At 40.4% G+C, this 56653-nt stretch overlaps 4 protein-coding genes across 4 annotated transcripts; 3 read left to right on the top strand and 1 right to left on the bottom strand.

Annotated features, from left to right (window-relative positions):
* Window positions 1-894: 894 nt before the first annotated feature.
* Window positions 895-13290, top strand: cbwd (COBW domain containing). Its single transcript, XM_010768287.1, has 13 exons — window positions 895-991; window positions 1892-1983; window positions 3873-3932; window positions 4887-4924; window positions 6311-6357; window positions 6897-6983; window positions 7192-7236; window positions 7874-7930; window positions 9820-9871; window positions 11592-11660; window positions 11754-11819; window positions 11959-12085; window positions 12761-13290. Exons 2-13 carry the CDS (start codon window positions 1923-1925, stop codon window positions 12832-12834), a joined length of 783 nt encoding a protein of 260 aa, XP_010766589.1. The 5' UTR covers window positions 895-991; window positions 1892-1922; the 3' UTR covers window positions 12835-13290.
* Window positions 13291-15085: 1795 nt separating this feature from the next.
* foxd5 (forkhead box D5) lies at window positions 15086-16297 on the top strand. The gene has a single exon (XM_010768277.1). The coding sequence runs from the start codon at window positions 15086-15088 to the stop codon at window positions 16130-16132; it is 1047 nt and encodes a 348-aa protein (XP_010766579.1). The 3' UTR covers window positions 16133-16297.
* A 766-nt stretch (window positions 16298-17063) lies between these two features.
* pgm5 (phosphoglucomutase 5) lies at window positions 17064-40391 on the top strand. The gene is made up of 11 exons (XM_010768269.1): window positions 17064-18141; window positions 19940-20102; window positions 20243-20389; window positions 20484-20609; window positions 20720-20910; window positions 21791-21945; window positions 29494-29609; window positions 32133-32268; window positions 32924-33107; window positions 37538-37675; window positions 39549-40391. The coding sequence occupies exons 1-11, from the start codon at window positions 17884-17886 to the stop codon at window positions 39636-39638; spliced, it is 1704 nt and encodes a 567-aa protein (XP_010766571.1). The 5' UTR covers window positions 17064-17883; the 3' UTR covers window positions 39639-40391.
* Window positions 40392-42018: 1627 nt separating this feature from the next.
* Window positions 42019-43378, bottom strand: LOC104950218 (transmembrane protein 252). Its single transcript, XM_010776707.1, has 2 exons — window positions 43107-43378; window positions 42019-42277 (listed from the first exon to the last, which is right to left on the bottom strand). The coding sequence occupies exons 1-2, from the start codon at window positions 43376-43378 to the stop codon at window positions 42019-42021; spliced, it is 531 nt and encodes a 176-aa protein (XP_010775009.1).
* Window positions 43379-56653: the final 13275 nt, after the last annotated feature.

Here is a 56653-nt window from a genome sequence, read left to right as displayed (position 1 = left end):
GGGTGAGCTAACAATGCCCTTTTTAAATAAATCATAATTAGTAGAAATTATTTTTGTTAGGTCTTAACACCGATTCCACTCAATGGCAATTTTAACTGTTCCAATGTCCTATATTCTTTGCCATTACTTCACAGGAGGGTTTAGAGTGATCCAGACGTAGACACAAACAGATGATTTCCAGTCTTTTTCTGCAGTTTATAATTATGTTTATTTAGCTTTACATACCAAGGTTTAATTACACTGTGTCAATAGTTGTGGTGTGAGCATCTGCCGGGCTGGTGGAATCGGTGTGCACTTCCTCCTGTGTCCTCGTCCTTTCCTGTCACCTGTGACCCCTCTTTATACACCCGGTGCAGCTAAACCCCGCCACCAAGTGTTCAAAATAGTATTGCACTATAAATATAAATAAGGTAAACTGAGACACCAACAACACTCATAAAATGGCTCCTACAAAGATGTTGTGAACAAATATGTGTAATACACATGATGCTTTTGTTGTTATTCCCTCAGTTTACCACAAGAGGGCAGCATAGTAGCAACTTTGCCTAAACTGCAAACAGCTCATAGATGACTTTTATTACTAAGGATCCACAGTTCTGATACAAACTGGTACAGCAACAGGTGTCATATTTGCGACAACATATATTTTTTAATTGCATTCTTTCTTAGAGTATCATAACTTAGCGTTAATGTTGAATAAACAATGGGCTGGTTTGGCCAGTTTTCTATTTTGCTCGAAGTTGTTGAAGTGGTCAAAAAACCTGTATGTATACCTACCATTTCTGAAATAGCTATTCGTGCAAAAATAAATAGCAATATTGTATACCTGGTAGTTAGCCAATTTGTTATCAACTAATTGTATTCTGATTGACCTTTCTCATCCTCCACCTGCAGGCAGCGCCCTGGAGAAGTCGCTCGCAGTGAGTCAGGCAGGAGAGCTGTACGAGGAGTGGCTGGAACTGAGAAACGGCTGCCTCTGCTGCTCTGTCAAGTATGTACAGTGACTAGAGTCTATTTGGAGTTTTTTTTAAATCAGAAATTAAAGATTGAACTTGTTGTTTCTTCTTTTGTTTCAAATATATTCATTCAGTTTGAATTCTTAAGCTAATGTCTGACCTTTTAACATACATTTATGAACTGCTAAGCTAATGAGTGCGTTATAATCAGGGCTGCACATAACTGGTGCGCAGGTTAGGAGCACCGGATCATTTGAAAAAAAGCGCATTTGCGCACCAACATTGAGAGAGAGATGAGAGAAGAGAGAGATAGAAAAGAGAGATGAGAGAGAGATATTTGCGAGTTGCGTAAGAACTGGTAAGATAGCAGGGTTTCCCACACATAGACTTTACTTGGCTGGGCCGCCCAGGTATATTAACAGCCGCCAAAGTATAATTCGCGAGCCATTTAGGTTTAATTTTTTTAATCCGTCCGCGAGCACGATGGCATCTGCGATCCCTCGCTCTACCCCTCGCTATCGCGTGAAGGGTCTGCTTTATGCACCCCGCACAGTATCCCTGCTGCGAGGCATACAGTGAACAGCGAACAGTTCATGAGCGTGCTCACTAGCGCACCTCCCCCCACCCCTTTTCGTAAAGTCAAGTACCCCTCAAAAGGTCCGGTTTATTTCATTTTAAGGATGCGCACCAAGCAACATCTCCAGGTACTCCTTTGAGAACCAGGGCAAAAAAGTGATGTGCACCCATGGTTATAATATTGTTTTTTGATTATTTTCTTGAGGTATAATATATCAAGAGACCAGTTCTTACAACTCAACCAATCTTTTCATTAGATTACAGTTTGTACTTGGTTGCTTGTCTGTTTTGCTGACATTTTGTTCTAGAGTCCTACATAAGCCATTTTATTCATTATGGTCTTCTACCTAATGATTTAGGGACAATGGTCTTAAAGCCATCGAGAACCTAATGCAGAAGAAAGGAAAGTTTGACTACATCCTGCTGGAAACCACTGGACTCGCTGATCCAGGTACTACACATTCTGAGTTAAGTTAAAATGCGAGCATTTATCATACAAATCTCTATTTGATCATTGGATTAGCCGTATATCTTTTAAGCTCTGGCTGGCGGAGCAACTAGACATTTGTTTCCCTCCTGTTGAAAAGTCACTTTAAAGGTTCACTAAGAGGAGACTTGTGTCTTGTGTTGGCGAAATGCAATGAGGGGACAGCTACATCTGCTTAATGCAAAAAATGCAATGAGTAGGAAATACTTTTAAAAAGCTTTATACCACCTGAGGATTGGTATTATCAGTAGGGTGTGTTTCAGTGCCTCACGATTCAATTGGATTTTGATTTGTGGAGTCCCCTTTTTATTCAGAATGGATTCCTGATTCAGAATATAGGGCTGCTAAATGTGGCATTAAAGTAGTAAAGTGTGTATAAGATTATGAGTATTTATTTTGTATAGGATATAAATATATATTTGTAAAAGTTATATCAACTGATTGCAAATGAAAACACACAAAATAAAGTTGAATTCAATTAAAAGACAAACCTAAGACATAAGGTAAAAGTTACTCACGCCAAACTTTCACACATAAACACTTTTTTCTAAAACGTTCTTAATATTTCTAATTTCTTAGTTACTACAAGCAATACAAGGTCAAGTTTCAGCACTCTTTATTTAAAAAAACAATAGAGTGCTGCTTCTTTCTCTTATCCACTGAGAACGACTTGACACTCCTGGTACACATACATATTTAAAGATGCCTCATAGATCCCTTTTTCTATGTATCTATCTTAATGAAGGATAAAGCCCTGGATATTTCTTCCAGAAGTGAAACATGTTTCCAACTCTGAGGACCAGGCTTGTGTAGCTTTGACAGGAGCATCCAAAGAGCCTATTTTCCTCAGGGCAGCCAGAAAACCCCTCGCTGTCCGTTCAGCTCTGAGCTCTGAATCAGGGAATCAATAGCGCTGTGACAACCGGGGTGTGTTGCTTAGTGACAGGTGTCAGGAGGTAGCGACACACACCACTCGGCCTCACAGACAGAACCAACAGAGCACGCTTAGGCCGGGCTGTCCTCACTCCTCCGCCGTGTCATTGGCTGAGACAGACTCGTTATTGACGAGGACAGGTCTGTCATTGGCTGTGGCTGTGCTGTCAATCATAAAGGCTCCCGAGGGATTCTCCTTTTTCTTTTTAGGAAGAGGGTGGATGAGTTATGTGAAACATGCCACTCAAAAACAGTGTTTTCATTACACATCTATCAAATATTTACAACGCTTTCTTATTCTCGGTTGGCAGTTTGACAAAAGTGCATTATGTGAACAAGCTGTGGCTGGCATGGTAACATAGGGTCTTATAAAAACCATATTCATAGGAAAATAGAAACAAACCAAATGTACCAGCAGGAGATTAACAATTGAAAGCTTCTGATATTGGTTGTTTCTGCTTCACAGAGCTCAGACAGCAGGAAGTGCACACAGTGTTTCGGACTTTAAACAGAAAAACTTAAATGTGGATCTAATTGAAAATAGTTTTTTCTCTTTATGTCGTAATGATAAGATTATTCCTATTTCAATTATCAAGCGAAATGTAGTAAAAAATATATTATTGTGTAATATTTAATTTGCTGTCTTTTCAACCACAGTGAACCCCATGGAGCATCCCAGGGGACTGAATGTTTTTTCCTGTTCTCTTTATTTTTTTGAAGCCAAAATGGAAAAATATAAAATAACTTGCATTAGAGTAAATTACATTTATAAGAGGGAAAGCCAAGAAGGAAGAAGACAGTCTCTATTTACTTACGGAAAGAACCCCTTTCTGCCTGACATTTTTGAAAAATGTAATTTGTATGTTTGTGTGCATTTCAGCCATTTTCAATGTAACATGCCAGTTCATATCCTCCTGCAGGAGCTGTGGCCTCCATGTTCTGGGTCGATGCAGAGCTTGGCAGTGACATCTATTTGGATGGTAAGATATTTACTATGACAGTGTCTTTGTCCACCATGCAGTAAATTGGGTGGTGGGAATACTTTAAATCTACTTGTCTAGTGTTTTAAACATTACACCTAACATTAGTGGTTTTACTGGATTCAATTAAAGGTGGGGTAGGTAAGTTTGAGGAACCGGCTCGAGATACACTTTTTGTTATATTCCATGGAATGCTCTTAACATCCCGATAGCAATGAATATCTTAAGTACTTTGACAAAAAAATCCATAAAAAATTCATCTGTGGAAGAAGTAGTACTGTAAAAAGCACGACCAATCATTTTAGCCGGCCCGGCTAAAATAACTGGATGGCCTACCTGCCTGTCAGCTTTCCATCTGTGCACAAACTTATCTCGTGCCCTCATTGGTCATGTGCGTGTGTGTTGGAGGAGGGGCTCTGTAAGGAAGTGGCAGATTTGTTCCGGCTGTGTATTTTCAAATTCTAGCGCACTCAACCAAAATTACCTACCCCACCTTTAAGAAGAGAAGTACATTTAGGTGCTGCCATTTAAAACAATACATAATTAACACTTATATGTCAAATAGGTTCAAAATGTCTACTACTCAAATGTTATACTCCAGATCTAAACCAGCGGGGATGGTGCTTTCAAGGAAATTGCTCATTTAAAAACAGTTACAGCTCCAGCTATAGTCAAGCATTAAAGATATATTTCCTTGTCTAGTTTGTAGGAGGTGACATATTTTCTTGTTTGTATTTCAGTTTTTTTGTGTTGCATGAATGGCGTCTCTTTCCTCAACCCAAATACTCAGCTGTCAGCTCTGTTGTGACCAAAAGTGTACTTCAAGTAACTCAGAGAAAGTGCTTTAGACAAAAGGACAAAACTAAACCCCAAAAGGCAAATTGGACAAGGCTGTGCAGTTGTGGCTCTACATTTGATTCTCTGATCACTTTATTTCTACTTTGTTCATTCTAGGCATTGTCACAGTCATCGACGCCAAGTATGGACTGAAGGTATGTGCAAAATGTTCAAGAGGCTTCTTATTTATCAGCAAAAGTCCTCTTTAGTGCGGGAAAAAATCAAAAGAACATCAAACAACAACATTTTTGAGAGTTGGTAAATGAGTGAAGACATTTATCAGGCAAAAATGCTCAACAGTTGCTCATAGCAGCTTCTCAAATGCATACAAAATGTAATATATTGGGACTTTGGACAGTGAGCCAGACATACCAAGCACTTTAAAGCTGTAGCCTTGGACTGTGGAACATTGCGAATGTAATAGTTTATTTAATTAATCCATTAATCAACACTGTATTCAGTATTGAAAACAATAATTTGTTGCAGCCCGACTTTTCTTGTTGCATTACATCGCCAGTATTATTTGCTGCTGAGCAATTTCTAAAAACCTTGTGCTTATTTTAACTTAAAATATAAGCTTTAAAACTAGTTTCTAGTGAGATAGTTTGTAAACCCCTAGTGCATAGCCACCTCTCACACACACACACACACACACACACACACACACACACACACACACACACACACACACACACACACACACACACACACACACACACACGCATCCTGCCCTCCCCGTGGTATATAAAAGAAACAGGACAAGTGACACCTAGATAATGGGCTCTAATTTGAAGGTGTCATACTCTGGGAGGTGACACATTTCTTAGCCTATAGGGGCTGTTCTGTCTTCTCATTGGAGAGTGGCAAGATAAAGGGAAGAATGACAGAAGGAAGGGGAGGATAACTGATAGTGAAAGAGTAATTGATATCAGAGATGCATGTGACCATTGTAATAGGACTGTCACATTTACTCACCTGCATTCCCCCTTCATCTGTCCCATAAAATCTCCATCTGTCCGAAGGGCTTCAAGTTAGCTCTAAACTTCCCACCCTCCGAAAGGCCTTTGTCTCTTGGTACAGAGGTTTTTAAATAAAAAAAAGCAGGAACTGGCCATGCTATTATGTTTTTTTTAATACATTTGTGTCATTCATTCCTTCGGATATAAAGCGGTGGGGATGCATGTGGTGACAGATAAATGTCAGTTTGACACTCAGGGGTCATGATCCAGATTAACGCCTCCTGCTCTCTCTGTTATTACATATTAAACTGTTTTGGAAAATGCCGCCTGCATCCCTGGTGTAAGCCAAGACACAAGCAGAAAATGAAAAGGCGATCTCCTGTGGATTTGTGTTGAGAAAGTCTCTTAGTTTACAAAGATGAAAGACAAGTCATTCTTTTACCAATTTATTTGTCACCTTTTTTTCGGCTGTTGGCAAAAATCCCCAATGTTTTTTTTTGCCTAAAGTTTAAAATGTAGAAGTTGTCCTTTCATTTTCTGAATGCATTTGTGAGTTATTGCCACCTGCTCTGCTTTCTCTAGCAACTAACAGAGGAGAAAGCAGATGGACTTGTCAATGAAGCAGCCAGGTATGTTTGCTCATGTTTCGTTTGAATAATTACCGGTAGTTTGATAGTTTCTTTGTTTTCTTACAAAGAGAAATCACACTGCTTAAGGATTAAACTCACATGATATAACATTTTGAATACTGAACTTTATGCTGGTGCAAGCTTTACATGTGCTGTATGGACATGAAAGTGGTGATTTCTCGCTATTCCTACCAAATACTCAGTGTCCACCACACTCTCTCTCATAACGTGCTGTTGACCAGAGCCTTGCCGTCCGCCTGTCTGTCTCCCTGGACGTCTGTCTGTTTGTCTCTTCCAGCAGCTGTGTGCTGTTGTTGTTGAACAAATACCCTGATGAAGACAGACCAGTTGCATGACCCTTTGCATTCTTGGTCTTTGTTTGTGTTTTCACCTCTAAACTAAACAGTGCTCAGCTCCCCACTGCCAGCCATGACAATACGTACACAGAGTATCTTCATTTGGTGTGATTCTTGATGTTTCTGTCCTGTAAATTGTGTCACTTTCCAAATAGAAACAATATTGTGTTGCATTATTTTTAGGCAGATTGCTGTGGCTGACCTCACCATCATCAACAAGACAGACCTGGTGAATGAGGAGGAACTTGCCCAAATACGAGAGGCGGTCAGGTCAGCTTCACAGACTTCTTGTATTCTCTTTTTTTTTAGGAGTATTCTGTTGATGTTATATTTGAGATCCTTATGTAACATTTGGAAACGGCACATTTTGCCTCCTTGACAAGGGCCTAAAACAAAGTGGTAGGGGCTTAGGGTAAAATAAACTTGGTCCGTTTCGCAAATTATAAAAAGATTGAACTTTATTTCCCTTTCTCTTCAGGTCTGTTAATGGTCTTGTCAAGATTCTAGAGAGCCAGAAGTCGAGGTACGTTTTTCAGACCAAAGTAAGATTGTGTTTGGATATGGCTTTGTACCAGATTTCCTGCTTTGTTTGGTGAAACAGATGAACTCCACGTGCTGCTCCTGCTCAGATCTTCATATCAAAGTCAGGCGTGACATTGCTTAGGAAAACCCTGACACACACACACACACACACACACACACACACACACACACACACACACACACACACACACACACACACACACACACACACACACACGTACACAAACTGCTGCACCCTGAATAAACACCATACCTTCAATGGTGTTCAGTTACCCACAAATCTTTGCTCTTTGACCCTTGGTCTCAAGTAGACATGGTTGCATATGTGCGTGCCAACATGTGTGTGTATTGGCCTTATGTGTTAGCATCATGTTGTGTTATTGGTCCCAGGTAGCATCTGGCTAACACAAGCAGTGTGTATGAAAGGTCTGGGTGTGTTTCGGGTCTGATGTGCCCCCCCACAGAGTTCAGACCAGGGTGAACAGATGAAAGACGCCGTGCAGTGAGGGGTTAATCGGAAAAACATTCCCACAACTTTTAGCTTGAGCCAGTTCACCCGGTTAGCCTTGATGTTAGTTTATGCCAACATAACCTTATAACCAGATCTTCTTTCACAGGGTCGATCTTTCTGAAGTATTGGATCTGCACTCCTTCGACAGCACGAATGGAGCGCAGTGAGTTGGTTTTTATTCCATTCAAGTTTTATGTACACAACATTTCTTTATTCAGAAAAATATATAATGGTTTGGTCAAGAAATGTACGACTAAAAACTGTAACAGTAATAAAAAGATTTTTTTTGAGTGACAAAAACATAACAGCTGATAAGTCACATAACAAGTTTTAGGATCACTAACATTTGGTTAATTATATGGAACATTTTACAGCTTATATAAATACAGGAATGCCTTGACAGTGATGTTATAGTGACAGTGTTTATTAATTACGACATATTTCTTGAAAAAAGGCAAAAACCATATGATCAACTAACTTCAGAAGGAAGAGGAAGCAAAATAAGAAAAGGCACTTATATATTGTATTTACATTTTTTTAATATGAAAATGTGTTACAAATATCTATGTAGCAGGACATGTCACAGCTGATATATTACATGTGTAGGTGCTCTCTAGGGGACAACATATTTAATTGCTATACTGTTTGAATATATTTTTGGCATTTCTACACTGAAACTTCTCGTTCACATACCCGAACCAATGTGCTGATAATATGTAGAGTACCCAACGTGTTCTATTTCAAACTTACAGTAACGGATCAAGAACTTATTTGGACTGCATTGATAGCCTTTGTTGCACTTCTGTCTGAACTGTGTACCCAGCAGTCTTTGATACTGTTGCTCATCATGTTTCCCTCTAATTAACACACTCTTTTATTGAGCAATCCCCTGTTACACCGCAGGGTGGTCATCATATTGTATTCCCTGCAGAATGTCATTCTCATGAATAGCGTCAGTGTTCATCCTTTCATGTGAATGAAACGGGCCGCGGTGTTAAAGCTCTCTTACATGCTCTCGGTCAGTGTCTCTGAGCCCAGCTGCAGAGGATTAGAGCTGTGTGTGTCCACTGGCTCCCGAGGAGTCCCCTTGTCCCAACAGATAGCTCCTTTCCCCCTGCCTTTGAGAGTCCAGGCCCCTCCTCCCCTCCATCCCACGCTGGCTGTTTGAAGCGGCCCCCCGCCGCTCCGCCTGTGTGGTACTAACAGCACACAGGGCTCAAGCTGCTGGACACAACATTTAGCCTCCTTGTGAGGTCAGGGAGAAGGGGGAGGATGAGGAGGTCTGATGGGTAGAAAAAGGCCAGTAGTTTGTTTGGGGGTGGTGGTTGGTGTTTTGTAGGATTTAATTGGCATTTCTAAAGTTTTCACAAGTCCATTCAGTGTTGTGTCATTAAGCACTGATACAGCTCCCAGTAGGGATTTCATTCTGTGAGACAAAACTCAAAGACAAAACTGTATAGACAAGCCGGAGAAGAAAAAGAACATTGTTACATGATCCCTCAATTTAACCAGTTAAGTCTCTTTGACATTAATGATCTTTTTTTCATGATAGACAGCAATGAACATCAGATAGAAAACAACAAATAAGTCATGTAATCCGTTTATGCCGCTTTTAAAATAATTATTTTAGATTGTTATTTATGGAGCAGATATGATGGAATAAATGCTCGGACAATAACTAAACATTTAAAAATACCCCTAAGTGTCAGCGGCCATAATAGAGAGTAAAGAGATATGCAGGGATATTGAAGAATGATGATAATGTTAAATGTACTTAATTATTATGTCAACCCATTTTTTAACAAATAATGTTAATTCAGCTCAGAAAATTATAAAAAAATGGAAATATCCCAAAATGTAGCTCTGAAATGTCCCACGTCGTCTAATGTGCAAAGATTAGCCTGGTGTTAGAGCTAACAGTTGTGATAAGATATGATATGGGCAAATGTAGTTAAGGTAATAAATTCAATGTAGTGATCTGTCCTTTCAGCTTGAAATAGTTTCTCATATTGGACAAAATAAATCATTTATTTGATCATTTCTCTCTTAAAGTCTGGCTGAGAGGCTCCAACTTGTGAAAGATTCAAGACCACATCTTGACAAGGTATTGTTTTCATTTTATTCATTGTCTGCCGAAACCTACCTCTATGCATGTCTTATATTTCTCCTTGTTTTGGTTGTTAATTTATTTCAACACATCATTTCCTACAGGATAAAGGGTATGCATTCTCCTGAGGCTAACATTGTGCCTTGCATTCCCCCAGGCTGTGACACTGTAGTGAAAACTCCCTCCCTGCTTTGGTTTTTGTGTTGAGATCCACTTGAGGCTTTTGATGTTTTCTTGTCCCACTGCAAATAGACCCAGTCTCGGTCCTACACAGCAACATAGACTTTCAGTAGACTGGGCAGATTGTGTTGGCTAGACTGGCTGCATGTTATGACTCGACACTTGTTTGATCTAAATCCAGATGTCATAAAATTCAGTACCTTGCTTAAGATTTTAATTAGAATTTAGATCTAAATTGGAAACCTCTTGTGTATCATTTTATATATTGTTCTTTTCATTGAAGATGTAAACAATGAAACATACTTATTCCAGGATTATTCCAGGATCATGCCATTTATCTTGATGTTTCATCTGGCTTAAGACCGAATGAGTGCTCGCAGCAATTAGGCCTCATCTTGTGCTTTATCCCCATGACCTTTTATCACAGGATGAGGAGAGATGAGGGTTGTTTGTGTGGGTAAATAACGGCATTGTTGTCTGTTTTCTCCAAGTTCCCTTTCCCGCATGAGGCTCAACCGTCCCTCAGACCCTCCCCCTTTCTCCCCCTTCCTCTTCCCCGTGTTGCTCTTTTCATGTAAATGAGAATGCTGTTTTTCTGTTGTTATACCAAATGACAAGGAAGTGTGTAACCTTATCACTTCAACACAAAAACCCCAAATATCTACAAAGTGCCCCTTTTAATGGTGTGTGTGTGTGTGTGTGTGTGTGTGTGTGTGTGTGTGTGTGTGTGTGTGTGTGGCAGATAAAGAGTGGTTTCATGTGCCGAGTGGAGTTGTGGTTTTTGACACTATCATTGACAAAGTCATCAGCCGGGGCGTAAAGACACTTCTTTTGTTTAACGGTCATAATGACTTTGTAGGTTTCGGTAAACTGCAAATGGATGTTAAAGTATTTTAAATAAATACCATCAGTGAACTTTAACTCTGAATTACAGATTGCAAAAAAGAATCTCAACACGTAAAAGCAGTGTGTATAGCTGTCCAAGTATTTATCTTAGGTGAATTTGTGCTACTTTACTTGGGCTTTTCCATTTTATTTTTATTTATACACTCCTACTCTCCTACATTTAAGTGGGAGATATTGTCCTACATAAAACAGTTATATACAAAGTTGTCGAAATTATGTCCACCTTAACATTTAAATCTGCATTCATGATAATGAATCAAGGAAAGAATATGTATATTAATACATGACAAATATACACTTTGAATTGTCCATTGTGCCTAATGAGTACCTATTTTTCTTTAAATCTATTTATTGTTATTGGACTGATAATACGTATTTGCTTTAAGTCTGCTATTTTGAATTAGAGATAAATAAGTCCCTGCTGCATCATAGCCTGCCTATCTGAATTTCCTTCTAATTTAATTTCACAAAAAGGGTAATTTATCTGTATCTCTTTGAAATTAAAATATAGAAATTAAATTTCAGAAAGAAAGAAAAATATCTTCAAAACCATAAAATGTTCAAATGTGTCAATACAATTAGTTGTATATATTGGATTACACTTTCATGTTTTATTTAATGTCATCCTCAGAGTATTTTAACTGTGACGTTTGAAGTGGCTGGAGATCTCTGTGAGGACGCCTTAAACATTTTCATCCAGGTACCCTCCAGTTGGTATTTCTGTTGCCATTACTAATTAGCTCTCTCACAATGCAGCCCTCTGTAAAGTAAACACCCATTTTCACCGTTTCAGGAACTCCTTTGGGAAAAGATGTTTAAAAACAAAGAAGGGCAACCCATGACTGTCATTCGGTTGAAGGTACAGTAAGGCACAATAGTCTCCCCCGGTGCAGCAGTGATCAATAACTGCCCCTTTATTATCTGTGTTAATCAGTTCCAACCGCTTCATTTAGTTTCTGTTAATGTGTAACTCGTGACTTGTGACTTGTGTGTTTCAGGGTATAGTATCATTTGCAGGTAAAGCCCACCAAGTGATGCTGCAGGGGGTCCACGAGCTGTATGACCTGAATGAGACTCCCCAGCTCTGGGAGGAGAACCTGCGGATCAACAGACTGGTCTTTATAGGTGAAGACACACACACACACACACACACACACACACACACACACACACACACACACACACACACACACACACACACACACACACACACACACACACACACACACACACACACACTTCTTTCACGTGTGCACCGTTACACATTTCTTACACACCACTTTTATTTAGACATTCTCAGTTAACTTGTTTCTTGATTCTAGGATATATTTCAGTAAGTTATTGGCAAGCATGATAGTTTCATTTTATTGTTCCACAATTACTTAAAACATCCCAGTAAATTATCTGGTATAAATGATTTTAGAAAAATAAAGACAGTGTTAATTTGAGCCTTGTACTTTGTTCAACGTAGGTTAGCTTAACCTGTAAACATATACAACAATTACAAAAATGAAGGGGTTATGTTTCCAGTAAAACATGTCCCTGGGTATCTATTGACCTTTAATTTAGTAGAATCTCTGGAAATCAACAATTCAACTCGACTTGTTCTTTTATATAGAAAATGTATTTGAAATGTTAAGGAAATTACAAACCCATAAAATAAAGCCTTATCCATTTTGTCTTTTGTGTTGTACTGCCTTGGGAAGTCCTCATGCCCACTTGAGTCTATTACTATAATACCTAAGTGTGCCTGTTTATGTGTAGCCGTGCTATATCAATCCTGATGTTTGTGTCCTGCAGGTCGGAACCTGGACAAGAACATTCTGCAGGAACAGTTCATTTCTAAAGTGTTGGAAGGAGCAAACGCAAATTAGCTACAAACTCTTTTCTCCTCTTTGCTTCGAAAACTGATGATTCTGAATCAAATGTCGTGGCTTTGACCATCCATAATTCTTGGGCTGTGTTTGAGACTTTCACTCCTTTCCTACAAGAACCCGAGGCACGTCAGAGGACGGTTAATGTAACAGCAGTGATGAAAACCGTTTCACATTGGGGTAATCCGCCACTGCCTGCTTTAAAGCGACATAAACAGTGTGTATGTGTGTAGTGCTTTGTGGCACCCTCGCAACGTACACTTGACCACAAAAAGATGCAACAAAGGTTCATTTGGGTGACCAAATAGTTTATGAAGTTGAAAAGTGATGTACACACTCTATCATGGGTTATACAACACTGTACCTTGTAAACAAATAGGTCTGCTTACAATTCTGGCCTCTAACATCTTGTATTCTTAAATTATTATATATCAAAATAAAGTTGTTTTTTCTGAACATATTCTAAGTCTTTTCTGATCAACCTTAACACAATAAAGATTCAAGCTATTTGTAAAATGACTAGTTCTAGGTGACAACAGCAGACTATTAACATAACAAAAGACACAAAGTGCCTTTGTTTTAAAGTGGTAAGTTCACGATGATGCTCAACAGAGTGTGAAAAGGCTTTAAGAGCGTTAACATCTTAGCTTTTATTATCAAACTTTTACAGAGTTTTCAACTTCTGCATCCAATCAGCAAGCCTTGTTATTTTAACACTTTTGACTCAAATATTGTATTGTAATATTAAGTTTTCCAAAAATGCGTATAATGTAGGTGTGGCTGTAATTATTATGCCTAAAAGGTTACCATGCAAACCTGTATTGTTTTCATATACATATAAACTGGTTGGTTCGTTTACTGTATTCAGCTTCCCCCTATAATGAGACCTTCATTAAAAACTATTCTTAATTTGTACCTATAATAATGTGGTTTTCTTGCAATTAGTACTTTCTAAGCATCAACTCTGCTTCACTTAAGACTAAATGTTGAATTTCGGATTGAATTAAGTTATTGCTTGTGATACTTGACAAATCACAGCCATTCGGGTATTTGTTACTTTGGGCTTTATTGGTATGCAGTCATGTGAGAGCCATCTCTCACACAGTAGGCGCAGTAAGGTGAGGAAATAGGTGGAGTTTTCACAACGTAGTCATTTGCAATGGAGATGGTTTAGCAGCACGGTTTTAGCACATATCCGCTGTAGGACCGGTTTGCTTTGAGGATGGCTCAGCTCATTCATCCCGGTCGTAAAGCCGAGCTGAGCCCTGTAGCCCAGAGCGCAGCGTTCAGCTGAGCCGTTTCCTACTCGATTCTGATGCTGATGGCCTCGTTAAGGCGACTATTGCCTCTTTTCTCTCCTGCCTGCGGGACGCCTCACCACGGCCATTTTCATGGTCACACCACCCACGGGCATCCAGAGGTGGCAAACTAAACGAACCCGCGGGGGTTCCGAGGGGGAAACACTTTATTTCTTAGCGGTGGCTAGGCGTGGTGTTAAAATTCCCAAGAGCATCCAACCGCCGACTGTGATGCTGTACGACTTGTAATATCAGATGATTAAAATATCAGGAATGACCTTTAACATATTTTTAATGATTTTCTTTTTTGTATCATATAAAGGATTGCATGCCCGACACAGAATGTCTATACCGGACTCAAAGTGGCTTGAGCTAATGGGTACCTACTGTATGCTGCAGGAGTGAAAAAAGAGATAAGTCAAAATAACACTGTGGTGATTTTGGTGATTTTTATTTGTAAAGCCCATACTTATCGATGGTTATTTAGGCTGAGAAATTACATCAAAAGTAAGATTTCAGTAATTATTTTTAATATTGGACATTTAGTTTTATGTTATGTCATTTCGTGATGGCACTCACTTTAAACGTTGGGCAATTTCAATAAAACACATGAGTGAAATAAGGAAATCTAAACATTGAGGCCATATGCACTTCAAGACCCCCTAAGCCCCCCCACCTGTGTGATCGCATCCTCTGGCTCCCCGTGGCGAGGGGCTCCTCTGATAGGTCCAGAGGGTTAATGGGACTGGCCTGCAGGGCAGCAGTTTCCCCTCATATAAAGCCCTAGCCCTTCTTATCACAGCAAACAGCCAGTAAACAAGGTTTAAGGAAGAACCAAATGACACATGCGCTTTTACGCATGATCAGAGGCCTTTTGGTATTACGCACGGCGAAACATTAATGCAGCTTTGGCACAGAGTTTTTACGCGTTTTTGACCACTCTGCGTGTGAACATGACTCTCTCCGGTGAATTTGAGGCTCCACAACACCCTGCTTCGCTTCTAGAAGAGGATGAGATTGATATAGTGGGCGAGGACGAGCCTACCAGTGTGCGTATTTATAGAAACAAGTGCTCTACGGACCCTGGTTCCTCGGCTGAATCTGGTGCTGAATTTGACTCTTCCGAGCCAGATTCCTCGGGGGAAAGCGAGAACAGTTTCTGTGCAGACGCCCCGCTGTCCAGGAAAGCCCAGAGCAGCTCTGTGAAGCCTCCTTACTCCTACATCGCCCTCATCACCATGGCCATCCTGCAGAGCCCGGTCAAGAAGCTGACGCTCAGTGGCATCTGTGACTTCATCAGCAACAAGTTCCCCTACTACAAAGACAAGTTCCCTGCATGGCAGAACTCCATCCGGCACAACCTGTCCCTCAACGACTGTTTCATCAAGATCCCGAGGGAGCCCGGAAATCCGGGCAAAGGTAACTACTGGTCTCTGGACCCTGCATCAGAGGACATGTTCGACAACGGCAGCTTCCTTCGACGCAGGAAGCGCTTCAAGAGAAACCAGCCCGAGTTTGGCAAAGACGGACTTATTTTTTACTCCAACTTGAACTGCTACCGGCCATACGGGCAACCGTATTGCGTACATGGCCAGGTAAGCCCCCCACCCGCTGCTCCTATCCGGTACATGCCTCTGCAGGAGGGCATTATGATGCCTCCCTCTTCCTATCACATTCTACCACAAACTTTGAACAGTCACGGGAACAGCAACGGGCCTAAAGACTTCAGAGTTCAGCTTTGCTCCACAGACCCTGCTGAGCCAAAGCCTCGCCTGCAGGCAAAATGCTCGTTCAGTATTGACAGCATCATGAGCAAGCCCTCTCCTTTCAGTGCACAGAACCTGAATCCACCTCGCAGCTCTCTCGGGTACGGTCACCTGATGTCTGGCCCTGCTGCCCGTTTAGTCCCCACGCTGATGCAGGCTCCATTCTGTCCTCCTGCCATGCTGAACAATGCTCCTTTGAGAAACGAGCACCTCAGACTCTCTTACCATCACTGAAGCCTTCACAGTGTCTGTGTGTTCGATGCTTTGTGAAGACAAGTTGGTGTAGATTGTTTCTTAAAGAAATGTTTTAATTGCATGATATTTATGTGACAAAGTTATGTCTTAAATGAAATAATTGTTAATAAGATGGTTGGTAATATATTTGTGAGACATGCTGCAGTGGAAGGCGTTTTGTGTGTTTTTGTTATTAATTAACTTGTGAAAATAAATATCTGTAAAATATCTGATGTTTCATGCTCTTTTTTGGTTACTTAAAGCACTATTTTAGTTACATCATCATTGTTTGGGTCAGGCCAATGCCAAATATAAAAGTAAGAACAACAGTCTAATACATTTGAAAAGCCCATGATAAGTATTGTGCTCCATAGCATGTAGTGAAAAATATATTGTATCTTCAGATGATGCATAAGCTGTCAATGTATGAAAGTTAAATTCTCTGACATAATTTCACATTATCTCCAAAATATTATATGTAATATAAGTCCAAACTCTCAATAATTCTATATTCTCCAAGTCAAATATATTCACTTATACTGTCATTTGTTATTGATATTTAAAGATGATTAAAATGGTCAAAAATCCTGGTTAAAACACAATCAGAATGTTGTTATGGAGTTTCAACTATTGAGATAACATCTTGAAAAAATTAACGTAAAACAACATTTCTAACCAGCAGATTAAAAAGGGTCATGCCAGCTCTAAACTAATGTCCCCAAGACACTTGTTGATTTGATAAAGAATAAGAGACTGTTTCTGCATTTATTGCTCTTGATTTTAACAATAAAAGCCCACACTTTTATATTAGAACTATATAATTAATACTAGAATATATTTTAATAATCATAAATGATAGATACCAAATATCTGTTAGGTTTCTTGTTTGCTGTGGAAGGAAAATATTTTTGAATGTTTAAGAGAACTTTATTTCTTCCTTTCTGTCACAAGGTGGCACTGTTTACCAGATGTTGGCTTCAACACAGTGATGGCCTAACCCAGACGTGTAAAGGGATTGCAAACTAATACATGCAATGTCACAGATTACACTTTTGTATTTAAAAAGAATATGCCTACTAAAACGATACGGAGATAAACTTCAGTAGAGATGGAGATGTGAAACAAATACAATTTCAGTGACAATTAAAAACTTTACTATCAGTAAGTACAGGTTTGCTCATTGCGTTGTCATGCTATAGACTACTTATAAAGTCCTATATGTGCCTGCCAGGCTTATATGCCTTTAAACCGGGCAGTGTGGACAGCACAGACACAAACAGTGTCCGGTTGCAGACCGGTTCCAACACAATTCCCCTCTGCCATCAGTCAAATGTCTATTTTGGTCCATGGGGCTCAGCTGATTGTGGGCCTTAAGGTTCTGGCCCTCCCTGCTTTTTTTTTTCTTTAGTCAGTTGTTCAGGCTTATTAGGAAAAGAGGGAGGTCTGACAGCAGAGGAGAGTGGTGGATGTTCAGTCCAGTGCTGAGGGGTGTAGCTCTGTAGGTTACAACAGAAGTCGCCGAGGTGAGTACATTTTGCTGGCTGGCTGTTTCCTGCCATCCCTGTGCGGGATTAGCCTACTGTCAAGCCCTCCTCGGTTGGGATACTGCACCTTCAGCCTGACAGGACCCTCCAAGTGCTGTTTATTCTCCAAACTAAGACCACTTTTACTCAGTGGTCGAATATCACCAGAAGCAAACTTCAATAACCAACTTCAGATTATTTGATCCACGTCCTCCCATCTGGTGGAGGATGGAGACGAGTCCCATCCCGGTGGTGACGGTCCAAACCGCCCCCTTCGAGGACCAGCGGCCCGGTACCAACGGGTTGCGGAGGAAGACAGCGGTGTTCGAGGGGAAGAAGAACTACCTGCAGAACTACATCCAGAGCTTGCTGTCCTCCATCGACCTGCGGGACCGGCAGGGCTGCACCATGGTGGTGGGCAGCGACGGCCGCTACTTCAGCCGGGCTGCCACCGAAGTGATCGTGCAGATGGCAGCTGCCAACGGGGTAAGCAGGGAGGGGGACTGCCATAGGCCCGCTGAGACTGGATAACATGTGTTGCATTATGTCAACTTGGGTTGTGGAAACACTTCTTACTATGCACAAGACCATCGTTTCAATGATATTTATTTAAGTGTTAAATACATATATTGGAGTGAAGGCTATTTTCACTCTTCAAGTAAGTAAAAATGTATGACAATAAAACAAATAATCAGTTATCAGCAAGTTAAATCCAAATGGGATTTGAGTACACTAAGAACTAAGAACTGTAACTATGAACATGGATAAATAAACTTGCCATTAATGATTTAAAAGTTGTACAGTGTTTAACCCAAGGGTAGTATTATGACTACTGTGTAGTAAATGTAAATCAAAACTAAATGTTATCTTCAAAAAAATATATATATTTCTCATCTTTACTGCACTATACGGTAAAGCTTCAGGTCTTTAAAACTATGATAATAAAAGTCTGAGAAGTGAAAATCAATACTTATGATTTGCTAACAACTCATATGCACCTTAACATTGAATTTTAAATAAGGGAAGCACTTCCAAAGTCCAAGCAAGAACAGCGATAAGGTGACCTAACTTCGACTAGATTGTTGTTACACAACTTCCTAAAAACATAGTGAGAAGGACTTGTCAAAATGTATTACATATGAAGACACTGCATTGCATTGGTCAACATTTGTCCAGAATTTCAATTATGACTGATCAGCTCATGCCACTACTTCTTGTACACACTTGAAAGCTTTAGGTTAGGTTAAAGTAATAATGTGTGATATTAACACATGCAAACCCATCCCAAATATGTGTTTAATGTCAACAAATAAATGAAAATAGGAAGACAGAGTGAGGAAAGTTCCCACAGCTCATTTAAAATGCTAGCTCGGAGATCTCTGTGATTGGTTTGGATGAGTTTCAAAGGAAAATCTGAAGAGAATATAATGTGTTTTTCGAGATCAGTCTGTTTTTTCTGCTGTCCCGGCCAAATGTCCCTAGATGTCGGCCTTATCAGCACTTCCATCCGTCCTGCTCAGTTTTCCTGCCGACGTATGTTCCCCGTCTCTCGCTCTTCCTTCTCTCCAGGGCCAAACGTTATGCTTTTGGGGATCCCCTTTATATGGCATTGAACCAAAAGTCAAGTTAGTAGCATCAGTTGCAGATAACCCACACACTATGGACTATGTTTCTACCACTAGTTATTGAATAATATCAAACATGGTGAGCAATAAGAACATTTATCATTTATGTTCTTAAATCATTACACAGAACAGGCTAAATATGTTCTGAAGAGTACATTTCTTCGGGTTGTCCCTCACTTTTCTTTACAAATACAACTTGCCGGATGTTAGGAGGATCCACTGACGTAAGTAGAATAAATTCCTCTGCAGTGAGGACACTTTTATTTAGAATAGCTGTTATGCAGGGGAATTATGAGATGCTGGTGGTATTGCCACTTTAAATGTAGCATACAAATTATAAATAAAGAGGGCAGCTCTGTTATTTTGGAACCCTCTTGGGGCAGATCATTTTGCTTTTTTAAAGCTGGCTGTCATTTAGTCACCTGAATGACGAGATGCTTTGGGCCATTGTTGCCTTTAGTTCTAGTTGGACATATTGGCTCTTGAAGTTTTTCAGGTCAGTGTAGGAAAATAAATTCCACCATAGATGGGCAATTTTCCAAACATATTAACCAGCATTTATGAAACATTTGAGTCAGCCACAAAACAGAATGATCCCCAGAAAGCATTACATTAGGTGACATCTGACTTTGCTTCTCTTTATAATCTGTGCTTTGCAGATTGGTCGTCTGGTTATCGGCCACAACGGCCTCCTGTCCACCCCCGCTGTTTCCTGCATCATCAGGAAGATCAAGGCCATCGGTGGGATCATCCTCACAGCTAGCCACAACCCTGGAGGCCCCAGTGGAGACTTTGGAATCAAGTTTAATGTGGCAAATGGAGGTGAGGACTGCTTGTTTAATGATTTTTCCCATAGCTTCTTCCAATGGAGAATGTACGAGTCAAATGTAGTGGTTTGAAGTCATGACCGAAATGAATGCCATTGAAAGTCATATGAATGTAAGTCTTTTTTTCTTGGGCAGGCCCGTCTACGGACACAGTGATGGAGAGGATCTGCCAGGTGAGCCGGACACTTGAGGAGTATGCCATCTGCCCCGACCTCCACATTGATCTGTCCAGGCTGGGAAGGCAAGAATTTGACCTGGAGAACAAGTTCAAACCATTCAGAGGTACAACCCTCATTCACTCCTTTATTCTTTCTTTAAGGCACAAATGCATACAACCAAAACAACTTGACAAATGATCTCTTCTCTGTGTCTCTAGTGGAGATTGTTGACTCAGTTGAGGTGTATCTACAGCTGCTGAGAAACATCTTTGACTTCAGTGCCATTAAAAGTCTTCTCACAGGACCAGATCAACTCAAGATACACATAGATGCCATGAACGGAGGTGAGACAGTTCATCATCTACCGTATTTAACCCCTTTAGTGTTGTCAATGTTATTGAAGAATAAACTGTTGCTGTCTTTTCTCCTCGCCTCCCCTGATGTATTGTTCTAGTGATGGGCCCTTATATACGTAGGATCCTGTGTGAAGAGTTGGGAGCTCCGGCTAACTCTGCTGTCAACTGTGTCCCTCTGGAGGACTTTGGGGGCCGACCCCCGGAGCCCAGCCTGATTTACGCCACCTCTCTGGTAGAAGCCATGAAAGGAGGGGACTTGGGCTTTGGAGCTGCATTTGACGCAGATGGGGTAAGACATCTGATGATAAGCATTTGTTGAATCCACTTGTATTCTCTTTGTATGAAAAAGTGTGATAAGGGTGGTAAATATGCCTCAAGCCATAAAGCAATACCCTTTTGTTACTCTATGTGGAGTTTGGAAAACGTTGATAATATTTGGTGGTTTAGCTTTGTTTAAAAATATTAATTGATTTGTGCTAAATAAATGACCTTACATGCCGTTGCATATCCTGGTTTAGGTCACTAATGTTCAGATTTGTTTTCACCGATTAAGACTGAATTAATGAAGTTAGGCTCCACCCATAGATACAAGAGAGCGAATTATTTATTTTGTATTTGTTTTTGCTCATTGATAACAGGAAGACAAGCAATGGGGGCTGAATAATACTGTATCCATGATGATCCAACAAGCAGCTCACTTTTTCCACAATGTCATCCAATAGTCATTTCTAACACACACACACACACACACACACACACACACACACACACACACACACACACACACACACACACACACACACACACACACACACACACACACACACACACTTTGCAGAGTAAATTAGTCAAGAGAATTGTGTCATATCTGCTCTGTTTCTCCCACAAGGATTGGTCGCTGTTTAATAATACTGTAACCAATATTATACACAAACTCTAAAAGGACATTTTGATTGTTGGCAAAAAGAACCTTGTTTTTCACTTTTATGTGACTTACTGCTTTTATGTCAACCCAAACGTTCTGCTGAATTTGATATATTATATGTTTAATCATTTGGGGAATATTGGAAGTCTATGGCACCGAGGAGCAAGTTATTAGTAGGTTTAGTCCGATTGCAATTCGAAATGTATGACTCATCTCACATTGTACCATATTGTGCTGCTTTCAGGACCGGTATATGATCCTGGGAGAAAACGGCTTCTTTGTGAACCCGTCGGACTCTGTGGCCATCATGGCTGCCAACCTGTCCTCCATCCCTTACTTCAGACAGCTGGGAGTCAAGGGCTTTGCCAGGAGTATGGCCACCAGCACCGCCCTCGACAGGTACAACACACACTTGCACACACTCTCAGGAGTCAATCTGAGGGGTTCAAGGGGAAGAGGGACTGGAGATTGATATACAGCCGTTTATAGGGCAAACTGACCAAGGTTTCTATGCTGCTGTTTTTTTTTTTATCAGAGTCAAAGACGACAGAGACATAAAACAACAATTTAAAGTCAGCCAAGATCACTTACCAGATCAGCTTCATGCACTACAATCGCATCAGAAAGAATGAACACAAATATATCTCTAAAGTTACAAACACAGCAGTGCCAACAAGTAAAACTACTGCATCAATCAAATGCCATAAATTAGAGGAACCACACCATAGGGACATTTCCTCATGTTGACACATCCTGGGACGCTGCAGTTTATGTTTTTGCATTCCGTCACATCACCTCGATCTCTCTAGAAAAACTCCTCAAGCAGCCCAATCTCTGGAGAGGGGCCACACTTTCAGATTAAGACTCACCCTCTATGAATAAGACTGTGAGGTCACATACACACACGACCTCCTCACACACATTTTCTCACCACCTATAAATATTGTCTGTTACCGCCGGGTGCTGAGTGAAAGGATGTGATCATTGCTAAAGTCACCCTCATTAACATTGTTCCAGTAGGAGGGATCCCAGCAGTGACACACAATGAACGTAACGCCGCCCCATAGAAGTGTGTCATTCAGTACAAGAGTGAACCAGAACAAATCTACTCTAGTTAGTATTGAAGATAGATTATGTTTTTTCTCCATAAATGATCATCAGTCCTATTCATATATGTAATAATTCACTGACTTTACCAAAACCAAATGTATTGTCCTAGTAAAAAAAGATGTTCAGTGCTTTACTTGCTTCATTTTTTATTTATAAACATATATTTAAATTAATAGAGGTAGCTATGGTTAGGTTAACGATATGGTTTGGTTAATGCCACTAAAACGTTAATGTATAGAATATTTCAGATGTACGTTTTTGTACACTTTAATCCCAGAGACAACTGTAGCAAAAATGTGTAGCTGTCAGCTCATTCATCACAGTATCCTTGATCCCTGGAAGACAGACGGGCATTGGAGTCTGTCATATGGTCTTTTTTAAGAATCCCAAAGAGGGAGGCCTCATGGTTAAATAACTAAAATGTCAACATTGACTGATGGATCCGAAACATCCACTTCCACATCATTGCTGTTTGATGCATTATAAGAGCATCACATCTTTTTCAGTATTGGTATAGCCAACACATTGCTCGCCATAAGAGTTGTGTACAGGATTCATAGGTTGACATATGTGTGTTTGTGTGTGAGAGTGCGAGTGCATGAATTGGTATGTCAGCACTATCAGACATCAAGGAAGTGACCTCACTGCCAATCATGGTCTCTCTGGGTTTCACAGCTACAAGAGAGAGATCCTGCTTAGATATGTGAGTGTTACATCACTGGATTACTGGTTATCATTTTAGAGTAGAGACTCGCACGCATGTACACATACACATACAAACGCTTCAGACTCCTCTTTGCCTGAAGCACACACACAGTCTATTGTCTATTGTCTCAATATTTGGTGTTTTGTATTAATGATAGCATTCAGTTAATTTCCTTGAAACTTAGTTGTAAGATCTCCTGAGAAATGGAAATGACTCTTACAAAATGATTACAGATAATACCTAAACCACAGACAATATCATGCTCTGGGCTCTCTGAAAAACTTGGTCAGAAATACATTGTCTCTGTCAAACCATATTTCACTGGCGCACTCTTGGGAATGCAAAGCACCTACAGTGTCATTCCAATGAACACTTACTGACATTGTTGCAGGACAGGGTTACTTTGTTCAGCTTCATATCCCCTACCTAATTCCCTGAATGTAACGCTTCTCTCTCTGGATGGGAAATAGAGATATTTGCAGTGTTGAAGTACAGAGTAGTATATTCTTGGACCCTGGACTCAGCCCAAGTGTAGGCCTTTTTAGGGGAGTTAGGGCCTGTGTGTGTGTCTGCGTGAGTGTTTAGACTGAGCAACCCTCCCTGCTGTCTGTTTATGCATAGTCGAGCAAACTGTGTTATTAAAGCCTTGATAAATGCGACGGTGTATATAGTGTATGTAGTTGTGTGTATTCAGAGGGGAGTAAGGTAAAATGACAGAGAGAATGTGTTTGAGTTCAGATTTACATGAGTTACAGGTGTCAAATGTGTCGGAGAGGTCCGTCTGTCTGCTTTTATGTACTGTATGTGTTTCTCTCACATATTACAAATAAGGCTGATGAATAGAGGGAGGGGACGGCGGAAGAGAGAGTGGGAGGGAAATATTGGTAAAGGAAACATCTGCCTCTCCTTTAACCGTTCTAGAGGATGTAAGGAGAAGAGAGGCTGACCCTCTTGTTAGCCAGGGTGAGGTCCCAGTTATTGTACCGACTATCTGATTAGCACAGGGAAGTAGAAGGGTTACATGCTAAAGAGGACATGTCATGACAAAAATAACTTGTGGTGGTGCAATGTGCACATAGATGTCTGTAGTGTCTACCAAACAAAAACTGAAAAAAACCCAATCCTGTCTGTTTTTGTGGGCTACCTCCCTCGGAAATTATGGGATTAAACAAGCTATTCAGACTTGGTTCCCTTCCTACAATGCATGCATGAGCATTTAAATATGGCACCCCTCTTCTAAGTATTTCAAGAAACTACAGAAATACCTTTTGAAATTATTCTCGCAAGCCAATCAGAGCAGACTGAGCCTTTTCTAGAATTGGAGAGACAGGTATCTACAGGTATATTCAGACAAGATGACAAATGTATGTGTATTTTTAACACCACAATTAGTTTACATGATGTATTAGAAACCTGAAATACAGGTATAAACCTAAAAAAGAGTATTATATGTCTCCTTTAGATGTTGTGGCTCAAATTGGTTCTTTATTTTTTCTTCATCCATTTTTTTTGTTGTTAGGATGACCAAGGCAATCAAAATATTATATTGTCTCACAGCTGCCAATGCTTAAACCATTTTAAGTGCTACTACCACAGGCTGTGCTTTTTGTGGATTCATTTGAATCCTATGCACCCCTTGAGTATTGTGGTATTTGTATCATGTTTTCATAATGTTTTGCTGGAAAAATAGCAAAAAATAAAGAATAAACACAAACGATTGGCACAGATGTTGAAGCTTGCAACATGAAGTAATTGCCCTATTATAGACCCGTGACCCAATTGGTCCACAGCCCCATCAGAATAAGTGAACTACAGATACTCATCCATTGTGTCATTTAAAGTCCCTTCAAACTGGATGAGTCTTTTCAGTAGGTTTGGTTTTCGCATTCTGCCTTCTGCATTCAACCAAGTGTCCATTGTTTGTAGCTTTTTTTAAACTTCTGTGCTTGCTAAATTGTCATGCACTCATCATGACAACCTGTGGGGTCGAAGGTGTGCAGTCCGTCTGTCATAGCCTAGTAGTTTATTTGACAATAAATACATACTTGCATTATTTTGTAAGCCTATTTGTGTATTAGTTTTACCTTTTCGAGACCTAAACCTCCTTAAAGAAATACAACCTGACTGATACTGCTGTTTTGGATTGAATTGTTATAGTGTACTTTGGGATGGATTATAGGCATTTTCACTTTTACAGCAGACCATATCAGACCAATTTGGTAGTACTGTGTGTTACCATGTAAAGTTTCCAAGACTTAGTACATTTGTGGAGCTGTGAAAAAGAACAAAGAAATGCTAATAAAACCTACTAGAGAAATATGTGAAATGCTGTCATCAGGCTTAAATGTGGTATTATACACAAGTATTTTGATAGAGAGCAATGGGCAGAATCTAGCCAAATCAAACATTGACCCAGCAAGCACACTTCTCAGTCTGACTAAGTTATTGTGATAAATATATATTTTGACACAGTTTTGGAAAATTCCAGAAAACTGTTTCGAAATTATGTCTCAAAAGTATTTTGATACTAATCCCAAAAAACATTGTAGGTAACAGCTTTGACCATTTACAGAAATCATCTCAACTTTAATTTGCATTCTTCATTTTGAAGGAATTTTCAGAGTTGGCCACCGAGGCAACATCTTTAGTGTTTTACATTTCTGCGTTGTCGAGATAGGGGTTCTAGCTAAGGTCAAGAAGAACATTTCAAGACCAAGTAAAGCCCCAGCATGCTAGGCTTTTTGTCTGAATACCATTCTTAAGCTGGTAATTCCGGGATGAGCGCTCTTCAAAAGAAGCTGTGAGGAGAGAGGCCGCTGGACGCTATGTTTGGTGAAATATCGAGTCAAGGCCGAAAGCTGTCAGCATTTCAGTCCGCAGATGTAGAGATTTTCATACCTCACATTACTGCTTAATTTTTCTTGATGCATGAGAGAGATACAAAGATCGAGTTAGAGAGAAAACGAGGGAGGCATTGCTTCAACGTGTGTGTTTATTGACAGTGAAGCCATACTGTAAGTGTGTGGATCAGTTTGTGTGTTTATAATCCTGGGAGTCCAGAGAGTGAGTGAGTTGGAGGGAAGCTGAGCGTTGTTATAAAATATCTGACTGCTTTTTACCTTAAGGGGTCAAAGGATTATAATGATGGACCTTTTCTGCCTCTGTTCAATTGAATTTCAACTACAGACAGGATGGGTATTTTTTAGTTTGGATGCACCAGCCATCTTACAATATGTATGTGTATTCAATATAAACTGTACTGCACTGCTGGAACAGTTCATCATTTTATGAAACCATTTTCTTTTTGAAAGCCTATTCTAAAAATTACTTAAAATCTATCAAAATGAACTGGCACTTTTAATCACGATTACAATGATATTGATATTTATTCTACCACACACTCAAACTTACATGCCTATATAAGTTATTTTGATCTATCAATGAAATGTGTGGCTACTGACTTCTTTGAAGTCTGACAACAGAATTATCCTGCAGGCATAGTCCAGCTTCCATACATAGTCAATCAATCCTTATATTCAGAACAAAAACATATTTAAAAAAAATCAATACAATATTTATTTTTCTGCCTTCAAGCTGCATGATTAAGTAACTTGAGCACACATTGACTCTGTATGCTAAGTCTGCCTGTTTCTAGTGTATAATAATGGACATTGATAAAGCCTTACAGTAAAGTGGTCACACCTAAACAAGGGGGATAGCAGCCCTAAACAGAAACTTCCTTATTGTGTCTTCAGAAATACTCATCTGCCAGAGAGCAGCATCAACCGAGCCATGGTTTGATTATGATGATAGTTCCATGTATTGTTTGACTTCAAGAAGCTTTTACTAATGAATCTAAATGAGAATGAAAAGGGATTGTTGATTAGGCCTGTTTCCCTGAGTGTGTGTCTGTACATCAAGGCTATGTCTGAGTATGAGTGGGCTTTCCACCCCAGTGGTGATGCTGTTGTCCAGGTAAGGCCCACCTGGGCAATTATCAAACTTGGGCAAAACTATTTTGCACTATTTTCAACAAAAATAGCGCTGCTAGGGGTTGTGCTTATGTTGGCTGCGTACGTGCCGTTTGACAAGTCAAAGGCTCGTCAGAAGGCCAGAGTTTCTGTTTTCATTTAGGAATGCCAGGCTTTCCGTTCCAGCTCTGGCTTCCCCAGAGGGGAATAAAGCTAGTTACTCTTTTTGGTAAACAACTGTGCTGGGCACTGTGAAGTTTATTTATGTGCATGATGATTGGGTGGATTTGTACGACCACTTTAAAACTCTGAAATCTACTCACATCCTCATACATTGTAATAGCATCCCACAGTATAAGCTTATGAGTTTGACAGTTCATGTTTATTTCTGAAGGAACAACAATTGTTTATTGAATTTAATATTTATTTCGACATTTCGTAGCCCTGGGAGTTGTGTTTACATGTTGCAGTGGTTACTGAGGAGGTGTGGTTGAGGAGTGAAATGTTTGGAATGAGAAGGACACTGTTTCGCCGTTAGAAACTAAATATCTCTGCAAGCAGGCTTCGGGGTGGTAACTTCATAAAACATTATTCAAGAGGTTTTCTGAGTCCTTCTCCATCTTTTTGCCATCACATTTCTCACTAAGTTCTAGGACACAATGGACCAGTGTTTTAGAAATACGAGATAATGAGTCCAATGTCCCCTGCTGAATCACACCCCACTTTTTAAACCTCTAAATATCTGAACTCATAGAAGTTTAAAAACTCTATCAATGTTTTCTTTTCACGCTGTCAAAAATGTAATTCTTGCACTTTATACAAGCAACATTTTACTTTTACTGTTATTAAATCTAAAAAATGGTAGGATTTGAACTTGCATTAAGTGGTTGTTTGACCACTGTACGACTGGTAGGCAGAAAAAAGGTTGTAAAAACCAACAAAAACCTTGTCTGCATGGTATATCAGAGCTTTTTTCCCCTGAGAACAGCTGCCTGCTGCTAGAAACTGCTATGAGAGCATTAAGAGTGAACCGAAAAATATGCGGGTTGTAAAATCAGCACAATGAGATGAGAGTTGCTGAAATGCTCTGTAGAGCTGAGGGAGAGGCAGATAGGAGTGATAATGGTCCGTGGGTTCAACACTACAAGTGACTTCTCTCACATACTAGTCTCCATTGTTGTTAAAATGTTGATTATGGCACCTTCAAAGATACTGCTCCTCAAAACCTGGCCTGGCAGCATTCGAAAATCCACAGTGTACACTTTGTGCGTGTAACTGTAGAATGTAAATCTTTAGGACACGACCTTAAGAAACCTTAAGAAACCAGTGCAAGTGGCTGAGTCATATGTTATGACTGAATGTAAATTGCCATAATTATAATGATAGTTAGTTTACAATATGGACAGAAAACCCCATGAACAGCTTTTTAGTTGATGCTAGCTAGAAGACGGGGTGGTCGCATGTCTAAGTACTCTGATCTGTTTGATTTGAATTGAGGCAAATTTATTCTCATGTTATTTTATTTTAGGTTTTGTCGACGTGTGTCAACCCTATTCTAAAATATATTATATCATGTTACTAATAATTCCATTGTATAAAGCCAGTTACTTTTCTGCTCATTTAAAAAAAAGAAGTTGTATTAGTCTTTTTTTTTGCCCTTTTCCCCTCTAGTCTGTTTCTTTGCACTCACCTCTCCTTCCACATATTGTACTGTCTTCATCTTTGTCCCTCCCTAGGACTTAAACATACACAAGCACACACACGCACGCACGCATGCACACGCACACACACACACACACACACACACACACACACACACACACACACACACACACACACACACACACACACACACACACACACACACACACACACTCCTTCATGGCTCGGATTCAAAGCAAACATCAGCTAAAAGGTTAACTCACTTTCTTCTCGCTGCCTTTGCCTTATTAAGTTATTGGATGAGCTGCTGGCAGATGAGGCTTGTCATACAACATTTGGTTTGCTTTATTTCAAAGGTCAGATCATGGTTTGTAAGTTTATCTCTATATCATAACTGAGAAAGGCTGGCGGGACATATTAGAGAGAGATAAATCCATTGTATTCTTGTGAGCATAGAGTAATAGCTTTGTTTCTCTTTGTGTCTCTGTTTGTTTGCAGGGTAGCCAAAGCCATGAAACTGGCGCTGTATGAGACTCCCACAGGCTGGAGGTACTTTGGGAACCTGATGGATACTGGGCGTTGTTCCCTCTGCGGGGAGGAGAGCTTCGGGACAGGTACTATCTGTCATGCTACAGCACACAATCCAAACTACTTCAATCACCATACTCAATGTCATCAATACAGAAATCAGATGAATACAGATATACAGCAGAAGCAGCCTTTTACCGTGTGAAGAGAAGGAAACTCATGTTAATCCATTGACAAGCTTGGGAAATATGAGTGGGTGGGTGACACGGAAATACCCTCCTCTCAGCAGCAACTGTTGTTGAGGTGCCTGCAATAAGGCCAGGACTGCGCTGGCCAGCTGCTGCTGACAAATACAAAAGTGTCCAGTAAAACTCTGTAAATTCAATTGAAATTGTAGAAGTTGTCAGATACTAACCTTAATTTGACTAACCTAGGCTTTTAAAATAAACCTTTATCATCCTTTGACTACTTGTGTTTTTTGCCACGTACTTGGCAATAAACTTGATTCTGAAAAAGGATCTAATTGTTTAGGAAATCAGCATTTCCTTTTAGATTTTCTCAAAATGTCCCTTTTCCTTTCTCTTCCTCACACACTCCCCTGCCTGTTTCATGTCCAGAGTTGTTAGCAGTGCATCCAGTCAGACTTGTATAATAGATGTGAGGGCTGTGACCCTGACTGCATGTGTAAATAATCTCCATTCTTCTGCTATAAAAGGAGACAGGGCTCCCTGAATCACTGCAACATGGAGACAGGCCTCCAGTGGCAATGTTGTCTGTGAATGCAAACGCAGATACACACATACGTGGTCAGAAAATATAAACAATATGCATGCACAAAAAATGCACACACATCTGCTTTTGCCCTCCCTCTACATCCTTTCCACATTTTATTTTCCACTGCCCTTGTTTCACTTTCTCCCTACATCCTTCTAAAGCTGATTTAGTTTGAGTTTTATCCCTCTCATTCGATTTTTCTTGGTTTAGTTGAAGATGTTATCTTAAGCTCTACGTGAGAATAAACATAAAAGTAGGTATGAAAAGAAGAGAGAAGAGAAGCTTGTAGGAAAGAAGGAGTTGGGAGAGTTTAAACATGAGAAGTATTGACATGGTGGAGAGAAATAAAGAGAGCAGACATGCGAGAGACCAGAGGACTGCGAGAGCTTACTCGTTGTCTACCCATGTAAGGATAAAAGCTCAGCGAGAGCCCAGAGCAGTAAATCATCAGAGCTCTACTCCACTCCTGCTCTTACTACCTCTCATACACATATTCTGTCCAGCACAGCCTTAGCTATTGCAAGTGAAGATTTAACCAGTTCTGTAACACTTTATGTAGTTGTTCTATTGTTACTTTGATTGTATTTCAATGGTTTGCAGATTGATAAGGCCATTGTCAGAACTTTAAAGTTATTGCTCACAACATGCCGTCTGAAAAAAAGAAAAAAAAAATTGCATTCTCCCAAGAAACGTTTGGGCTCTGCTGAGGAAGAAAATGAATAGGCAAAAAGCTAAAAGGGTCAAGAAAGTATGTAGGCAAACAAATAATAGTTTTGCCTACATACTTTTTTTTTTTTTAAAGCAAACCGGTCCCCCTAAAACAAATGGGATATCCATAGCTTCGACATCAGCAACCCCCTTTTTTTCACAATCAAAGCATAGCTAGCAGGATAGAGAAAAGGGGTATACTTATGTTTTATTTCACACTGTAGTTGGAGGTCTGAATTTGGTTTGGTGGCATAATACATATTTCAGTTCCACTGTGTCTCTCTCTGTGTCTGAGAGTGAGACACAGGGAGACAGACAGTAAGACGGGGATTAAATAATGACAACTGTCAGTTTCCTAACAGCCGTAGAGCCGGACACAGATCTTAGAAGTATGCTTCTTGTTATTAGTGTTCAGTGTAGAACATAAAGCAAAGAAAGGTGTATGCAATAAAACAGAATGCAAAATAATAAATATACCTTCATGCTTGTCTATATCAAATAAACAGCAAAGTGAATTTCCTGCTCCAAACTCTGGTAGGGAGACATGTGCCCGCTTACAGATAACTTTACTGGTCAGCTGTTTTCCAAAACAGACAAACAGCTCCCCAGTGAAGGTGGCGGATCAAGGGTGTGAACTAGGGTGTGTGTGTGTGTGTGTGTGTGTGTGTGTGTGTGTGTGTGTGTGTGTGTGTGTGTGTGTGTGTGTGTGTGTGTGTGTGTGTGTGTGTGTGTGTGTGATGTGTATTTCAGGGTGGGGAGCAGCAGACAATATTTGTGTGGGGATGTTTGGTTCGTCTCCAAGACCGAGCACTCTCCTTGACCTTCTGTTACATACAGTAGAGTGGAGTTGAATACTTAGATTTAAGTTGTGTTTCATCATCATTAGAACAACACCATCTTTTTAAAAAAAAACAGCATTTTTAAATATGGCTCAGTAATTAGTGGAATATTTCTCTTGACCAGCCTTTTGAAGAAACTTTACTCTTCCAGTTGTTTGTTCTTTCTTTGACTCTTACATACGCTTTACGTTATCTTGCAGACAATAACACATATACAGGCCACCTGACAGAACCTCCACAGCCCACTAACAATTACATCATGTGCCACTTGTTTTCTTTCTCCTCCAGGTTCAGACCACATTCGTGAGAAAGATGGACTGTGGTCGGTGTTGATGTGGCTGTCCATCATGGCCGCCAGGAAACAAAGTGTTGAGCAGATCGTCAAAGAACACTGGGCCAAATTTGGACGTAACTACTTCTGCAGGTAATCTGCAAAATAATCTTTGAAATAAAGCTGTGACTTCTTCATTCAGGTTCATTTGGTTAATCATTTATCTCTTAATTGGTGTACACATGTTTCAATCTTGAAGCTACTTTTTCTGGATTGAATAATGATTGAATTTCAACCAGCACCGGGATTGACTTCCCTTTTCCCAAAAGTCTGAATTCCTAGGATCCCTACCAAAGCCAGATATGTCTCCCAGCGCTTCACCTTCATCCATTTCTCCTCCAGGCCTCCTCACTGGTCGTCACTTGTTCTTATTTTAACCTCTCCCTTGTGAGAGGCACAGATAGTTGCTGCAGTCAATGTTCCCGCTGACAGTTGCTGCAGCATTTCATGTTCCCACAGAGATCTTTCCTAATTTCATGTGGATTTTCACACAACTTGTAGATGGAGAGGCCAACCAGGCCAGGCCAAGTACCATATCCTTCAAAAGAGAACCCTAAAACACAATCATCTTTGATCATTCTGAGGAAAATCCACCAATCACCCTGACAAATCTTAGGCAAAACATTGCTATTAAAATATTTATCCCAAGTAAATGATTTCCCTGAAAGCTTTTCCCCTTAATGCTTTTCTAATGCCAATCTTCTGTGTGGCCAATGTTTCTGAGCATTTATGCTTTGGTGCTTTTCAGGTTTGACTATGAAGGCCTGGAACCACGCGCAGCCTTTTACTTGATGAGGGACCTGGAGTCAGTAATGTCAGACAAAGCATTCACCAGCCAGAAGTTTGCTGTGGGAGACCACGTCTACAGCGTGGAGAGGGCCGACAACTTTGAATACATCGACCCCGTGGACGGAAACGTGGCTCGGAACCAGGTCAGTCTGAGCTAAGAGTACAACAAGGAAAACAAAAACAAAATGTGGTATATAGGATATAGAAAATGCTAAGAAATTAAAGGAGTTGAAAATTAGTCGTATTTCCCTAATCCTCCCACTAACACCGTAAAAGAGGCTATACCTGGAACAAATGTGTTACATTGCTATTTCAATACACAAAACAATAATACTGTAGATTGTTGTTTTTATTGAATTGTTAAGATTCGAAGAAGAGGATAGCAGTGTGGTGCTGTATCATATTATGAGACATGATGAAGCCATACATTCAAACCAGTCAATTTTATAATCTGGTTAAGATTTAGTTCATGTTGCTCATGTGATCATGTTAAGTTCTTGGATTTCTCTCAGTTACTTAAAAGCTGAAGCAATTTAGGTCATAGCTAACTGGAAAATGAAGAACGTGGGGTTCAAGTCAGGTCTAACTGAAGCCACCTTTAACATGCACACACACACACACACACACACACACACACACACACACACACACACACACACACACACACACACACACACACACACACACACACACACACACACACACTCACACTCACACTCACACACACTCACACCAACACCTTCTCTGTTGTCTTCTCTGTTGTCTCTTTAAACGTATGCACTCTCTCATCTGCCAGCAAGACCACCCACTCAGCTTCAATGTCATCTCATTAGAGAGGTTCCGTGTTTGGACATGATACTCTAACTGTCTGTTCGAACCATAAACAAATGCATACACAGACACATTACATACAGGACATATCCTTACGCACGCACGCACGCACGCACGCACGCACGCACGCACGCACGCACACACACGCACACAACACACAACACACACACAAGTCCCTCGGTCAGTATACCCTCCCGGTCTTCTCCCTCCCTCCCTCATTCTCTGTGAAGTTTACCCAGCTGACTCCCTCTGTTCTGTCCAGAAATGTGTGGACTCATTCCAAGCTTCCTGGCGTCAACCCTTCTTAGCCTGCACCCCACCTATTACAACATATACACACACACACACACACACACACACACACACACACACACACACACACACACACACACACACACACACACACACACACACTGTAAACTCTGGTGTGAGTACTGTCCGTCATTCCAGTTGTCCCTGTACATAGGTGTCGACCATACACTTGCATGGCCTTCACATGTTCACACTTTTGTCAAGGTTGTGCCTGCAATTTGTCTGATAACTTAACCTTATGTGTCTTAACTGTCCCACTGGAAATACTTCTCTGTGTTACCATGGTTACAGGAGCTCCACAGCTAGTTACTCAGTCACCCAAAAATGCGATTTAACCTCAGTGGTAAACCCTCAGCATCCCAGTCGCCCCAGTGTGTGTTATTACAGCACACATTCCTCTCTGGACAGAATTATATCAGCTGTCGTCTCACTCGCAGTGTCTCCCCTGCAAGTGTGTTTGAAGGAGGGGAGAGTTGACACACACACACCCCCACACACACACACACATACACACACACGAAAATACGAAAAGATGAAGCATGGGGGATTTACACAGCAGTGGCATGGCAGCCTTTTGTAGTCAAGTACTGAATTGATTCTACATTGTTTCATATATATCTTACACATCGAACAGACAGCTAGACAGACACACAGACAAGTTGGAGATTCCAGAAAACAGTCTTTCCCTCAAATGTGATGATGTAGGTTTTAAGGAGCATAACATCAGTTAAGATGTAATGGGTGGTTTCAACATATTTACCAAGACAAAGTTACATTAAACATTTGACCTAGGGTAAAAACATAGCTGAGAACATAACATTATAAAAGGTCCTTAATGTTCCACATTTAGATAATATTTAGCTAGGTAACATATGAACCTGGGAACAAACAGCAGATACCAGTCCCTTGCCAAATGTATGACTATTCGACCCAGAATATTGTATTTCAATGGCTTCCTAATTAGTAACTAATAGATGTCAAAAGATCAGGACATTACTCAATTTTGACCTTCATTGAGTTAATGTGTTGCCTCTACATAACTGAATTATTGCCAAGGAGGAAATGATCCACAACCTCCAGTGAAACAAAAACGTAGTGCCTTATTTTATGTGTTGGTTCATATTTGTTTCAGGTACAGGGGCTGGTACACGCTCCACTGAGGGCCTCTGAACTTTGTATCTCACATTGTTTCTAACAGGCATTAGTCAGACTCCTGATAACTGCTCCTCTATTGTTAGAGATGAGCTGACACTCACAAATAGAAAGACAGACAGACAGGCGGACGGACATCTTTCATTATCACTCGCTCCTCACCCCAACTCTGACATGTTACACTCCCGAGCCAAACTCAGATTAGGAGAGGGGTGAGGGGTTTACTCTACTTTTATTATCTCTGTCCATAAACTACGAGCTGGGTCACAGTTTGGAGAGGTACTAGGATAAGGTCACAGTCATACTTGGACAGTGCACCAGAATGTTTTAACTCCTATAATAGTACAAAACTTCTGTTGTACATTTAAAATAAACTATGCATCATTTGTCAATAACAAGACATGGTATACTTTTTTTTAGCCATGATGAAAATGAATGACCGCACTACTTTAGATAACTATCAACTGAGGATCCTGTAGTGTCGAGGGTTTGTTTTATGGAAACTATTCGCACATTAAGCCTATCTATGCTGCTGTCTCTCCCCTGAGCTTCTAATGGAATAAGGGAAGAGGCACTGTGGAATTTAGGACGGATAAGTCATCACAGATCCATTAGTCAGAGAGTCTTATCTTCCTTATGTCAGCCAGCAACAGTTGTCGTTGGTTACCCCAATGCATCAATATCCTGTTTTTCCTGAGAATGTTGAGGTTCAATTGAAATGCTAAAGAGAACTGTTAACACTTTCAAGTTCATGTAGCCAACACTGAAGTACTGAAGTGGTTATGACCTCACATAACTTTATAATACTAGCATGTTCCTGTAAAGGAATCCAAGTTGAGCACATTTAGAACAAATCACACGATGACATCTAGTGGGTGTTTGTAGCTACTGCACCTTAAAAAGCAGTTTTTCTGACTTAACCATTAATGTTCTATAATGCCTGTATTCACAATTTGCATGACTGGAGAAAAAAAACTATATTTAGGTTCCCTATAATACTGGAGTATTTACACTTTTAATATATGATAGTCTGACACTCAAATGATTTATATGGTTTGATGCAGCTCATCAGGGTTTTTATTTTAGTAGAGTAAAGTTGTACATTACGTTTGGTATGCGATGCCAAAAGGGCTATTTTATGAATCTATAAATCATGTTGACAATTTATCAAGCAGATGTAACAAGCACTGAATACTTTGGTAGGGGTTGTTCTTAATTTTTATTTGTTACAGCAATTATTGAGTTTAAAGGTCATCACCTATTATGCAAAATCCGCTTTTTCATGTCTTTTAAACAGAAACATGTGTCCTCTCTGTGTAAAGAGATTCTGAAAGTTTCAGAAAAAAATATGATCTCACTTTTTGTTCTGATCCATTTATATAAAAACCTGTCTGAAAATGAGCTGATCAGATTTTAGCCACTTTATGATGTCATAGCGACATCCCCCTTATCACCTGAATCTCCTCCTAGAGCAGGGCTGAAACAGGGGGGATTATGGGATGTTGCAATGCACGATCTTTTTGGTATTTCAAGCCAAACACTTCAGAGACATGTTTTGTATATATCTGAGACCTATTATATTTTGATGAAAAACAGTATAATAGGGGACCTTTTAACAACATTTTTTAATTGTGTTGGTCATTGGTCTAATACAGGGGTGTCAAACTCAAATACACAGTGGGCCGGACTGATTCAATGTTTATTGCAAAACTTATTGAAATTAACTTTTTGCACATATTAAACCTGGAACTAACAAAGCTTAAATTATTGCCTATAAAAACAACATTAAACATTAAATAATCAGTTGCATTCATTTCTTATGTCTCTATCTGCAGCTTTTCCGGAATTATTTCTTATGATTACATTTTTCCACAGGCCAACAACAGCTTAAAAAAAACTATTTCCCTCAAAGAAAAAAACAAACATCCCCTGTTGTCGCAAGAAAAAAAGTGCAGAAGGAAACATCCATTTAAACTCAGTGTGCTGCTGTGATGCTAGTTCAAGCCAGATACTTGGCATCTCGTCATGGGTGCAAGTTCATCAATGTTTGAGGTCAGGCTCTGAGCTGAGGAAGGTTTGCGTGCAATATACCGGTGGTCAATTCTAATTCTAATAGTAATTAAAAATGATCCTGTGGGCCGAAATTAAATCCACCAAGGGCCTGATTTGGCCCCCGGGCCTTGAGTTTGACACATGTGCTCTAAGAGAAGTAAGTAAGTCACTTAATTACAAAAAACATAACTTTGGAAATTGTAAACATATTTTTTTCTGATTCCAGGGCTTAAGGATTGTCTTCACGGATGCTTCCCGCCTGGTGTTTCGGATGAGTGGGAGCGGTGGAGGGACGGGGGCCACCGTCCGCATCTATGCAGAGAGCTTCGAGAGAGACCCTGAGAGACACAACAGAGAGACACAGGTAGAAGGACAACAATATGACCCTAAATCCTCCTCCCAAAATGACTCTTGCCATTTTTCATTCAGATATACCATTTTATTGACTTATATCGGACATAAGTATGACAGGGTAGTCATGATTGTGCATACAAATGTTTAATAGCGCTGTCAGCCGTTTGCAACATAAAGGCACTATTAAGCCTACATTTAAAAATGAGACAGGCTTCTGAGCTGGCATAATTTAAGAACGTTGTTGCCTTTCTTTCTTTCATGCTATACATTTTCCTCATATCTTCTTTTGTTTTGTATTCACCTCCCCAGCAGCCACATGAGTTAAAGGGGAATTCTGATCTGTTGAGTTTTGATAACATTGAACACCAAGCAGAAAAAACTGAAATGCAATCTCGTGATCATGTGCCATGCAGCTTCATGTGATACTGTTGAAGCTAATTGACCTGTAGACTTTGGAGAGATTAGGAACACTAGCTTTTTGTGTGGTTATGAATGTTGGGATAGGTGTTGTACTTTAACCATACCCAGGGGTTGTAAAGGTGCAGTCATGATGTCTAGACTGCCTCATTTAGAATTGACCACCTAACCTCACACCTTTACCAAACAATGTCTGTTAACTGAGGTTAAACCCCTCCTCCATTTTGTGCAATTCTTTCCAACATCTACAATTCAAAAGACTACATTCACGCAATAGCAGTTGGTGCAAGCTATTATTTAATCTTTATTTAAGTACAATAACTTAAAACACATGGAACATCCTATTATTCTCTTTGATATATAGGCAACTTGAATCAAAAATGTATATATCAATGTTTTCCAACTTAGAACTTCAGGATCCACCCATGAGGCATGCACCATCTATTGATAACATAGAAATACCTGAATGAGTTTAGTTTACATATTTGAGTCAATTAAACTGTGCTGTTGCTTTGGCACTGCCATAATATTTTCCTTGTGCCTATTGTGTGACCTACACTTAACCCTTGAACAATCTGTAATTGGATCATAAATGCAATGTCTAATCATTCTGCCCTTTTACCTGATGCACATAAATCAAAAGACATGACACGAGTCATTACTATTGATACAAAAACACAACCCTGTGCGATGAAAGGTTAAAAAAACGGAAAACTCCTGAGTCATGTCATACAAGTTTTGAGCAATTTTGGTGACGTGCAGCAAGTCATTTAAAGACGTGTTTTAAATGTTTCAAGATATTAAGCTGCACATCGCCAAGATGTTACACCTGTCATGAAACATGTCGTCATATCTTATTTCTTTATTGCATATGTGTTCACATTGTACATGATTAATGAAAGTAATAACATCTGGTTAACATACGGAACTAGGCTCTGTGAAATTATCTGGAAGCGCATGTTGACTCGGTTTGTCTTTTTAGAAGTTCAAAGTCAAACTCTGTTATCTGCTCTGTAATCTGTTTAGCTATCATTCCTTCTGCATCATGTTTTTAAACCAAAACTCACATGATATCTGCCATATATGAGATGTAATGCACAATGTAAGAAAGATGAGGTTGAGGTTGTGTATTTAGTTATTCACTACTGTGAATTGGTGTAAGATCAATGCTCCTATAGCCATAGCCTCATAGTTATTTGTTTAATTTGCTGTGCTAGGGATTTCTTTGATATCTTTTTGGATTATAAAGGAGTTGGAATGTCAATTGATATCATACAACATGTAGTGATTTCTGCGATTGAACACATTTAAAATACATCAAAAATGCCTTTATTATTACAAAATTAGTTAAAGGTGCAACACAATACAGCATATTCACAGAAGCAGTAAACAAAACAACAGTGACACTTCATAAAAAGTCTAATTATCATTGTTAAACATGTATTCTGATATGTTCCTCTCTGCAGGTGGTGCTCGGTCCTCTCATCGCCATCGCTCTGAAGATCTCCAACGTCCATGAGAGGACCGGGCGCCGTGGTCCTAACGTCATCACATGAGCAACCAGGAAAACTCACAATCACATGCACGCACACAACTAACTGCTCACACAGACATAACACATTTTCCTGTACCCTCTGCAATTTTCAAAATTCCTTTTTGTCTAGCTTCATAGTCATTTGTATTCTTTAAATGAAACTTGATGGGGTTGTTTTCGCTAAAAAAGCACAATGTTTTCTCAATTGTTCATAGACCACTAACATATGTCAGACATAGAAAACACCAGTCTAAACCAGGGAGGTTCTTTCATTATTGCCATGAATAAATAATGAAAATTAGCAAACAGAAAAACCTTTATGATTGTGCAGACTTACTGTTAATGTTTGTAACTTGCAGTTGAAAAGACTTCTTGGCTAAGGGCAGCCTTAGATCATTTTTTTAATTCACCATGCTGTTTTTGTATAAAAGTGCCGTGTTCACTTGTCATTTAGCTTGTATACCTGTCCTGTCATATTATGTCATTTCCTTTAACCATTTCATGCAGAAATAATCACTCGTCTAAGTGTAAAATAAAACATGTCAAGCATAAAACCTAATATATCAGTGAATTGATTTGCAATTAGTTTATGTTTGATATAAAATAACGTGAATGCATATCTTGCTCGATGAAGAAGCGGGAGGATGTTAGACTATTCAAAATGTAAGATAACCAAGTGAGCCCAGAGGCAATGAAAATATATATTTGAAATACTTTTGCTAATCTGGCATTATTTTAAATGTATCAGTTTATGCCTTTTGGGAATGCTGTATAACTATTTGAATATATAAATTCTTTCTTTTTTAATCCAAATACATTTTTTTGTGTGTAGCATGCATCTTTTTTTAAATGAATCGGACAGGTTTAATGGTGACAAATACAAATAAATCAGTGTGAGATATGGTGCCTTTTGGGATTTTAACTAAACATAGTCTTCATAAGCACCATGTTTTGCTGGTATATCATGCGGTAATTGAACGTCCTTGAGGAAAAGGAAGCTTTTGTTTGTCGAACACAGCACCTGCTTTTGAGCCGAGTGTGAACGTGTTGTGTTGAGATAAGAAATAAAGAGGGCTGATCTTTAAATGGCCTGAATGAGACGCAGAGAGCAGGAACTCATAAACACACTGATTGCCGTCATTATGGGTCGAGGATATGCCAGTGGATATCCGCAAGGAAACGTTCACTCAGTCAGCCATTACAGCTTATTGCCCCATCCAACAGTTTTATATTGTCAGGATTATTCCTGAGGATCGATGCCAGTTCATCACCTTTGAATGTGTCACTATGAAGACGTTACGCTGTCGCTGGAATGTGTTAGAAACTAGTCTCTAATTGGCAGGGGCATGATTACATGGATACAGTCCTTTAAAGTACGTGGCAATTGAAATGCTGCCAACAACCCCCCCTTTTCTTTATAGTATACATGAACATGAACAAGCTGTGAAGGTGCAGAACATGTTATCTTTACTACGCTGAACTTTTCAACTAAGGTACAGGTGGTGCTTTAGAGAGAACCTGCAATCTATTAAAACTGTTTCTTTGAAAATATCAAAGTCAAGCACATTTACCACACGCACACATTCTGCACAGACTGAAAAGTCTTGTTTGTTTCGCACGTCTGTGGGAAAACTCCTGTTTTATATTTGCAAACCGGTTGTCTGTCCCTGACGTGTAGTGATGGGAATGAAACTCTTCATGTTTTCTGTTCCAGCCAAGAATATACAATTTATTGTAGATTTAACTTTGATTTACATTGACATTATATCAGGCAGACTGGTGACAACATTTACTTGATTCTTTATAAACAATTATTAATTAAAAATTGTCTTGAGGAAGGGGAGAATAAATTATCATTATTTATATATATTATAAAAAAATAAGTCTAACATAGGTTGGCGATATATTGAGAAACAAATATATTTTATACAAGCAGTCCTCAGCTTCCTTCAGTCCTATACAAACAGTTGTATTATCCTTGTAATCATTTAAAAGTATACAAATGTAAGCTACAGTGCAGGTAAAAGTCAGTGTTGTTTGTCAACTCAGACATCCATGGGTCCAACTGCATAAATACTGTCCTCGGTTATTTTTCACACCACCAAGCAGCAACTCCAATGTGCAGCTCACCCTTACTTTCGGAAATGTGCAGCTCAACCTTACTTTAGGAAACCAGAGACTCGAAACAGAATCACCTGTTAGTGCTCTGCAGAAACAGGCCTGCAACTCTGTGTAGGGTCAGCACAGACTTCAGAAGTTGGGCGTAGACTGATGGCCCAAAGGTGGTATCAACATGTCTCGGAGTTTCTTCTAGAACGTTCTCTCTCGTCCCAATCAGGAAATAATGTCTATCTCCATTCCTGCATTTCTCCCAGCCAGTTAGATAAAAACATGTCTTCCCTTCAGTGCTCGGCCACGGCCTCCCTCTGCCCCCCTGCGTCCCCCTCCCCCTGCTGAGTACGCTCCACCTGACTGTATGGAGGAGGCAGCTCCCTGCTCCACCTGCAGTCTGGAGGGTCCGAACTGTCCTGGCTGTACAGAGGGGGGGCGAGGCTCATCACCACCTCCACCCCGTCAACCACAACAACAAACTCCGGCGCTGAGTCAGGACCCTCCTGGCTGCCCTGGGACTCCTCGTAGGATGGAGGGAAGGAACTTGGTCTACAGGGGGAAACACGTATAAGACATCAACTGCATTATTGAAGCCTGGTTTTAATAATACATTTTAAAGCTCATTGAATAGCAGACAAAAGACAAAACAATGAATTTAGAGTAGCAGGATACATTTGATCTGCTTTATCTGGCCAGATGTAATATAAAACACATTTGGGACACATAATCAACAAACAGTATGTAAGAAATGTTATTAGTATTGACAAAAAGCAAACATTTATATAGTGTAAAACAATGCAGTCTACTGGAATGGAAGAGTGACTTTACTTTTGATGTGTTTTTTAACAGTTACAGTAAATATTTTACAATTGGGTTTGCTTGAGGGTTTACCTTCGTAAAATGTACTCATTGTGCGTTCAAAGGTCCATGTCTTATGCAGTACATAATTATAAGATTTTTGGATTTACTTTTTAAACTATTGGTTGGCTTGTTTTGTCTCCAGTGAAGTATCATACAAATATTGCCCTTTTTTTGTTCAGCTGCGTTACAACTTCTTAACTAGCTTGTTATTCTTAAGAAGTTAGACAAATATTTTAATCTGAAAAAGGTACATTTCATCACAAACATTTAAAATCACCACATTCTTGAGATGTTTTTCCATTGACAGGATAGGAATGAAATATAAATAAATGTACTTTCACTAGCCAAAATATTAAGACTAAAGGCTGCCATTTTTCTCAAATGAATTTGAATGTTTTAAGATATTTCTTTTTCCATAAAGGCCGCTTTGTTGCTCTGCAATTTCATTGAAAGTAAATAGGCCATTGACATTTGTTGTTGTTGTTGTGTGTCTGTAGCTGCAGGGTAGGAGTCTCACCTCTGGATAGTGTAGACGTCCATGTGCTGTTCATGTCCTCCTCTCTGGTAAATCTTGCTCTTCATGCTGTGGCAGATGCTCCAGAAGACTCCGATGAGCACAGCTAGGATTCCGAACAAAATCATGATGTAGGCAAGAATGACCCTCACGGTGTACTTGTACTCGATCTGCAGGGGCACCAGGTAGGCCCCGATGCAGGTCAGCACACACCCCACAGCGAGCAGGGCCATGCGGGCCAGGGACCACAGCTGCTTCCTCACATCTGTTATCATTTTAGCCCAATTCTTGCTTCTTTATTGAAGTGTTCAGGTTCCCTGTTCTTCTTTTTCCTGTCTTCTGATGGAGAGATACACTGAGGCGGGAGGTTTTGTGGTTTAATCTCCTTAGTACCTGTTCAGGGTTAAAAAAAGTTCAACCTGGAGTAAATCCTCCTACCAAGTTTGAGTACCAACAAGTTGTTGTTGTTGAAGCTGTCTGAGAAAATGTCTTTGCCGCTCCAGACATGAGGGGAGGCGGCTGGGATGTTCCTGCCTCCTTGGTTGTATATTAACACAGGCTGATAGTTGATTCGGCAACAGGATGACCATAGACTGAACTTCATTATAGAGCGGTGTGTATTTAAACCTCTTCCTTTTGCGTGGTGAAATACTTTAAAATCATTATTCGTTTATGGTTGAATAAAATAAATTATGCTTGGTGCCATATTGACTGTGTATATGCACACAATTGATGTAAAAATATATTTATGATGCTGCAAACAGGAATGAAATGATTTACATCCATGTCAAAGTCTTTCAACAATGTCAAACGTTTCAAATCTATAACTCAACCTCACTGCCAAATACTATAACGAGCCATATTACAAATAGACCAACAACTCCAGTGGAACATTTTGTTTGCGTTATCTCATATTGGTATTATTCCACTGCACACACTGGACTAATTCTAACTTTAAAAAAACAACCAAAACAATACAATGAAATGGATTTCAAGCAGGTGTATGAACATCCAAGTAGGGAAATTCCTTTTTAATTTAATGGATGGTCTTTAGTCATGTCAGCCAGCTGATAAAATGTAGCTGTGTTGCACAACATGTCTCTTTGGCCCAGCACAGTGGATTGGATACAACATTTGTTAGTATGTGTAACATCTCTAAATGCCCTGCATGTTGTTTGGCCTTGATGCTTATGCTGCAATGTTTACACGTATTTACAGTTTATAGTATGACTTCCTTGTTACGCAAAGCTGAGTAATAAAAGAAGGGGTTGAAGGGCCACACCTGAATCAAGGTCAGGTGCTGAAAACATCTATTCTTATGTTTACCATGAAGACACTTGTTGATATTTTCTTGATCCCCCTCCTAAGTGTAGGTTTTGCATATGCACATGGACTGGATATGTGTTTTTGTGCTGCATAGGCTGCTTCGAGTGTTGTTTTATTATGGAATGTACTACAACATTTACTGTACAAACGTTGATAATCATTTGCTTTTTCTTTTGTGGATTGTTCTCTAAATGTACACACATCTTACGCTTTGCAAAGACGGATAGCATGCAGACAGTATTTAAACAATGTAAAGAAATTATAAATACAAAAGAAAATATATAATTATATTCTGATTCATGACATATGCAACTCTTTTTCCTTTAGTTTTTTGCTCTTTGCACCTGGCTCATATAGGTCAGCATTATCATAACTCATCATTTAATAGGGCTTTATTATGAGTAGGCCAATCTTGGCTGGCATTATTCATGAAAATTAGTGCTTGTTTTGAATGCAGCACATTCATTTGAGCTCTTATTGGCACTCTGAGAGTTTAATGGTTTAATGGTTTTATGGGCCTTATCAGTGTTATCAATGTGGAGTTAATCCTCTGAGCTCAGCTTGGGTAGTATCTAGAAATGGCTCCACAGCGTTTCTTTTTCGACAGGAAACCCTTGTGTCTGATGCCCATGTGAGATAGAATATTGGCTTCCTAATTGGCAGAAATTACCAAGTAATGTGTGTTAATAGTTGCACTTATAACTGTTAAGTTGATTATAGATCTTTGTGGCTGCACATTCAGCAGTGTGATGTAGCATGCAGTGCCCTGAGATGGCAAATTGTGATACTTTAATACAGGAGGCATTTCATTGATGGCACGAATGAGCTAACATGTAAGAGAAAAAGAGCAGAATCATTGCAATATGCCGCATTAACAGTATTTAGCAAAGCGTCAGCAAATAATCAGAAACAAGTGTTCACCTGTGATGTAGTGTAATATTCATCTGGGAATGCATTATTGCTCATGGGGATTTCAGTGTCTGTTCATCATAACAGATCCACTGTAGGTGAGAAATGCTATTTCAAAGTGTTTTATCTCTGTTTCTCTGGAGGCTTGTTTTATTTGTGTAAAATGACTACTGTATGCAAGTGTGTGTTTAGGCCTGTGTGACCTCATTGTCTCTCGTTGGTCTTATATGCACCTGTTTGAGCCCTGCTGAAAAGTGGGGGGAAAACCGGAAGAAATACTGATGGGGAACCTCATTACCGGCGCCACAGTCTCTCATTATAAGTCCATCATTAACAGATTAGGTGACATTATCTCTGGTATTACAGCTTTACAGCTACTCCACACAGTAGCTGTTTAATTACAGTTTTTCAGTGCAAAGCATGCCGTATTATATGGATACAGTACTATTGTCCCCCATCTCTAAACCTTCAAATTAAGCACTCCCTTACCCTCACATGCACACACACACACACACACACACACACACACACACACACACACACACACACACACACACACACACACACACACACACACACACACACACACACACCTTCCTTAAGAGCTCATTATTGAGTGATAATTATAGACAGAGAGAGACAGCGAGCCATTAGTTGTGAGGGAAGGAGTGAAGGGTCGTTATTAATCAGCTGGACTGATGGGGACCTGCCATCCCCTCTGTCATTAATACACATCAGGGTCACACTGCACACTCAGCAGTACACAATATCTCTCATTATAGGTTCACTTAATCTGCACAGAAGACAAACAAAGAGCAGGTGTATATCAATTTTGAAATTGTTTAGATGATTGCATGTACATGGTTAGTTGCAGTGGTTATTTGCAGTAGTATTACCATGAGAGGTCCAGTGGGGGCGATGTTGCATTATTTTCTTTCACTATAGCCAGTGGCTGGTGAGCAAAAGCCAAGCAGAACGGCCTGGTAAAAGAAAAACTATTCAATTATGGGAAATAAAGATATAAAACGATGGTATTTTCTTCCCTCACAGTGGGATGCATCATGTGGTGTAAATGTTTCTCTCAGTCCTTCAGTCACATATGATACTTTAATATGATCCATTTGTAGGCAGGGTGAAGGTTCCAGCCTGCCTGGTTTCGATAACCATGATGCTCTGTTTCACTGGGGATTGTGGTTTTGATTTTCTCCCATTTTGTCATACATTATAAATCCTCTCAGCTCCAAGTGTTGGATTACATCTTTGTTCTGTAAAACCATTCAAGCCATGGTGTTACTTTATCATTTAGGAGATGCTTTTGAAAAATAAAAGAGATATCTTAGATGTGAGCAGTGTGTGAAGAAAAAAAAAAAAAAAGGGAATGGGGGGAGAAGAAAATATGCAAGAATGGGGGAACGGAAGGTTTTAAACTTGTTAAACTTTCACTCCCACCCGTATTCTTTGTGTTTAGTTTTCTAAGTGGCTCTCTTACGTCTCTTCCCATGTCTGTCCTCTGGTGTTTCATGTGCTCTTGCCTGTAGTAGCTGTATAAACCCTGGCAATTGTCTGGACTAGCCTAGGCAGGAGGGGATCAATGAATAGATCGATAGGGTCCCTGGGAGTCCTAATAGCCCTGTTACTGCTCCCTGACTCCCTGCCTGGCTGCCTGATAGAGCAGCACACTGGGAGCTAAGCACAGTGTGTGTGTGTGTGTGTGTGTGTGTGTGTGTGTGTGTGTGTGTGTGTGTGTGTGTGTGTGTGTGTGTGTGTGTGTGTGTGTGTGTGTGTGTGACAACCCCTCGCTGAGTCTGTACTTACACTCATGTCATGATACAGCAAAACAAGTTCTGTAATTGTGCCTATCGATGGAGCTGATGGCTGAGGGTGATCTGTGTGTGCTATAGAAGGGCTTCGACTGTGTTCCCTTTCAGTCTGCAAAACATGTTCCCATGAAGAAAGGGACAGCTGGCAAACCAGTGATGGAAAAACCTTTGTAGTGTACTTAAGAAGTAGGGATGTGGAGGTTGGTCTGGTGTGCAGCACATATGACTTTCCTGCAGGAGAATGCTTTTTACCAAACTCTTTCCCAAACCTTAACTGTACTGTATTTGCCAGGTGCAAATTATGTATGAAGTTGGCATAAGATGCACAAGAAGTGTCACTGCTTATACTGTGAAAACAGCTGAAGAGTACAATGTATTTTGAGGCGCTGGAAGGTACTTTTGGATTCAAAGTCAAACTATCTAAGCCTATTCTGCATCAATTTGGATAATTTGGACCTTTCTTTGTTACATGGCACTTAATGCTACTGTACATGTGTTTCTGTAACTGTCTGTGTCTAGTCTGTCTCAGTTATTCAGTGGCTTTAGGTTACATGCTATTGTTATATAAATACATTAATAGAACACTGCTTACAATACTTGCTGATGTCCCAATTTGAAAGTAGAAAAAACGATATAAAGTCACCATCAGCTCCACCTGGTGTGCATTTGGTACTACTGAGGTGTACAGTGAAACGTTTGCAAACTCCCTGTGTAGTGACAAAATTCCCACTGAATTAAGTTGCTTAAGAGGCTAAGTTTGGTTCTTCATTGTGACTAGTTCCCAATAGGCAAGATAAGGAAACAATCAATTACAGCGAGACCATACAAAAGGTATCTGAGCCAAATCGCCCTCTTTGTCTATCACACGAGCCCGGCACACAACAGGTTTACTAAATACCTTAAACCAGGAAGTGACTAATTACAACGGTGTGTAGTATAAACAAATAATGATACAAATATAAATAATCAACAATGGCTGTGAAATGTCCAACTTGCAGCTGATGTAGTGAAGCCTTGTCTGCTACACTCCCACTGCCCCTTGTGTGCCTGCATTGAAATTTTACACCATACAAATGAGGTTCTCACAGTATACCCACCCAGAATTAGTTGTGAAAAAGTACAATATATCACTACTGCCAAAGCTTGCTTCTCTATGAAACACCCCGCTGATTTCCCAGATTATCATGCTTCACACTGGCAACTCAGTTGTAGTAATAATAAACATCTGTAATGGTCAGAAAATGGGCAACAAAAAAGTGTGTCTATAAGTGATTTTACCATTTGTACCAATAGGATCAGAACATTAGATAAGAACGCAGCGTTTAGTTTAGTAACCAGATTTCTCTGCAGTTGGGTCATTAGTTTCCCTTAAACATCAAAAACAGATGCGGAAAAAAAAGAACTGCAAATAAGCATGTAGAGGCAGCTGCATCTGAGGGGCCAACAGGAAAATATTTCTGCAAAATGTGGGCTTCAATCACACTGCAGACACTTTTATTTGAGGTGTGGTGGAACTTCTGAAAAGCAGACAGACTGAGTTACAGGGCATGCAACAAACCTAAGTGGGTTTCAGCTTTAGTGCCGGAGAGGGAAAGTTCATAATTTTCCTGATGTAAGGATCAGGAAATCGAATTAAGTGTAAGGAATATATACAGAATGCCCACACTACCATCAGCCAATATGCTTCTGCAGACAATTATAGCTCTCCACAAACAATCCTGTGATCCAAGTCATTCACCACATCCATCACATGCTCTGGATGTGATGGATGTAAAGTTCAAAGATCCGCAGTGGAGTCATGTTGAAGGCAGATGTTGCGCTGTATATCAAGACTTCCCGCATTACGTTCCTCCTGGGTAAGATGATAGGATGATAAGGCCAGGGCCGTCCTGTAGGGGCCGGGGGGAGAGGTAATAATCGCAGCGTATAATTCAGGGTAATGAAGGCTCCGCCACTAGATCAGCCGTAAAGAATGATAGGAGAGGCAGACGGGGAACCGCTCATGTGTTTGACCTCCACTGGCATCCCTCCACCTTTTATACATTTCTGCTGTGGTCTGACTCCAGGCAAAGGAAAAGCGAAGGCGAAAGGAATGAGATGGACGGATGTAGAGGAAATGGAGAAAGAGGGAGTGGAAAAATGAGTGACAGGGTAAAAGAGAGAGAAGGTGAGCATGATTTAGCCTGAGCTCAGACGCAGGTCAAACGTTGTTCTTTGATCTTTGGAGAAATATATGTGCTTCCCGTGTCCTTAGAGACTTCTGGTCCCAGAGAAACGCCTCATCAAGTCAGGATGTAAGGCCTGTGAGAGAGGGGGGGGGGCGATGAAAGGAAGAGCCTCTTTGTTTAATTCCTTGTGATTTCAAAAGTTTAAGAATGTGAGTCACAGATGAAAACATCCCCAAAATAAACTACGGCATCTTTCACCATCAAACAAGGAAACGTTGTGCCATCTCTCACACAACTCTCCCCCTCAGTGTGTCACTCCCTCTCCGTTCATCGGTATGCAGGCGGTGTGGCGCTATACTGTGGGCAGACTGGCCTGCGCTACTCTCCTCTACATGTCTGCTAAATGACAGTAATTATTTTCCTGGGCTGCAGGCGACTCATGCATGTTTTATTTCCACCTCCACCTCCCCCATCTGCCTGCCCGCATGGAGATGCATGGCACACACCGTTGTGGAATGAAAGAAAATACAGCGGAGCATTTTATTTCTCTCCATACCTTCCTATGAGTCCCCACTGGGTTCTCCAGCGGCGGTTCCTTTACTGAGGGGGCCCGCTCTTTTATGGTACCAGAGGGGGTTTGCAGGGTCTGACAGATGCTGTTAGGCTGGTCTCATGATGGCCCAGACACAGATAAAGATACTTAATGGAGGTTCACGTACACTCGCTGCAGATGTAAGCATTTTGCCACAAAATGGCCACCGTGTTTCAACTCAGGTCCAGGTGTCACTAGCACACTAGGTGTTGGGGGGACATCCATCAATGTTGATTTCGCCAAACCTTCAGTGGGTTCTAAACAAGGATTGAGAAACTGCAGGAATAACAAACATTTTCAGCGTAGACAGAACAGTTGAAACAATAGGAAAAACCAAGCCTTTCAGAACTCAAGGTTGCCTGATGAATTCATCCTATTAAATCTGGAGAAGGTTGTATCTTTTTCCCTCTTCATGGCTCCGTGTTGTGTGTCACGCCGTCCTGTGACATGCAGCTCGTTTAGTGTGACTCAGGGGATCTCTAATACCCCTGCAGCTTTCATAATGAACATGTGGCTTCTCTCTCTTGGGCACAATTTAGCGTAATTCATAAGCAGAGGACGGGGCATTAGCCAGATGGTGCTGTGGGTGGCATCCTTTCTCTGGCCATCCATTAGAACTGTGTTGGTTACAAATTTCCAATGTGAGGAGACGGACAAGGTATTCGATTTCCGCATCCATCTAATGTGTGTGTGTGTGTGTGTGTGTGTGTGTGTGTGTGTGTGTGTGTGTGTGTGTGTGTGTGTGTGTGTGTGTGTGTGTCTCAACAGTGAGGGTGTTATAAGTGGCTAACTGGGATGTCTGCAGCCTTGGTTTCCTCAGGAGACAAGAGTACAATTTGAGGAATAAATAAACACATTAATACATTCAGATGCAATGAAAATGTGTATAAATATGTTATGTCCTCGCTAATCTGCTGAATAGAAAATAAAGATAAAAAATATCCCAGCAAGCCACCGGGATTTGGAAAGGCTTTAAAATACCAATTCATACCAGATTAATTTGGGGATTAATTACTCATCTTGTGTCCCGCCTTTTGGATGCAAACCCTTAGATTGCATCCAAATGATTAAACAACTAAATAAAAATAAATAGTGCTTGATTTGGGATGGTTCAAATGTATATTCATTTTGGTAACAGAAAAACACAGCAAGATGGATGATGAAATTAGCCAGAAATCTGATTCTTAATGCTGTCAAAATTGAACATTTTCACAAGAACAATGTGACAAATGAGTTCCTGTAATGTGAAAGGCTTGTGTGTAATAATGAACAACTATTCATCACAAAACTGCAGTTCCCCATAGCTCTACATGAAGCACTTCTAGTATTTTTCAGCGCATTGTTATGATTTTACAGGATGTGACTTTACTGACCCGGTTTCATAATGAAAGCTCTTTTTCTCATCTTTTAAGCAAAATTGCTCTTATAATCCTCCTGTACACTCCTTGCCCAGCACCAAATGGCAGGTACACGGAGGTTATGATTAGCTGGTGAACTGAGTGCAGCATTTACATGGCAGTTAAAAGCCAGAAAATATTTCAGTAACCCTGTGCCCTACAGAATAATGTTCCAAAAATAAACTGCATTCTCAAACAAGTTCAAAGCAGAATGATGTAAAGGAGAGTTAATATTAAAGGTACAGGACCCAAAACATAACTGCAAATGAATTCTACTATGCGACTATTTTTCCTAATACAGCTTTAGAGACTTGAAAGCAACAAGTCCATCTTGTTTCTGAAATTAAAATTGATTTAAGTTATGGACCTACAATTGGAAAAAAATCCCTAAGGGCAAATCCTTAAGACTACTTTTATATGTTATTTTTTTAATCATTTTAAACCAGGGCAGTGTTCTGCCAGCTGTCCAATGTTTTTGTTTATTCCATTCTGTCTATGTGATTGATATTTTTATGATTTTTTTTAATTCTGGTTTTCTGCCACTGTCCACTGAATACCATATCTGTATTTTTGTTTTAAAACTTGAAATATGCAAGCTGAGAACAGAGCTTTTTATTTTGTGGAAAGGTAAACATTTATAAACTATGTGTTATGCCTTTGTTTGTGGATTTCACCATATACCAGAACAACTTTTAAATGAAAACAATATTCAAATATAAAGTGAAGTGCTGATGAATAAAGTGGCTGTTTCAGCTGAAAATGAGTAAAAGGCACCAATTATTTCAATGTGTGCATAAATTGTTAGTGACACACACACACACACACACACACACACACACACACACACACACACACACACACACACACACACACACACACACACACACACACACACACACACACACACACACACACACACACACACACACACACACACACACACACACACACACACACACACACACACACACACACACACACACACACACACACACACACACTGATCAGCAGCTCAGCCTTGCGTGGCTCTCACTTCGTCAGTGGAGGTGTCAGGGTCCCCATGGCAACTGTATAATGGGGCAGGCCTAATTCAATCCCAGGGGCGAGTGGTGGGTCTGGCGGAGACGCAGAGGGAGAAGTGGTCTGGGTCTGAAACCTATTCAAGTCAGAGATGATGCGTTTTAGCTGCTGGATGCTCAGTCACTGAGGAGAAAACATTCTGTCTCCACTCTCACCAAACTTTCGCATCCACTCGTAATCTCTTCTTTTGGAATAAATCCTCTCCACTCACTTCTTCATTTCACTCTCTCTGATTATTTTTACCTTGTTCCTTCTCAAACCTCGCTCTCACTGTTTGTTCACTTGCTTTCCTGCAACAATTTTCTCTCTTCACATGACTACGCTTTCTTGCCTTTCTTTCTTGTTCGTCACTCCCTCCCTCTCACACGCTGGTCTCTATTCAATCAATACCTCATACACTCTTAGTCTCCTCTCTCTACCTCTCTCTCTGACATTCAGACTCAGAAACCTGATAGGATTTCATTAGTAGCTCAGGATCTTGTTGTATTATTGTTATCCCTCCCAGAAGAAGACAGGGATTAGCGCTGGGGCTGGAGACAACTTAAAGTAATAAGCCTGGAGCTACACATACACAGACACATGTAGAAACATACACCCACAAAGGTGAGCGAGGAAAGGGAAGGGAAGACGAGGCCGTTAAGATCCACATGCAGAATGGAGGAGGCAGCCAGCACATCATTCCCGTATTGTTATTACCGTGGCAAACCAATCACATAGCTTCATACATGCAGCTCAGTGAGAGCGAGGCTTCCAGCTTGTTGGGAACAGTTTGTTACAGGGGAAGAATGGTGCGTAACTCCTGTCACTGCTTCTGCATATAGAAAGGCCTGGGACTGGCCTGAGGCTATCTGTGTTTGCAGATGGGGGATGGGAGGAAGGAAGTGGGTAGATTTGCATCCCTTTGACTCTATATCTCTAAGCACCAGAGGAAGAGGAAGAAAAGAGGAGGAAGGAGAGGAGAAGATGTGTGAAAACACCAAACAATGATACTGAGCAAACTGTTGGTTGGTTTGTTCGGAAGCTGTTGCTGATTGGCGCCGTCGAGCTATACTCATGCAAGCGTTTAATCCAATCTGATTTACATATTGTAGTGTTCGCCACAGTTGCACTTGACATAAAGTGTTTTTCACTAATAAAAGCCCAGCCACACTCATGAGAGAGAGAGAGAGAAGATCTCGAGCCAAACTGTTCACAGCCATGCACAGGCGCAGAGATTGGCCATTACATTGACTTGAATAGATTTCTTGTGTGCATGAATAGCCCAGTGAGAAGGAAAAAGCCATGTTTCCTCTCTGTGGGTTCATATTGATATTCATAGTGGCTCTCCACACCGAGAGCACAAATGTCACTGAAATCGGCCTTGATATATGCTCTCATTCTCTCCTCTTCCTGTCGCTCCATCCCTCTTTCTCTCTGTCTCTCTTCACCCTTCTTTGTTCCCCGTTCGCCGGACGCTCTGTGCCTGCTGCTGCCGGAAAGAAAGAAAAAAAAGCAGACTGGATGATGGAGCGGGTGGGGGACATCACGCTGTTACTCATTTAGGCTTTTAATCAACCAGCGCTATAATTTTAAAACTGTCTCTACCTGTGAAGACTGCTAACCTTGACTATGGTGTTGTTTATTCCTGCAGCAGATCCAGAACCTCAGTCCATGCTGCACTCACTACTAAATGTCACAACACCTGGATCTGAAGCTCTGTATTGGCTTTGCGTAATATGGTCTTCAAAACAAGAACATGGAAGCTGACATTGAAATGCACAGCACAAATTCTATATCTATTGTGTCTTTATCAAAGTCTGTAACATGTTGCCATTGTCATGATATAGAAACATTGTAATGCAATGCATACCATCTTGTTACATGTGTGTTTTATGTCTATGAAACATTGTAGAAGTGGAAAAGAGGAGTCAAGTGGGTCTTTCCTCAATTTCTCAGCATTCATTGTGACATTATAAACACTGGCAGACAGATTTAGAGTCTTTGGACAGGCATCCGGCAGAGTGTTGGCAATAACAGTGAGAGATGAAGTGAAAGTATTTTGGGTGGGAGCACTCGGGTCGCAGGTGCATAAATCTCGGTATATTTGTTAATTGTCCTTGGAAATCATTGGATGACAGCACCGTTCGCTCAGGTTTGTTGCTGGGGCTGGGAATAGGCAGAGTGCAGGGATAAATCAAGAGAAAGTCATCTTTCTTCAGCATTTGTAACGAAGCTGTGAAGAAAATTTGAACTTACCTATCAAGATGCTGACATTTCACATCAAGCCTTAAAAACTACACTAATAATTTTGATACTGTGCTTCTAAATTAGCAACAATCTGTTTCAGTAACGTGCATTTAAAGAGTAAAAACTTGACTGTGAAAGAATGATGAGGCAATGCAGTAAAAAAGATATGCATAAAACACTCACCAGATGAGGCCCTGCAGAGTAGCTGCATATTCCAGGGTGCATCTCCCCCGATCTTCTGGTAGTTCAAATGACATTTGGCTGACTTGTTTTACATAGCTTAATATCTTCCAATAGCTTATAATGATTACCGATATTGGAACCAATAAAACATTTGTGGGCCAGAAATTGTGAAAGAATAAAATTAAATGACGTGTGTAACTTTGTTCTAACATTTGATGTCCCTCCAAGGCTCGTTCCGCTCTGCCTGAAAACGGCGGGAATGTCAAAAGAGGTAAAAAAGATGGCACCACAGTGTGTGCTCAGGGTGTAAGTTATGGCCGTAACTTTCTCACTCTGTCAGGCGCTTTAACCGCCTGTCCTGGAGGACACATTAACTTGGTATCCTTAAATAAAGTCCTTTAAATAAAGCTGGGGGAGTTAAATAATGAGAAAGCTGCTCCCACTGTCCTTTCTGCTTTTAAATGAACCTCTGCCTTTCTTATTAATGTCCCCTTATCGCTCATCACGGCCACTGACCCGCTGCTGTAACCCCTTTCCACTCAACCACATGAGAAGCTCCGGCAAGTGGTCGCCGCAGAAGTAATTGAGGGCAATTTTCAAATTAAAAATTAAACCCCTCGTCCATCTTCATGCGGTGGGAGGGGGCGGAGGAGAGGGGTTTTGGGGCTGATGACTTGATCAGGTTTTGCGAGCTGGGCAGGTACTCAGGCTGGGCGAGGTGGATGATGAACGAGGGGCATTAATCTCTGTGACAGAGAGAGAGGAGTTAGCAGCAGTGATAGCAGCGCTAACGGCTTTAATTAGCATTTAATCAGACGCCTCAGGGCCGATGGAGGGGGAGAGAGGAGATCTAACTCCAACGGCCTTGTGTGAGAAGAGGAGGAAAGGAAGACAGTCCCTGTCGTGGCTGGGCCGATGCTGCTGGCTGTGTTGAAGAACACAAGCCTGTGATCCTTTTGTACTCCTGTAATGATAGCAAGCGCGATGCACCCACCCTGGTATAGTACCGATATAAACTATTATATCACATCCTGGTAGGAATATATTCCGTATAATATGAAAAATAAAAAGTTTCTATGGTTTGTCTAGTACGTAAATCGGTAAGGAGTAAAGCGAGTTAAATGTGACGAAACGTTCCCGACTAATACCTCTTGTCGTGTAGATGATCCCGACCGTATAAAACATGATGGGTCGCAGAGGTCGCCGAAAGCTTGCCGTTACAGACCGACAGAGGAGGACTACCTACTCACCCGGTTATCGGCATCGGGTGAAGACACTGGCAGTGTCTTCACAAGTTTGAGACCTAGTCAGACATACTAGGAACGTCCGGGGAAATAATCTCTAAACCCATCCCTCCTTTTCTCTGCCTCCAACCAAGACTGTGAACACAAGCGCCTGTGGCCCTTGTGTATAAGTACATATTTCTCATGTTTTCACGTAAAACGTACTATAAGAAATTCATCGACTAAAGAAAACAACACATAATCGGTAATCGTGGGCAAGAGGTAGATCGTAGACGGGATAATCCGATAACATACCGTAATGACGCTAACTTTTTGATCAATGAACACTGAAACGTAGTAATTGTAAAAATCCTTCAGTGGTACGTGGATTTTTTGCCTAAATGGGACATGGACTCAATAAACCCCCGGGATCTTATACGTGGCATGACACATAGTGGGAAAGACTTCGATATTAATAAATTTACTAAAAATTCATGTACACTAGTTTGTTAGTTCGTTCGGGTTCGGGTTTGTAAATGTCATCCCGATAATCCTGTCACATACAACGATGACTGTATGGAGCTGACGTTTTTCGCAGGTCCCGGAAACCGAGTAGCGCGCAACGA

The sequence above is a fragment of the Notothenia coriiceps genome, unplaced genomic scaffold (genome assembly GCF_000735185.1).
Source record: "Notothenia coriiceps isolate Sejong01 unplaced genomic scaffold, NC01 NC01_scaffold00000339, whole genome shotgun sequence".
Lineage (NCBI taxonomy): Eukaryota > Metazoa > Chordata > Actinopteri > Perciformes > Nototheniidae > Notothenia > Notothenia coriiceps.
The sequence above is the reverse complement of the archived record's forward strand: the minus strand, read 5'-3'. Positions and strand labels throughout refer to the sequence as shown.

Bases quoted from the DNA above. Each gene is read 5' to 3' on its own strand.
- cbwd (XM_010768287.1), top strand. From the start codon at position 1,923: ATGCAGAAGAAAGGAAAGTTTGACTACATCCTGCTGGAAACCACTGGA. The intron at 4,925-6,310 runs GTATGTGCAAAA...TGCTTTCTCTAG, and splicing joins ACGCCAAGTATGGACTGAAG to CAACTAACAGAGGAGAAAGC. The intron at 7,931-9,819 runs GTGAGTTGGTTT...TCTCTCTTAAAG, and splicing joins GACAGCACGAATGGAGCGCA to TCTGGCTGAGAGGCTCCAAC.
- foxd5 (XM_010768277.1), top strand. From the start codon at position 15,086: ATGACTCTCTCCGGTGAATTTGAGGCTCCACAACACCCTGCTTCGCTT.
- pgm5 (XM_010768269.1), top strand. From the start codon at position 17,884: ATGGAGACGAGTCCCATCCCGGTGGTGACGGTCCAAACCGCCCCCTTC. The intron at 20,610-20,719 runs GTGAGACAGTTC...GTATTGTTCTAG, and splicing joins CATAGATGCCATGAACGGAG to TGATGGGCCCTTATATACGT. The intron at 29,610-32,132 runs GTACTATCTGTC...TTTCTCCTCCAG, and splicing joins GGAGGAGAGCTTCGGGACAG to GTTCAGACCACATTCGTGAG.
- LOC104950218 (XM_010776707.1), bottom strand. From the start codon at position 43,378: ATGATAACAGATGTGAGGAAGCAGCTGTGGTCCCTGGCCCGCATGGCC. The intron at 42,278-43,106 runs GTGAGACTCCTA...TTCCCCCTGTAG, and splicing joins GACGTCTACACTATCCAGAG to ACCAAGTTCCTTCCCTCCAT.